The following is a 72,089-nucleotide window of genomic DNA, read 5'->3' on the forward strand; positions in this document are numbered from 1 at the left end:
TATTTTCCTCTGATGTGGGAGTTTTTTTTAACTTCCATATTCAGTTTCAATACTTGCCTTTCCTTGACCCCTCCTACCCTACCCATTAAGATGGCAAGAAATATAACACTCATCATAAATGGAAAGTTAGCAAAATTTTTTTCCATATTAGTCATGTTGTGAAAAAAAAACAATAAAAAATTTTTAAAGTATGCTTCAAACTGCACTCAAAATCTGTCAGTTCTCTATTGGGAGGTGGACAACATTTTTCATAATGATTCATTCAGAATTACTGTAGATAATCATATTGATCAGAGTTGCTACATCTTTCACATTTGAGTACCATCGTTACTGTGTTCTCCTGATGCCACTCCTTTTACTTTGGTTCAGTTCATATAAATCTTCTGAGGCTTTTCTGAAAACATTGCCTTACAGCACAACACTATTTCATCACATCCGTATACCTTATTCAGTCATTCCCCAACTGATGGGCAGTCCCTTAGTTGAAAATTCTTTGCCAAAACAGAAAGAGATGTTATAAATATTTTGTAATATGGGTCATTTTTTTCTATGTCTCTTTGAGGTACATTCCTAAAGTAGCATTGCTGAATCAAAGGGTATACACAGTATACACAGCCTTTGAAGGATAGTTCCAAAATGACCTCCAGAATGGTTGGATCAGTTTACTAATGGTACATTACTGTCTTCATTTTTCCTCATTTCTTTAAGCATTTGCCATTTTCCTTTTCTGTCATTTTAGCTAAATTGAAGGGTAAGAGTTAGTAACTCACCATAAACTACTCTAGTAATGATAAAATGTTCAGAAGTTACTTGTGTCATCTTCCCATATTAGTAGGTAAAGATTTTATAAACTTATTGAATTTCCTATTATCTCTTTCACATTTACTTTTTTTATGCTTTCTTTGAGTCATATCTGAAATTAAAATTTCCTATTCAACTCTGATTTTTACAATAAGGATGCCTGAAACTACTCTATTTCATTATAGGTCCATTTTTCCTCAATGGACTATAATCAGTTTTGTTGGATATCTTATTCTTCTTTTAAATTTAATTGAATTTTATTTTACTGGAACACAAATACAAAATGAAGGAAAGAAACAAAAACATATCATAAACTTAAATATTGAAACAAATATAAAGTAAAAAAGAGGAAAAAAAGCATATCATGTGCATAACAGAACATAGGAGAGGACTCAAAACATTTAACAATAAATTTTCATTTCAAGAAAGCCTGTATGATAAATAATACACCTTGTGTTGAGAATTGTCCATCTTTTCTTTGCTTCCTTGTGTTTTCTTTTGTTCTCTGCTGCACACTATTTAACTTTATTCTTTATTTCCTCCCCCTATCCCCCAGAAGGCTACAATATAATTTAGATACTTCTTGATATATACATACACACACAGATACATGCGTATAGTTGTACATATGTAGACATATACTTTCCCAAACATAATCTACTCCTGATCTTTGTTTTTATGTTTGTACATTCCTTTTGTATCCTATCCTTCCTGCCTCCTCTACTTTACTTCTACCAGCTACATTGCCTTCCTATTACTTGCTTTACCCCCTCCTCCAGCAACCACCCTGCCCTCATTACTTGCCTTCCCCCCTCTAAGGATCCCTTCCTATCCCCCCATTCCCATTAATCTAAACTCTCTTTACCTATTCCCTCATTCTCCACTCTAAAAATCCCTCCCTTGTCCTAATCCCTCCCTTGTCCTCTCTTCCCTCACTAAACCCCTACCAATTTATTTCTTCTAAATTTAGAAGACTTTTATATTCTTCTAAATATATGTGTAATGCTCCCTCTTAAACCCATTCCCAATGAAAGTAGGTCACCAGAACTACCAGCCCTACTTCCCCATCTTAATCCTCTGTATCCTTTTTTTTATTGTAAACCAACTCATTTTGCCTTCCAGAATATCATATTACAAGCTCTCTATTCCTTTAATGGAGCAGGTGCTATATCTTGTATGATTGTTACCATGGCTCCATGATATTGAAATAGTTGCTTTCTGCCCATGTGTATTATTTCCTCTTTGACCTGGGAGCTTTGTAATTTGGCTATTCTTGGAGGTTTTCATTTTGGGATCTCTTTCACATGATAATTGGCAGATTCCTTTTACTTCCATTTTATCATTTTGTTTTTGATATCAGTTGTGGAAATTTTCCTTGATTATTTCTTGAAAGATGATGTCTAGCATCTTTCTTTGATCGTGGCTTTCAGATAATCCAATAATTCTTAATTTATCTCTTTTGGATCTATTTTCCAGATGTGTTGTTTTTCCAATGTAATATTTCATGTGGTCTTCTATTTTTTTTCATTCTTTTGACTTTGTCTTATTGTTTCTTTATGTCTCATGGAGTCATTCACTTCCAGTTACTTAATTCTAATTTTTAAGGAATTATTAACTTCAGTGAGCTTTTTAAACTCTTTTTAAAATTTGGGTAATTCTCCTTTTTCAGGAATTATTGTCATCAGTGATAGTTTTTACCTCTTTTATCATTTGACTTTCAATATTTTTGTGCTTTTACCAAATTGTTAATTATCTTTTCATAATTTTTTTCATTTTCTCTATTTTCCCCTAATTTTCGCTTTACAACTTTGATTTGATTTTCAAAATCATTTTTAGCTCTTCCAGGATGCTTTTAAGGCTTACTTCCAATTAATATTTTTTTCTTTCTTTTGAGGCTTTTGCTTCTAACTGTTTTTAATTTCATCGTCTTCTGAATCTGTGTTGTTCTTTTCTATCACTCTAATATCTCTTTATAGGCAGGTTTTTTTTTATTGTTTGTTCATTGTTTTCCACCCTATTGATTTGGAGCTTTATATTAATGCTTTTCTCTGTTCCTAGCATGACAGCTAGGGGGCTTCTATCTAAACTTTCAGGTTCTTACACACTTTTGTTTTCAGAATTAATTATATGTATTTGTGTGTCAGGGGGTGATGGTGGATGTTTTCACTGCTTTTTCAGTTAGTTGTGTGTGTATGGAAGTTTTCAGTGCATCCAAGGAGGTGTGAATATTTCTGGTTCGGGAACTCCCAAAGATGCTGCTACTTTTGTCTGCACCAGATATTCTCACTACTCACTATGTTTCATTTATGTAGGCTCCAGGCCAACTGTCTCCTCCTGCATCACAGATCCATATTTCTGACCTCCTATGTCACCTTGGGATGGAAGAATGCCCCACTCTGACTTTGTCTCTGTCACTCCAGAATTTGATTTGAGGTGTTATTTTAAAGTGTTTTTAAGGGAATGTTGAGAGAGTTCAGCTTTCTCTAATCTACTATCTTGGATCAATTTCCAAAAATGCCTGGGATCTCTTTCTGATCAGGTGTTCAGTCTCCTTACTGTCCCTAGGCATTGCTGCTGCCTCACAGTCATTGCCACTTCTATTGTAACACTGCACCCTCCAAGCCAATTTCTAGTCCAGTGCCACTCTTTCTGTTTTCCTTAGCTTTCTAAACTGGAAAAAATGAACGATTGTGACTTTTTCTTAGCTTTAAGATTCAGAATTAGTGTTATTATTTTCTCTTATCATTTTGTAGATGAAGTTTTGGCAATTATGATATTTTACTCTACCATCTTGGTTCCAACCACCTGTAAAACTATAATCATAACTAGGAAGCACAGATAGAACCACATAGTCTTAAATATTTCAGTTTACTTCTTTATGTACTTTTTTAACACAATTATTTGGGCAATGTCATTGTTACATGTTTTTAACCTAAATCAATTTTTTGTATGCTTTTTAGACAAAAATTGATTGAAGAGAAAAACCCAGGAAGCCCCAAACATAATATATTTTCATGTATTTGTCTCCTTTGGACATAGCTAGAAACTTATATTTCTTTACTTGATGAATTAAATTCAAGGGGAAAAACAAACAAAAAATACTATTTCCATTTGAGAACAATTCAGGAGGCACATCTCTAAAACTTATTTAAATATCTTTTAAAAATATATTTTATGTTTCCCTAATTACATGTTAAAACAATTTTGACATTTTTTAAAGTTTTGAGTTCCAAATTCTCTGCCTCCCTCCCTCCCACCACACTCCCTCCCCTGAGATTCTTTTAGCTTGTAGTTTATAAATTTACGCACCTTTCCTGATGCATAAAAATTATACATTGTTTCACTTTCACATTGGCATGTTGACCACCCACTCAAGTTTTCTTTGTTCTTCCTCTCCCTTTCTTTACCTCATTTTAAAAGTTTGTTTACTTATTTGTTCATTCATGCGATTAAACTTTTTGAGCAAAGGTTTTAGAAAAAATTATCTTTGCAGACTTTGCTTCTAAGGTGATATAGAACCTCCCAGAGAATCCTGCCCAACTGTAGGAGATTGAAATGCACTCTAATGTTGTGATTGTTACAATTTTCCCTCTAGGACCTTATTACTTCAAAGTTTGAAGCTTGTTTCTGAGTTATCCTAGATTGAGCTGTTGAGCTCAAGGTTAGAATAGCACAAAATTTCCGAAGTTTGAGCTAGAAAACAAAGGAAAAAAAGAAGGCAGCTGAGTTGGGTAAAACATAACCAAAATGAAACACACAATCTTTATATTGAGATTATTGCCCATGAGAGATGCTTCTTGAATCTTTCTGTATCCTTCCATTTCTACTAACTTCTCCCATATGGTAATTAATTTGGACAAAATTAATCTAAATCATGCCAATAAATTGGAAATGAGTCATCTCCACTTGGGTTGAAGTCAGTTCCGAAAGGGTTCCAATCGTCCTATAATATTTATGATTGAGGAGTGGAGGGGGGGCATCTTCCATATTTGGAATAAAGAAAGGAGGATGCAGCAGCTACTCAAATTAATGACTCCTGAAGCAATTGCAGAGGCATTTGTGTGTTTCTGCAACCGGAATATTTCATTCATGATGACAAATAAGTGTTTCCCTCATGACTCATTTTGAAAATGCTGTGTTTGAGGGTAGGATAAAGAAGGGAATATATAATATACTCTGATTTTAAATTCTTCTGTAATTCAAATATATCCTAAATTTATTAATTTGGAAATTCTAAACTAATCAATCTTAAATATCTTTTTTATAAAAAACCACAGAAAAAGACATTCTCCAATCACATTTCACATTTCCCTTCTCTTGATTTTATACTCCTGTTTGTTAAGCTTCAAATTATAGATTACCAAGAAGCATCTTGAATTGGTCTTCTGTGGAGTGAATCTAACTAGCATGTTTGTTTTATCATTAATCTTGTTGGTCATTATATCATTTACTGTTCATTATAGCAAGAGATAAATTGCAGAAATGCTTAATATTGTTAGTTCAGCTTGGCTGCCTTCCTTAGTGACACTAATTCTACAGAGCAGTTGGGCAAAATCAATGTCTGATGCACCATTTGTATTAAATTATGCTTGTTATATGATTGAATCAACACTGCATAGAGTTTTCTCTAGTTAATTGATCAACTCCTACAAAATAAATTAATATGATACATCAAACTTATGTGAAACTGTAGAGCAGAAAGAAGATAATAAACATCATCTTTGAAAGAAAACCAGTATTCTTCACTGAATAAGGTAAATTGCCTGCACCTACAAAAATAATCTCTTAATAAAAAGCAACACTCAGCTTAAATGACAATATTATGCTTCACATTAACACAGAAGTTTAAAAGAATTAAGGAGAAAGGACCATTTACATGCTTTCCGAGAAAACTGATGGCACCTTTGTTAAGATAATGATTTTATTCAGTGTGATTATCAGTTGTTGATACTGTTGTAGTATTTACTTTCTTAACATTATCAATTTAGGGGAAAAAAATTCACCTTTAGCATTCCAAAAAATGTTTTTTCGATTGGTCATGATGACAGCCATCTCCCTGAAGTGGCATATCAAGAATGTTTTAATGGACCACCTTCAGTGTGAGAAGAGTAACTTAATCTTACTCTGAGAGATATCATGCTTTGCACAGAAAGACTGTACAAATTGTACCCAACTGTGCTGAATATTAGCAAGTCTTACAATCACTGTAATATTCATTAACATTCCAGCTCACATCATGGGCATGACTAAAGGAAAAAAAGTAATGCAACTGGGCAATAGTTCAAATATTTATAAGAATCCATTTTGAATCTTTTGGGAAATTATGTGCACTGAAAGTTTTAAGTTGTAGGACAAAGATTGTGCATAATATTAATTGCCAAATGATCTTCATAAATAAAAGTAATAGAAATATTCTGATTAACTGAACATAGGAAATGTTGATTTTACTATGTTTGCTGCAATTTAACAGATAATTTCAAAAACAATTATTAAGAATCTATTTCATGTGACAAGTGCTAGGGACACAAAGATACATACATGCATACGCAATATGTACGTGTATGGTATGTGCATGTTTGTCTGTATATGTAAATATTGTGTATACACATATGTGTATATGTATTTATGTGTGCATATATGTATATATGGCATATGTTTATGTTTGTTATTTTTTTTGTCACAGGCATTTTTATTAACAGACCATTAGAAAAATAATCATGGTAGAGACCTTTAGTTCATTCTTCTAATAAGCCTGTTGATCTGGTCTCCCCTGTTACCAGCATCTCCACCTTCCACAAAATGTGTAGTCTTTTTCTTCATTCCGCCTCATGGAGAAGGTCATTTGAAGGGCCACAGGAAGTTGTTGGCAGCTTTGAAGTGCTTGCCAACAGTGTAGATCTCATGGATCAAGTTCTCCATGCAGATAATTCCATATTTACCAAGAGGTTTTGCAATAAGGGCAGTATCTGTCAGGGCAATCCTCTGTTTCTTGATCTTGCCATAACCACGTTTGTAAATCAGGTCATTCACAGACTTCAGGTTTGGGTAACCCCATCCAATGTATGGTTCCACAATCCTCAGCATGTTAATAGAAGGCTTGTTAAGTTTAACAAAAGTGCCATTGAAGATTTGGTGAAGATGAAGAAGTTGCAATACTTTTCGGACCTGTGGGCTCACACCATTGATACCTCTGATTCTAATCACAAAAGCTAACTTGGGTTCAGCAGGTACATAGTAGTTTCCAGTTTTGTGTGCCATTCTAGCCAGTCGGATTTCACTCCTGTACATCTGTCTGTACTCCTTATGGTAGGCTTTAGCTTTTTCATAGATAACTTTTCTCCGTATTTTACGGAGCTTTTTAATAGCCATCTTCTTCTTCAAGTGTTTGGCCTTCAGTATTGTGAAGCCTTTTGCTTTTCAGAAGGGATTCTGAAACAGACGGTAGCTTCTTCTTTTCTTCTACGCCGGCCATGATTCAGCTGGAAAAAGAGTATGTTTGTTTCTATACATCGATATTTATTTATGCACATTTTTATACCCTCAAGGAACTTATAGTCAATGGTGAGAGATAAATAAGACATGCACACAAATAATGCAATTCTTAGAGAAATGCTTGAAGTCTGGTCCTGGAGAGGGTCTGACCTACAGACCTTTAGAACTGTTTGAACTCTTTTGGGCTACACTTGCTGAATAATTGTTAAATAACCATGTTGTCCTTATGATCATGAGAAGGCAAAGTGCCAACACATTGTACTTTTCAGGAAAACTTCCAGTCACGGAAATTAGCCATTTTGTTTGTTTGTTGGAGACATTGGTTCATTTAAAGGGTTCTGACTGATATTGTTTAATTTAAGGATTCTTATGGGATTGCAAACCTATTTAAATAAGCCCCAGAGTTTCTAAAAATAATTGTGAGTTACTGAGATACCCAATAAAGTCCTTAAGAACATACACTTAAAAAGTTAACTAGAAAGATCATCTAATTGGCATCAGTCACCAGCCTCACTTTCACCTACAGATCCATCAGGGTCCAGTGGCCAGATATCAATCAGGACAACTGTAGATTGCCCAGGATGCAGTAAGAGACCTTGGCACTTTTAAACTAAGGTCTTTTTCAAGTTCTCATTTTGAGTGAGGCAACATCTATTTAGTGAATAGACCTCTTTAAGAAGTGAAGGGGGAGGCAGAGCCAAGATGGCAGCAGGAAAGCAGGGACTAGCATGAGCTCCCCACCAAGTTCTTCCAAAAACCTATAAAAAATGGCTCTGAACCAATTCCAGAACTGCAGAACACACAAAATAGCAGAGGGAAGCAAGGCTCCAGCCCAGGACAGCCTGGATGGTTGCTGAGTGAGGTCTTTTGCTCACAGACTGGGAGCGGAGCAGATCCCATCGTGGGCAGCATGGACCAATCAGACCAGGAGCCAGGCAGAGTGGGCCCTGGCGCCCTGAATCAGTGAGCTGTGGCAGTTGCCAGACTTCTCAACCCACAAACACCAAGACAACAAAGAAGAATGGCAGAACCCACAAAATAGTGGAGGGAAGCAGGGCTGTAGCCCAGGACAGCCTGAATGTTCTCTGGGTAAGGTCTATCCTGCACGGAGCTGGGAGCAGAGCAGAGCAGAGCCCAGAGTGGGCAGCGCGGACCAACCAGAGCAGGAGCCGGGTGGAGCATGCCCTAGCACCCCGAATCAGTGAGCTGCAGCAGTTACCAGACTTCTCAACCCACAAACACCAAAGACAACAGAGAAGGTTAGTGGGAAAAGCTACTGAGGGGAATGCAAGGCTGGTTCAATATTAGGAAAACTATTAGCATAATTGACCATATCAACAACAAAACTAGCAGAAACCGTATGATCATCTCAATAGATGCAGAAAAAGCCTTTGACAAAGTACAATAACCATTCCTATTAAAAACACTAGAAAGCATAGGAATAAGTGGAACCTTCCTCAAAATTATAAATACCATCTACCTAAAACCACCGACAAGCATTATTTGTAATGGGGATAAGCTAGATCCATTCCCAATAAGATCAGGAGTGAAACAAGGATGTCCATTATCACCCCTATTATTCAATTTGGTACTAGAAACGTTAGCTGTAGTGATAAGAGAAGAAAAGCAAATTGAAGGAATTAGAATAGGAAAAGAAGAAACTAAATTATCACTTTTTGCAGATGATATGATGATTTATCTAGAGAATCCTAGAGAATCAAGTAAAAAACTATTTGAAATAATAAACAACTTTAGCAAAGTTGCAGGATATAAAATGAACCCACATAAATCCTCAGCATTCCTATACATTACTGACAAAGCCCAACAGCAAGAGATAGAAAGAGAAATTCCATTCAAAGTTACTGAAGGCACTATAAAATATTTGGGAGTCTATTTGCCAAGACAAACCCAGGGCCTATATGAACATAACTATGAAACACTTTTCACGCGAATAAAATCAGATCTAAATAAATGGAAAAATATCAGTTGCTCATGGTTAGGCCGAGCTAAAATAATAAAAATGACAATTTTACCTAAATTAATCTATCTATTCAGTGCCATACCAATAGAACCACCAAAAAATTATTTTACTGAGCTGGACAAAATAATAACAAAATTCATTTGGAAAAACAAGAGGTCTAGAGTATCTAGGGTATTAATGAAAAGACATGCTAGAGAAGGTGGCTTAGCCACACCAGATATTAAACTGTACTACAGAGCAGCAGTCATCAAAACTGGTTAAGAAACAGGGGTGTGAATCAGTGGAATAGGATAGGTACACAAGTAGGAGAAATCAACAAGTTTAGCAATCTACTCTTTGATAAACCTAAGGAGGCCAGCTTCTGGGCTAATAATTCACTATTTCACAAAAACTGTTGGGAAAATTGGAAAATGGTAGGGCAAAAACTGGGCATAGACCAATATCTTACACCATATACCAAAATAAAGTCAAAATGGGTTCATGATTTAGGAGTTAAAGCTGATACTATAAGTAATTTGGGAAAGCAAGGAATAGTTTACTTATCAGATTTGTGGAAAAGTAAAGAATTCATGACCCAACAAGAGATAGAGAGCATTACAAAATGCAAAATGGATAATTTTGATTATGTCAAATTGAAATGTTTTTGTACAAAAAAAGCCAATGCAACAAGAATTAGGAGGGAAGCAGAAAATTGGGAGAAAATCTTTGCAACTAGTATCTCTGATAAAGGCATCATTTCTAAAATATACAGGGAACTGAGCCAAATATATAGGAATACAAGCCATTCCCCAATTGAGAAATGGTCAAAGGATATGAACAGGCAGTTTTCAGAGGAAGAAATTAAAGCTATCTATAGGCATATGAAAAAATGCTCTGGATCACTACTGATTAGAGAAATGCAAATCAAAACAACTCTTAGATACCACATCTCTCCTGTCAGATTGGCTAAAATAACAAAACAGGAAAATGATAAATGCTGGAAAGGATGTGGGGAAATTGGAACATTGTTGCATTGCTGGTGGAGTTGTGACCTGATCTAGCCATTTTGGAGAGCAGTTTGGAACTATGCCCAAAGGGCTAAAGATATGTTCATACCCTTTGACCCAGCAATACCACTTCTAGGGTTGTATCCCAAAGACATCACACAAGCGGGAAAAGGACCCATATGTACAAGGCTATTTATAGCAGCTCTTTTTGTGGTAGCCAAGAATTGGAAATCAAAGGGATGCCCATCAATTGGGGAATGGCTGAACAAGATGTGGTATATGAAGGTGATGGAATACTACTGTGCCATAAGAAATGGGGATGATACAGACTTCGTAACAACCTGGAAAAACCTACACGACATAATGCTGAGTGAGCGGAGCAGAGCCAGGAGAACGTTGTGCACAGACACAGATATATGGATTCCGTGAGGACCAACCCTGACATACTGAGCTCTTCTCAGCAACCTAAGGGGCAAGGACAACTCCAGGGGACTCACGATGGAGAATGCTATCTTCATCCAGAGAAAGAACTGTGAAGTTTGAATACAGAACGAGGCCCAGTACATGCTCGCCTTTTTTGCTTCTCTTTTGTTTTTGTTTTCGGGTTTTTTTTTTGGTTCTGTTTCTTCTTTCTCATGATTCATTCCATTGGTCAAAATTCTTCTCCACCACTTGCCTAGTGCATAAATTAATTCAACGTGAAGTTATACAGGACAGTTATATGAGCTTCCATGCTGTCTTGAGGAGGGAGGGGAGAGGGAGGGGAGAAAATCTGGAACTCAAAACTATGTAGAACCATGTGTGGTAAACTAAAAATAAATAAATTAATTAAAAAAAAGCTACTGAGGACAGGGGGATAGAGTTCACCGTTCAGGCACCACCCCAGGGGCAGCAGAAGTGGGGCAGCTACAGAATTACAGCTGCAGTTGCTTCTGGCCCCAGGCCCACCTGGTGGGAGGAATTAAGTGGCCGATCAGAGCAGGAGTGCAGAGCCTGCTGAAGATCTAAGTCCAGTCCAGGTTGGGGGTTCTTGGGGAAGGAGGAGTGCTGGTGTGGCAGAGCTGGCACATGCCCCCAAGCTTGGAACACAGTACTCTTCACTCTACAAGAGTCATAACCCACTGAAAAACTCAAAGGTCAAATAAGTTGGCTGGGAACATGGCCAGGCAGCAAAAATGCAGCCAGATTCATTCTCAGACTTTGGAATCTATTTTTGGAGACAAAGAAGACCAAAACATACAGACAGAAGAAGTCAACAAAGTCAAAGAGCCTACAACGAAAGCCTCCAAGGAAAACATGAACTGGTCTCAGGCCATGGAAGAGCTCAAAAATGATTTAGAAAAGCAAGTTAGAGAAGTAGAGGAAAAATTGGGAAGAGAAATGAGAATGATCTGAGAAAACCATGAAAAACAAGGCAATGACTTGCTAAAGGAGACCCAAAAAAATACTGAAAAATATACCGAAGAAAACAACACCTTAAAACCTAGACTAACTCAAATGGCAAAAGAGCTCCAAAAAGCCAATGAGGAGAAGAATGCCTTGACAGGCAGAATTAGCCAAATGGAAAAGGAGGTCCAAAAGGCCACTGAAGAAAATACTGCTTAAAAATTAGATTGGAGCGAGTGGAAGCTAGTGACTTGATGAGAAATCAAGATATTATAAAACAGAACCAAAGGAATGAAAAAATGGAAGACAATGTGAAATATGTCATTGGAAATACCACTGACCTGGAATATAGATCTCAGAGAGATAATTTAAAAATTATTGGAATACCTGAAATCCATGATCAAAAAAAGAATCTATATATCATCTTTCAAGAAATTATCTAGGAGAACTGCCCTGATATTCTAGAGCCACAGGGCAAAATGGAAATTGAAAGAATCCACAGATCGCCTCCTTAAATAGATCCCAAAAAGAAATCTCCTAGGAATATTGTCACCAAATTACAGAGTTCCAGATCAAGGAGAAAATACTGCAAGCAGTCAGAAAGAAACAATTTGAATATTGTGGAAACACAATCAGAATACCCCAAGATCTAGCAGCTTCTACATTAAGAGAGTGAAGGGCTTGGAATATGATATTCCAGAGGTCAATGGAGCTAGGATTAAAACCAAGAATCACCTACCCAGAAAAAACTGAGTGTGATGCTCCAAGGCAAAATATGGATTTTCAATAAAATAGAGGACTTTCAAACTTTCTCAGTGAAAAGACTAGAGCTGAATAGAAAATGTGACTTTCAAACACAAGAATCAAGAAAACATGAAAAGGTAATCAAGAAAAAGAACAAGAAAAAGGAATTGCAAGGGACTTACTAAAGTTGAACTGTTTTGTTTACATTCCTACATGGAAAGATGATGTGTATGATCCATGAGACCTCAGTATTAGGGTAGCTGAAGGGAATATGCATATATATGTATATATATGTATATATATATGTATATATATATATATGTTTATATACATATGTATGTGTGAGTGGGTGTGTATGTATATATGTATGTATATATAAATAAATGAGAGAGAGAGAGGAGAGAGAGAGAGAGAGAGAGAGAGAGGGGGGGGGCACAGGCTGAGTTGATGATGAAGGGAAGATATCTAAAAGAAATAAAATCAAATTAAGGGATGAGAGAAGAATATACTGAGAGAGGGAGATAGGGAGAGATAGAATGGGGATAAATTATCTCACATAAAGTGGCAAGAAAAAGCAGTTCTGTAGGAAGGGAAGAGAAGGCAGGTGAGGGGGAATGAGTGAATCTTGCACTCATCAGGTATGACCTAAGGAGGGAATACCATACCTACTCAATTGGGTATCTTACCCCACAGGAAGGAAGGAGGAAGAAGATTAAAAAAGCGGGGATGATAGAAGGGAGGGCAGATGGGAGTGGACGTAATCAAAAACAAAGCCTTTCGAAAAGCGACAAGGTGAAGGGAGAAAATTCAATAAAGGGGGATAGGTTAGGAAGGAGTAAAATGTAGTTAGTCTTTCACAACATGAATATTGTGGAAGGGTTATACATCATGATATACATGTGGCCTATGTTGAATTGCTTGACTTCTTAGGGAGGGTAGGTGCGAAGGGAAGAGGGGAGAGAATTTGGAACCAAAGTTTTACAAACAGATGTTCAAAAACAAAAAAAAAAATTTGCATGCAATTAGAAAATAAGATACACAGGCAATAGGTCATAGAAATTTATCTTGCCCTACAAGAAAGGAAGGGAAAAGTGGATGGAAAGGGAGTGGGGTGACAGAAGGGAGGGCCGATTGGGGAAAAGGGCAACCAGAATATATGCCATCTTGGAGTGGTGGGGAGGGTAGAAATGGGGAGAAAATGTGTAATTCAACGTCTTGTGAAAATCAATGCTGAAAACTAAATATATTAAATAAAAAAAGAAAGGTTGGGAGGTGGGGAAAAGAAGTATACGTGCATATAAAATAGGTGAATATTTACAAAAATAATATAGAATGCCATGATTGTTGGCATTCGAACAAGAAACAGATAATTCGAATAGCCCATTCTCAAGAAAAGAAATTGAAGAAGACATGAATGAATGCTTCAAACATACAGTACCAGGAGCAGATGGATTTATAATATATTTCTATTAGATATTCAAACAATTCTTATATTACATAAACTATTTATTAAAACAGGAAAATAAAGGATTCTATGAAATCTTAAAAAAAAAAAGAAGTGAAGGGAGGGGAGGCGATGAGAAGAGAGAGAATAGGGGAGGGGTGTGGGGAGGGGAAGGGAGCCAAGAATGGAGGGATCAGGAAAAGAGGAGAGGAGATGCCCAACTGGAACGGGCCAGCTAGCTCCCCCTTTAAGCAGGTTGGGAGAAAAAACATAACCTGTGAGTAACCCAAGCTGCCTGAAGGGCAGTTCCAGTTGGGTGACTCAGCTTATCTTCTCCTCTCTTCTCCTCTCCTGTTCACTCTGCTCCCCTCTCCTCTCCTGTCCTCTCCTCTCTGCTTACCTGAGTATGTTCTGTCCAAGTGAAGGGAAATTTTGATGACCGAAAGCTACCTGGTTTACTGGGGGTTTACCAGCTAGATTTCTTTCTCAAAGACCAAGCCTTTAACCCAGTTCACTCTGGATCTCACAGATTGGACAACAATAGGTCCCTGCCCAAGCACCACTTAATGGTTATTTTTTGGGCCCTCTCGGCTCAGAGGGAATAGATAGATAGATAGATAGATAGACAGATAGATAGATAGACAGAGATAGAGATATACAAATAGTTATATATATAGTTATATATTTTATATTGTCACCATATGTATCATTATTGTTACTGTCTACATGAGTATGTACACATACCTATACATATACACACTTATACATATATACATATACTAAAAAGCATACTATATATACACATACATACATATATATCCACACACACACATATACATGTGTGGGTATATATGTATATGTATATATGTATGGTGAGAGAGAGAGAGAGAGAGAGAGAGAGAGAGAGAGAGAGAGAGAGAGAGAGAGAAGCATTTTCCCTAATTAATCTGTGGATTTTAAGTGAAATTCCTTTCAGTTTCTTGTACCGAATCATTTAGATATTTAGATTTTGGTTTCAATTTTCCACTTATATTACTAATGATATACATGTGTGTGTATGTATGTATGTAAGTATGCATGCATTTATGGAGAAAGACAGGAGGGGCCCAATGTGAGTAGTGAGACCCTCCAAGTTGTGAGGGCTTTCATTGTGTGGCTTGGAGCTAGAATAGATATCTCTAGCTTCATCTCCTTCCACTTTTCTCAAAGGGAGACTGATTTCTCCCAAGAAGGGAAGCAAGAGTTTGGAGCCAGATGCTACTGTGCTCTCCTCAGAGAGAGAGAGTATCAGGTTAGAAGTATATTTATCTACTCTCTTGGTATTTTTCATCTAGGGGATGTGAAGAGGATCTATCTAATTACTTATTTCTATCAATTTGGGGGTGTAAGGTGATCCCAAGCTTTATATCTAAGGCTTGACTCTTTTCCCACCAAATGCTAGTTCAATACTGAAAATACATAGAGAACAGAAAAGAATGATAATTTATCCAAATCAGAGCAAAACAATAAACAGAGAAGCTATTCATAGGAGAATATATACTAGACAATACAAAATGAAGAAGCCCAACCATTGGGAGTAACATAACTCAACTCAGATGAGAGAGTGTTCTAAATATCACCTAAGGGGAAAACTCCCTGAAGTCTCTAGAGTAGCAAGCTGGACATAAAGACATGTTAAAGAATCGTTAAAGAATCTCAATGTCACTGGTTTCTTTCCAGATTCTTTTCTTCTGATGTTGGGTTGTTTTCTTCCATCTTCCTTCTGGAATTTGAAGGCCAGAAATGCCCAAAGCCACTTTACATTTTAAGAACTGAGAAGAAGACTTGAAGCTTAATGAGTCCCTAAAGGTGACTTACTCTAAAGATTCCCAAAGGGGGACTGAGAAAGGCTCTCTCACCTCTTATCAACTCCATCCTGTCCCTTGAGCAGGGAATTCATCTCAGGCTTTAGGTCAGGGGCTATCTATCTATCTATCTATCTATCTATCTATCTATCTTTCTTTCTATCATCTCTCTCTCAAATTTTATTTTTCTCCTTTTACTTTGCAAGTAAACAACCTTCCAGCTCTCTCCAAGACTGAATCTATGTGAAAGAAAATGAACAGATTGGCTGTTTAAACAATATGAATAAATCCAATATTTGGAAACATCAAGATTATTTGGTAGCCATTTTTACCAAATATTTGATTTCATAGTGATACAGGATTGGAGAGACAGGGTCTCAAAGTAAGACCTAGTTACATCCGGTTACATTTTTTATCCTTTTGTTAAAGCTTATTTATACTGAGGGGCAAGTTCCAGTAGGTTAATGATTCACCAGCAGTCTGGATCACACCTCTAGTACTTCTCAAGCTTCAGATTTAAACAACAGAGAGACAAAAATAAACATTTAAGCCAAAACAGTAGGGAGAAATGGGAATCATGTCCTTCTCATAGCACACTTGATCATCCCCACGGTTAGAATAAAAAACTCCAAGCCCTGGAGACTATATGCATGGTACAATGTATCATCCACCAAGAAATGTTCCCTGCCTTAATCTTTTCACTGTCAAATTTATTTCAGCAGTATAATCCAGACATTTTTATTTCTTTTATTCATTTCAACCTTCACATTCAAAGAGATATTTTTCTTTCATTTTCATTTGTTTTCTTCTTCTTTTGTAATGTTCTATTTGCATTTTTTCTTCCTCAGTTGCTTTTAAACACATACTGTTGTACCCTCATTTACATTGCAGCTTGAAAATGTATAGATTAGATGAGGTTACTTACTTTCCTTAATTAAGCACATCGATATTTCAAAGGAAATAAAAAAATATAAAATCTTTGACATTTTAAGAAATTGTAATTTTCTTGCTTTTTATATATATTGAGGGCTAAATTCTTAGACTGGAAACCAATCAGGTAATAATTCTCATTCTTGCAAAGTTACTTGTCTACTTATAAAATAATAACTCAAACTAAATAAATTAAAAGTATTCACCAGTTCATTTTGTTTTTATATTTAACATATGAAAGTTTAATAAATTTATACAAATACAGCATAGGCTGAGAGTGTTCACTCAAAACATCCTTGTAAACTTCAGGGAGACTCCAAACACATACTGACTTATTGTTTGAGCCATGTGATGGATGTTGCATTTTAATATGATATAATCAACCATGCATGGTCTGTTGATCATTTCCTCCACCCAGTGACACTGGCAGGGAAGCAGGGTGATACAGATTTTAAAAGAAGATAGTTGCTGGCTCTTGGTGACTGGCTCTTGGTTTCTGGCTCTTTGTAAACAAAACAGTTCAACTTTAGTAAGTCCCTTACAATTTCTTTTTCTTGTTCTTTTTCTTAATTACCTTTTCATGCTTCTCTTGATTCTTGTGTTTGAAAGTCAAATTTTCTATTCAGCTCTGGTCTTTTCACTGAGAAAGCTTGAAAGTCCCTTATTTTATTGAAAATCCATATTTTGCCTTGGAGCATGATACTCAGTTTTGCTGAGTAGGTGATTCTTGGTTTTAATCCTAGCTCCATTGACCTCCGGAATATCATATTCCAAGCCCTTTGATCTCTTAATGTAGAAGCTGCCAGATCTTGGATTATTCTGATTGGGTTTCCACAATACTCAAATTGTTTCTTTCTGGCTGCTTGCAGTATTTTCTCCTTGATCTGGGAGCTCTGGAATTTGGCAACAATATTCCTAGGAGATTTCTTTTTGGCATCTATTTGAGGAGACGATTGATAGATTCTTTCAATTTCTATTTTGCCCTGTGGTCTAGAATATCAGGGCAGTTCTCCTTGATAATTTCTTGAAAGATGATATCTAGGCTCTTTTTTTGATCATGGCTTTTAGGTAGTCCAAAAAGTTTTAAATTATCTCTCCTGGATCTATTTTCTAGGTCAGTGGTTTTTACAACGAGATATTTCACATTGTCTTCCATTTTTTCATTCCTTTGGTTCTATTTTATAATATCTTGATTTCTCATCAAGTCACTAGCTTCCACTCGCTCCAATCTAATTTTTAAAGTAGTATTTTCTTCAGTGTTCTTTTGGACCTCCTTTTCCTTTTGGCTAATTTTGCCTTTCAAGGCATTCTTTTCCTCATTGGCTTTTTGGAGCTCTTTTGTCATTTGAGTTAGTCTATTTTTTAAGGTGTTGTTTTCTTCAGTGTATTTTTCAGTATTTTTTTGGGTCTCCTTTAGCAAGTCATTGACTTGTTTTTCATGGTTTTCTTGCATCCTTCTCATTTGTCTTCCCAATTTTTCCTCTACTTCTCTAACTTGCTTTTCCAAATCCTTTATGAGTTCTTCTATGGCCTGGGGCCAGTTCATGTTTTTCTTGGAGGCTTTTGGTGTAGGCTCTATAACTTTGTTGTCTTCTTTAGGCTGTATGTTTTGGTCTTCTTTGTCACCAAAGAAAGAATCCAAAATCTGAGATGGAATCTGGGCGCATTTTCAGTGCCTGGCCATATTCCCAACCAACTAACTTGACTCTTGAGTTTTTCAGTGGGGTATGACTGCTTGTAGACTAACGAGTTCTATATTCCACGTTTGGGGGGGAGGTGCCAGCTCTGTCAGACCTGCACTACTCCTTCCCCAAGAACCCCCAGCCTGGGCTGGGCTTAGATGTTCAGCAGGCTTTTTCACCCCTGCTCTGATCCGTCACTTAATTCCTCCCACCAGGTGGGCCTGGGGCCACAAGCAGCAGCAACTGTAGCTGCTCCACCTCTATTGCCCCCGGGCCTGGAAGCCTAACCGCGAACTCCTTCCACTCACGCAGCTTTTCCCACTAACCTTCTCCACAGTCTTTGGTGTTTGTGGGTCGAGGGATCTGGTAACTGCCACAGCTCACATATTCAGGGCGCTAGGGGCCCCATCTGCCCGACTCCAAGTTTGGTTGTTCCATGCCGCTCAGGCTGGGCTCTGCTCCACTCCGTACCCAGCTCCCAGCTCTGTGTGGGATAGACCTCACCCAGAGACCATCCAGGCTGTCCTGGACTGGAGCCCTGCTCCCCTCTGCTGTTCTGTGGGTTCTGCCACTCTAGAATTGGTTCAGAGCCATTTTTTATAGGTTTTTGGAGGAACTCTGTACGGAGCTCACTCTAGTCCCTGCTTACCAGCTGCCATCTTGGCTCCGCCCCCCTATTTATTTATTATTTAATTTTTCCCCAGTTACATGTAGGAGCAATTTTTAACAGTTGTTTTTAAAACTTTAAGTTTCAAATTCTCTCCCTTCTGTCCTCCCTCCCCCACTGAGAAGTCAAGCAATTCCATGTAGGTTAAATATGTGTAGTTATGCAAAACATATCCATTACAGTCATGTCATGAAAGAAAACAAAGACAAAAAACAAACTTAAGAAAAATAAAGAGGAAAAGGAAAAAAAAAGTTGCTTCAGTCTGTATTCAGACACCAATTCTTTCTCTGGGGATGGATAGCATTCTTCATCCAAAGTCCTTCAGGGTTGTCATGGATCATTGTATTGCTGAGAACAGCTAAGTCATTTACACCTGATCATCTTACAATATTGCTGTTACTTTGTACCCAGCACATTGCACTTTGCATCAACTCATGTAAGTCTTTCTAGGATTTTATCAGAGCATCCTGCTCATCATTTCTTGTAGTATATTAGAATTCCATCAAAATTACACACCACGTGTTGTATGAAAGGAGAGAAGGTTAGCACTCCCCTTGATAAGGATGGAAGAGGTCCTAGTGGCCTTTACAACACATATATGATTAAGGCATTGCCACCTACTCTGTGGCATCTAACCATGTTTTGGGGCAGCTAGGTGGCGCAGTGAGTAGAATACCAGTACTGGAGTCAGGAGGACCTGAGATCAAATCTAGCCTCATGACACATGTACTAGCTGTGTGACCTTGGGGAAGCCACTTAACCCCAACTGCCCTTCCAAAAAGCAAAAAAAAAAATTACACACCACAACTTATTCAGCCATTCCTCAATTGATGTACATTCCCTCAATTCCTAATTCCTTACCCCAGAAAAGAGCTGCTATCAATATTTTTGTACATATAAGTCCTTTTCCTCTTTGATTTTTATCTCTTTTGGGATACAGACCTAGTAGTGGTATTCTAGGTCAAAGGGTATGTATGGTTTTATGTCCCTTTCAAGTACTGTAGAACCATAGTGAAGATAACACAAGATTTAGCAGCTTCTACCTTAAGGGATAGGAGGGCTTGTAATACGATATTATGGTGGCCTTGATATCTCACACAGTCATTAGCTTCTGGCTCCATTCTAGCTTTTAAGGAATTATTTTCTTCAGCGAGTTTTTGTACCTGCTTTTCTATTTGGTCAATTCTGTTTTTAAGGCCTTCTTCTCCTCATTGGCTTTTTAGACTTCTTTTGCCATTTGGTCTCATCTGCTTTTTTAGATGTTATTTTCTTCAGTGTTTTTTGGGTTTCCTTTAGCAAGCTGTTGACTCATTTTTCATGATTTTCTTCCATCACTATTATTTATCTTGCCAATTTTTCCTCTTTTCTTAATTTATTTTCTTTTTTTCAAAATACAATACAAATTATTACTAATAAATACAAATAAAATACGTGTAAAAAGTTAAAATAAATACAAATATAAAGGAGATAGGTTTAAGCGCTACTTTAGATATGTACTGGCTAGACAAGCCACTTAACTCTTCAGTGTGCAAAGCAGTTTTCTAAGAAGATAAAGTACAGAGAAGATGCTGACCTGTATTTGCAGAGACATTTTATTTATCCAGGAAGTTGGCTATATCAGTGAAATTACAAGTCGAGTTTCTATCCTTAAGGATGATGCATGTGTGTAGTACAAATAAGATGTAGATGTGTACATGAGTTGTCTAAATGCAGCTTGGGGGAAGGCATTGATTGATATCCCTGCAATCTTGCCTAGTCCTCTTCAAGCAAGATTGATACCTGCCTGGATGAGAGCTGGAGAAGGGACTACAAGGCTAGGTGCTCTGTTCTGCCAAAATAGGGGGGGCATCCTAGAGGAGAATTATGTTTATACCTACCTCCCAAAATATTATTTAATATTTTTGAGTTTTCAACATTGATTTCCACAAGAATTCGAGTTACAAATTTTCTCCCCATTTCTATCCTCCCCCACCCCAAGATGGCATATATTCTGATTGCCCCTTTCCTCAGTCTGCCCTCCCTTCCGTCACCACACTCCCCCTACCCCGATCCCTTTTTGCCTTACTTTCTTGTAGGTCAAGATAGATTTCTATACCCTATTGCTTGTATAACTTATTTCCCCATCGCATGCAAAAACAAAATTTTTTTGAGCATTTTCTTTTAGAACTTTGAGTTCTGGGGGGTGGAGCCAAGATGGTGGCTGAAAAGCAGGGACTAGCATGAGCTCCCTGCCTAGTCCCTCCAAAAACCTATAAAAAATGGCTTTGAACCAATTCTAGAACTGCAGAACACACAAAAGAGCAGAGGCAAGCATGGCTCCAGCCCAGGACGGCCTGGATGGTCTCTGGGTGAGGTCTATCCCACACGGAGCTGGGAGCAGAGCAGAGCAGAGCAGGGCAGAGCCCAGCATGAGCAGCACGGACCAACCAGACCAGGAGCCGGGCGCAGTATGCTCTAGCACCCTGAATCAGTGAGCTGCAGCAGTTACCAGACTTGTCAACCAACAAACAAAAAAGACAACAGAAGTTAGTGGGAAAAGCTGCAGGAGTGGAAGGAGTCCGCAGTTCAGCTACCACCCCGGGGGCAACGGAGGTTGGGCAGCTACAGAAGTACAGCTGCAGTTGCTTGCAGCGCCAGGCCCACCTGGTGGGAGGAATTAAGTGGCAGATCAAAGCAGGAGTGCACAGCCTGCTGATGATCTAACCCAGAATGGGTTGGGGGTTCTTGGGGAAGGAGGAGTGCTGGTGTGGCAGATGTAGCACATCCCCCCCAAACGTGGAACATAGAACTCTTTAGTCTACAAGCAATCATACCCCGCTGAAAAACAGAAGGGTCAAGTTAGTTGGTTGGGAATATGGCCAGGCAGTGAAAATGGACCTAGATTCAGTCTCAGACTCTGAAATCCTTCTTTGGTGACAAAGAAGACCAAAACATACAGACAGAAGAAGTCAACAAAATCGTAGAGCCTACAACAAAAACCTCCAAGAAAAACATGAACTGGTCTCAGGCCATAGAAGAGCTCAAAAAGGATTTGGAAAAGCAAGTTATAGAAGTTGAGGAAAAATTGGGAAGAGAAATGAGAAGGATGCAAGAAAACCATGAAAAACAAATCAATGACTTGCTAAAGGAGACCCAAAAAAATACGGAAAAATACACTGAAGAAAACAACACCTTAAAAATTGACTAACTCAAATGGCAAAATAGCTCCAAAAAGCCAATGAGGAAAAGAATGCCTTGAAAGGCAGAATTAGCCAAATGGAAAAGGAGGTCCAAAAGACCACTGAAGAAAATACTACCTTAAAAATTACATTGGAGGGAGTGGAAGCTAGTGACTTGATGAGAAATCAAGATATTATAAAACAGAAACAAAGGAATGGAAAAATGGAAGACAATGTAAAATATCTGATTCGAAAAACAACTGACCTGGAAAATAGATCCAGGAGAGATAATTTAAAACTTTTTGGACTATCTAAAAGCCATGATCAAAAAAAGAGCCTAGATATCATCTTTCAAGAAATTATCAAGGAGAACTGCTCTGATATTCTAGAGCCACAGGGCAAAATAGAAATTGAAAGAATGCACCAATCACCTCCTCAGATAGATCCCAAAAAGAAATCTCCTAGGAATATTGTCACCAAATTCCAGAGCTCCCAGATCAAGGATAAAATACTGCAAGCAGCCAGAAAGAAACAATTTGAATATTGTGGAAACACAATCAGATCTAGCAGCTTCTACATTAAGAGATCGAAGGGCTTGGAATACGATATTCTGGAGGTCAATGGAGCTAGGATTAAAACCAAGAATCATCTACTCAGCAAAACTGAGTATCATGCTCCAAGGCAAAATATGGATTTTCAGTAAAATAGGGGACTTTCAAGCTTTCTCAGTGAAAAGACCAGAGCTGAATAGAAAATTTGACTTTCAAACACAAGAATCAAGAGAAGCATGAAAAGGTAATCAAGAAAAAGAACAAGAAAAAGAAATTGTAAGGGACTTACTAAAGTTGAACTGTTTTGTTTACATTCCTACATGGAAAGATGATGTGTATAGTTCATGAGACCTCAGTATTAGGATAGCTGAAGGGAATATTCATACATATATATGTACATATATATATGTTTATATATACATATATGTATATGTGTATATGTATGTATATATGTATGTATATATATACATATATATATACTTGTATATATATATATATATACAGAGAGAGAGAGAGAGAGAGAGAGAGAGAGAGAGAGAGAGAGAGAGAGAGAGAAGGCACAGGGTGAGATGAATATGAAGGGAAGATATCTAAAAGAAATAAAATAAAATAAAGGCATGAGAGAGGAATATATTGAGAGAGGTAGATAGGGAGAGATAGAATGGGGTAAATGATCTCGCATAAAAGTGGCAAGAAAAAGCAGCTCTGTAGGAAAGGAAGAGAAGTCACGTGAGGGGGAATGAGCGAATCTTGCTCTTCTCAGACTCGATCTGAAGATGGAATACCATATATACTCAATTGGGTAACTTACCCGACAGGAAAAAAGGAGGAAGAAAAAGATTAAAAAAGGCGGTGGATGATAGAAGGGAGGGCAAATGGGGGTGGAGGTAATCAAAAATAAACACTTTCAAAAGGGAACAGGATCAAGGGAGAAAATTCAATAAAGAGGGATAGGTTAGGAAGGATCAAAATATAGTGAGTCTTTCACAACATGAGTATTGTGGAAGGGTTATACATAATAATACGCATGTGGCTTATGTTGAATTGCTTGACTTCTTAGGGAGGGTGTGTGGGAAGGGAAGAGGGGTGAGAATTTGGAACTCAAAGTTTTAAAATCAGATGTTCAAAAACAAAAAAAGTTTTTGCATGCAACTAGAAAATAAGATACACAGGCAATGGGGTATAGAAATTTATCTTGCCCTACAAGAAAGAAAGGGAAAAGGGGATGGGAGAGGAGTGGGGTAACAGAAGGGAGGGCTGACTGGGGAACAGGGCAACCAGAATATATGCCATCTTGGAGTGGGAGGAAGGGTAGAAATGGGGAGAAAATTTGTAATTCAAATTCTTGTGAAAATCAATGCTGAAAACTAAATATATTAAATAAAAAACAACAAAAAATAAATAAAATAAAAAAAATAGAACTTCGAGTTCCAAATTCTCTCCCTTCTTCCCTCCCCACCCACCCTTCTTGAGAAGACAATCAATCCAACATCAGCCACACATGTATAATTATACAAAACACTTCCATAACAGTCATGTTGTGAAATACTAACTATATTTCCCTCCAAACTATACTGTCCCCCTTTATTCAGTTTTCTCCCTTGACCTTGTCTCTTTTCAAAAGTGTTTGCTTTTGATTGCCTCCTTCCACAATCTGACTTCCTTCTGTCATCCCCTTCCCCCCTACTTTCCTGCAGGGTAAGATACCCAACTATGTGTGTATGTTATTCCCTCCTCAAGTCAAATCCAATGAGAGCAAGATTCACTCATTCCCTTTCACCTGCCCCCTCTTCCCTTCCAATAGGACTGCCTTTTCTTGCCACTTTTATGTGAAATAATTTATGTCATTCTATCTCTCCCTTTCTCCTTCTCCTAATATATTCCTCCCTCACCCCTTAATAGTATTTATTTATTTATTTTTAGATATCATCCCTTCATATTCAACTCACCCTGTGCCCTTTGTCTATATGTATGTATATTATATGTATATGTATACATATGTGTGTATATATACACACACACACACACACACACACACACACACACATATATATATATATATATATATATATATATATATGTATATATGTATGTATGTATATATACCGTTCAGTTACTCTAATACTGAGAAAGGTTTCATGAGTATCAAATATCTTTCCATGTAGGAATGCAAACAAAACAGTTCAACTGTAGTTTCTCTTTCCTGTTTACCTTTTCACACTTCTCTTGATTCTTGTATTTGAAAGTCAAATTTTCTATTCAGCTCTGGTCTTTTCACTGAGAAGGCTTGAAAGTCCTCTATTTTATTGAAAATCCATATTTTGACCTGGAGAATTATTCTCAGTTTTCCTGGGTAGGTGATTCTTGGTTTTAATCCTAGCTCCTTTGACCTCGAGAATATCATATTCCAAGCCCTTCAGTCCTTTAATGTAGAAGCTGCTGGATCTTGTGTTGTCCTTATCGTGTTTCCACAATATTCAAATTGTTTATTTCTGGCTGCTTGCATTATTTTCTCCTTGGTCTGGGAACTCTGGAATTTGACCACGATATTCCTAGAAGTTTTCTTTTTAGTATCTTTTTCAAGAGGTGATCAGTGGATTCTTCCACTTTCTATTTTACCCTCTGCTTCTAATATATCAAGGCAGTTTTCCTTGATAATTCCTTGAAAGATGATACCTAGGCTCTTTTTTTGATCGTGGCTTTCAGGTAGTCCAATAATTTTTAAAATATCTCTCCTGGATCTATTCTACAGGTCAGTGGTTTTCCAATGTGGTATTTCACATTGTCTTCTATTTTTCATTTTTTTTTGGTTCTCTTGTATATTTTCTTGATTTCTCATAAAGTCACTAGCTTCTACTTGTGCCATTCTAATTTTTAAGGTAGTATTTTCTTCAGTGATCCTTTTACATATTCTGCCTTTTAAGGCATTCTTCTCCTCATTGCCTTTTTGGAGTTCTTTTGCCACTTGGGTTAGTCTATTTTTTAAGGTGTTATTTTCTTCAGTATTTTTGGGGTCTCCTTTAGCAAGTCATTGACTTTTTTTCATGATTTTCTTGCACCACACTCTTTTCCCTTCCCAATTTTTCTCTACTTCTCTTACTAGCTTTTCTAAATCCTTTTTGAGCTCTTCCATGGCCTGAGACCAATTCACATTTTTTCGGAGGCTTTGTATGTAGGATCTTTGGCTTTGCTCTCTTCTTCTGTGTGCATGTTTTGATCTTCCTTGTTACCAAAGTAAGTTTCTATAATCTGAGTTTTTTAATTTGTTAAATTAGTTTCCCATTCTATTATTTGATTTCTAACTCTATGGAGGGTGTCCTTTCCTAAGCTTCAAGAGTTTTGTGCAGCTGTTTTCAGAGATACTTCCAGAGAACCAAAAGTTTTCAGTTTTTCCAAGGTGGTACTGGGCTCTGGTCTGTGAGCAATCACAAGCACTATTTTCTGCCCTAGAACCAGGGGGATGGTCTCCTTTCCACTACTGTCACAAGCTCTGCTATGCCAGTGCTCCTCCTGGCCCCAGCACTGCCACTTCTGACTGATCCAGATCCTAGTACGGGCAAAACAACAGAATCTTGCCTCAGTGCCAGCAATGAGACCCCCATAATCTCCTTCTGACAAGTTGTTCTATCTTCTTACCATCTGTGGGCTGAGAGCTCTGTAAGCAACCACTGCCACTGCCACCACCACTGCTACCATTGGTGATTCAGTCAGCCTGATCTTTGTTTGCTGGGGTCAGGGCTGTGCTAGTGTTGAGGATGGACTTCATTCTTCTCACAACCAGGTCTGACTGCTCTTTCCTATTGAATTTCTAAACTGTCTTTTACATTTATGGGTTGATAAGTCTGGAAACTGCTACAGCTGCCAGTTATTCAGTCCCCTGAGACCTGCTCCAGGTTTGCTGCAGGCCGGTATCTGCTGACATGGTCTGTGCTGGACTGTGCTCCTCTCTCACCCTGGTGAAACAGACCTTTACTGTCAACCTTCTTGGTTGTTTCAGGCTGGAAATTTGTTTCACTTTGTCTTTTTGTTGGTTCTGCTGCTCTAGAATTTGCTTAGAGTCATTTTTACAGGTATTTGGAGAGGTTTGGGGAGAGCTCAGGTAAGTCCTTGCCTTTACTCCACCATCTTGGCTCTGCCCACTGATTTATCATTTCTTAAATGTAGTAATGAGTCTCTTTTTTCAAAATTTTTGCCATGGTTTCCAGATATTCAAATTATTTTAGATGATCTCTCCCTGATGTATTTATCATGATTTTTAATGTAGTAGATATTTTATTTTTCTTCTGTTTAAAAAAATGTTGGCAAGAACTATGAGCACATCTTGAAGAAATAAATCAATAAATTATACATGAACATGAAATGAAAGCTATGAAGGAAAGAAATGGGAAAAGTCATACTTTAAAATGTATTATATGTGTTAATCCCTATCAGGTAATGAACTCGAAACATTAGAATGGAAATCAATGGCTATACAATGCAATAATAAATATTAAAATTGAACCAAATACCTGTAAAAAACAAACAAAAAAACAAAGCTCTGAAGCTTTGACTGTCATTGTTATTAAATTATTTTGTTCTTCTTGGCTTTTCTGTTGGACAATTCTTGACACATGTTTTAAAATAGTGTTTTTGTCATTTGCTATTTAATCATAGCACCAACGTATGTTCCTTACTCCAAATTTAGTAAGAAAACTATGCTTTGCTCCCTGTTACATTCAAGGAGGAGGTGGTCTTATAATGCTTCATTGGTTTTGTTTTGTCTGTTTGTTGTTTTGTTTTCTTCTATATTGCTTTGCTACTGATTTGTACTTCCCCTAATATCTCCGAGCTCAAAAGATTGGAAGGTTCCCATGTCCTTCATCAGATCTCTGTAGTTAACTCTCTCTGATAAGGTCACAGAGCAGTCTTCTATCCCTTTGGAGATTTGCTTGATCAGGGAGTTGGGTAGTCTTTTGCCATGTCCCCACCCTGGGACTCCCTTGATCTGGAAGTGCTATATATACTCTTTTGTTCCACCTGGGACTTGCTTCATCATTTTAATGGATCATGTTCTGTATCATCTGAGACTTCTCTCATCAGAATGCTGAGTAGTGTTCTGACATGCCCTCCCACTCCCCATCCCTCCCACAAAGGACTTCCTTATTTAGCAGTTGCTTCAATCCCCTTCCCCCTCAGTTTCTTACAATGAAGGCACTGACTGGTCTTCCACCCCACCCCAATGGTTTGTTGATTAGAGTATTGAGTACACTTGCATTCTTTCTTAAAACTTCTCCAGCTGAAATCAAAAGAATGATAGAAAGAGTTGTTACTGTCATGGGGAGGCTTCATGGAAGAACTAGCATTAGAAGCTGATGATAACAGTTGAGTAAAACTCAAATAGCCAAATAGACAGGGCATTTTAGCTATAGGGTATAACATAAGCAAAAGACACAGAGGCAGGAAAGCATAGTGAGAATTCAATGTCCAATTTGGCTATAGCATAGTGTATAAGTAGTGAGTAATATGAGAAAAGGTATGTTTTTATGGAACACTTTGAATATCAGGGAAAGGAGTTCATGCTTTCTTTAGTAGGCAAAGAAAGCCTGCTAAAGGTTTTAGGACCAAGCATTGAGTAACATGACTAAACCAATGGATATGGAACATTTTTCTGGCAACAGGATGAAAAGTGGATTGGAAGGAGATACAGTAGAGATGGGAAAAACCTGTTAAGCAATTCTTGCAATCCTTTTTGGCAGGTGGCAACAAGTTATTTTGCTAAGATGGTTGTAATGTCCTGGAAGAAGACAGGTAGCTATGATTAATGGTTGTGCCTTTAATACAAATTGTGGATATTGATTAGAGTATTTCTACTCCAAAAGAGTCAGTATTATGCTATTTTCAAGCCAAGAAGGAAATACTTATTGCTTTAGGAGAAAGCAACGTATCTCTTTCAGGCTTATATTCTAGTGACTGACATTACCATGGCAAAGTTTGGCTGATAAGCAGTCTGATCATTACTTTCATATTCCTAATGCTCAAAGCTGGTTTTGAGAACTGAGACAACAATATCAGCCCAAGAAAATATGAAGGGAATACAAAAACAAATAATCAAAAAACCTAAACTCCTCTCTTGACCTTCCCCTACTTACAATGCCAAAGAAACTTCAGAAAAAACAGCTTTATCTAGGCTTTTATGAGTACTGAGAATTTCAATGTTCTTAGTCCCTTGCATTTTCTTTCCAATAAACGTCACGTTTTACTATGTATATACTTATTTTCTTACAGTAACACAACATCTGTGCTTTTCACTGAAACCATCTCTTGCTTCTGTAATGCAGATTTAAACAATCTGGTCTATGAACAAGATGACTGCTATATAATAACATTTTTTTCTTGATCTATGAATAGATGTGAATAGTCTTAGTGAAAGGAGAAGAGGTTGGTTATAAGTTATCCAAAATCAAGTGTTTTGTTTTTTGTTTGTTTGTTTCTAAAGCTCATAGAGTAGCGAATAGGATACTGCAAACCACAACTTATGTCCATTCCTTCACATCACTCAATTATTGTTAATAATATCCTGTCACTGGCTGTTGTCCATTCCATCTTTATAAATGAAAACATTTGAATTTTATAAATCTTATATGAAAGACCAAAGCTTGACAATATATGTACTTGGGTTATCATGAATGAAGAGATCTTCCTTGCAAGCTATTAATCTTGAAAAATATTCATTGAATAGAATTTGGGCTGGTAGTACGTAAGAAAATGTGTTATTTTCTGTTTGTAGTCTCTCCCAAATTCATAAAAATCCCATAATGCAATAAAGCTGTATCGTAAAGTAAACATTTTTATAGACATACCTATAACAAAATTGGCCTTGAAATCCCAGGAACTAATCAAAGGAAAGGCATCTGTAACAAAATGATACATTGTAAATATGTAATGTATGTAAATATATATATATATACACACACACATATATTTTAAAACAGGCAGCGCCTTTATGAGGTACAAATAAGTTCCAGTTTAGAAAAGAAGAAGCACCATAGGATGAAGAGTGATAAACCATGCTCCAGGGTGGCCTATCAATCATTTTAGTGATTCCCTAAGGAATACTTAGAGATGAACCAAATTTCTGACTGGAGTGTAGAAAACACATAGATCTGGAGAAGTGGGACCTGCCAGAAGGTAACTGAATATGAGGGAATGGCAGCACCATCTGAATCAACTTTCACAAGGACAGCAGAGGATAGAGAGTTGGGCTGATTGGACATGAAGAACATTGGGATAAATGTTGTGGTGCTGCAACTGCTTATCACCATCACTGTAGCCCCCTCCCCAAACACTGACCCTGAAATGGGTAACTTTGTATCTGCTTTCTATCTCATAAAACCTGTTATTCCGTTGCTAGGTAAAATCTCTTTACCACCCTTTGTTTTAAATGTTAACTTCATCCCGATAAAAATAGTTAACCACAGGCCTTTGCTGGTATGTATTTCTTTTAAAATGAAGTCAGGAGGATTCCATTGAGGAGAAAGAGATTTAACACAGATACTTTTTCAGTGAACTATCAATGGTTTGGAGTTTGAAGCTAAAAAGAAAAAAATGGAGAATATATATATATATATATATATATATATATATATATATATATAAATACATATATATTTATATATATTCTTTTTAAAAAATATTAAAAATCTTTGTTGTCCAAATTAAACTATTATGTTTCTGTAAGAGCAGAAAACTTTGTATGTACAGTAAAGACACTGAAGTTCATAACATACAGTAGTCTCAAATCCAAGCTGAAGTGTTTCTGGCAGTATTGGCACTGCGTTGCATCATGGCATGTGCTGTGCATAGTGAGTATGTTGTGGGTTCAGAACCAAGGCTGTGGTGAAGTTGTGCAATACAACATGGGCGAGCACTGCCAGAAACCCCACAGATTCAGAGAATACATATTCTTTGATACAACTTGTCAGACCAGAAAAGAAGCATTTCATTTATGCTGGGAAACTGTAAGTCAATAATAGGTTAAAGGGCAGAAACAAGAGTAGAGAATAAGCCTAGTCAACATTCCAGTGCTATATACTTTGGGTCCCTCAAATGGACCGTAAACCTACCATACCTATATGGAGTGCCCTTACCTTCATAACTACATGTTCCCTTTTTATTCTCATTTCAGTCCTGAAAACCAAAACAGAAATAAGGCAAAACAAAAGAAAAATAAAAAAAATTAAATTAAAAAAATTTTTCAAACTCTTTGGAGTTCATCTTTTTTTTTCTCACTATTTAGGTTTGATACATTACCTTTTCTCTAGGAGAGCCTTTAACTATAATCCTTGTAGACAAGAAAAGCTCCATTCAGGTTCTTTCTCTGACATATATTGCCTATGTGAACAAGGTAAAACAATCATTCCATCTTTTGGTGACCCAGCAAACTATTTATGACTCTCACAGATGACTTGCTCCTTTAAGTCAGTAGAGGAAGTTTCCATACAAGAGAGCCCCACTCACTGATAAAATCACTGGCCAAACCCAAAAAGGATTTCACTAATTTTGTGATAGTAACATCATGCTTCAGGCTCATATTAAACTTACAATCTATTAAAATTGTAAAAAACCAACAAAACTTCCTCCCCCCGCCTCCCCACATAAACAGCTATTGAGGTTGGTCCTGTCCTGAGTCTTTGATTTGCCTTAAGCTCATGACATGTACATTTTGCTTCTTGAATTATTATGTTAGATTATCTTAATTAAAAGAAATCAAAACAATTGGAACTTTGGCATCAATGAAAATAATTATGATATAGCAAAAGTCATGATTTAAAAATTTTTCCTTTAAATACATTTTCAAGCAGTGAGATGTCACAGAGAATAAAGTATAGGTGGGACCTAAGCTCAAATCTGCCCTTTAATACTTAGGGGCTGTGTGACACTGAGCAATTCACTTAACCTTTTTTGCCTCAGTTGCCTCATCTGTAAAAATGAGATAATAATAGCATGTACTTCTAAGGGTTTGTGCAAAGATCAAATGAGATAATAATTGAAAAGCACTTAGCACAATGCTTAGCAATTTGTTGTTCAGTCAGTTTTCAGTTATGTGTGACTCTTTATGACACCATGTAAGATTTTCTTAGCAAATACATTGAAGTGGTTTTATATTTCCTTCTAGCTCATTTTAAAGATGACAACATTGAGGCAAGCAGCGCTAAGTGGCTTGCACAGGGTCACACAACCAGGAAGTGTCTGAAACTAGGTTTGAACTCAGGAAGATGAGTGTTCCTGAATCCAGGGCTAGCACGCCATCCATTGTGCCTCATAGTTGCCCTTGGCACATAATAGATGCTATATAAATGTTAGTTGCAGCTATATATCAAAATAGTTGGCTACCACAAAGCAACTAACCTTTACTAATGCCTTTTGTGAGGACTCATATTAAAGTAAAGGTTACTCTAGGTTTGTGAAAAGTATGCCAAAGGAACTTAAACATTGGCATTTACTACAAAATTAGGAAGGTTTCAAGTATAGGCATATTTCATTTTATTGTGCTTCATGTTTTAATGCTTTTTTTTTTTTACAAATTGAAGGTTTGTGGCAACCCTGCTTTGAACAAGTCTGTCCGAGCCATTTTTCCAGCAGTTTGTGCTCATATCGTGTCTCTGCATCACATTTTGGTAATTCTTAAAATAGTTTAAAGTTTTCTGTTATTATTTTGTCTCTTATGGTAGTCTGTGATCAGTGATCTTTGATGTTACTGTTGTAGTTGCTTTTGGGCATCAGGAACCATGCCCATATAAGAAGTGAATTAAACTGATAAAAATTATGTGTGTTCTGACTGTTCCACTGAGCAGCCGTTCCCTGTCTCTCTCCCTCTCCTAAGGGCTAAGACATAACAATATTGATATTAGACCAGTTAGCAACTCAACAATGACCTCTGACTGATCAAGTGAAAGGAATAATCACTATTGTCTTATTTTAAGAAATTGTCACAGCCATCACAATCTTCAGTAACCACCATCCTCTTCAGTCGGCAGCCATAAGCTTCAAGGTAAGCCCCTCAACCAGAAAAAAAAATACAACCTGCTGAAAAGTCAGGTGATGGTTAGCTTTTTTTTAGCAATAAAATATTTTAAATTAAGGTATGTGCATTTTTTTAATAAAATACTATTACATACTTAATAGAATACGATATAGTGCAAATATAACTTTTTTATGTAATGAGAAGACAAAAAATTCACAAGACTGACTTTATTGTGATATTTGCTTTATTATGGTGGTCTGGAAACAAACTTGCGATACATCTGAGGTATACATGTTGTTGCAACAATTCAGCTAGCAGCTGCTGTGGGGGTGTAAAACCAACAACAAGCAGCACACAGAACACTGCAAGCCCAGGTTCTTTTTATCTGCTTTACTAAGGAAAGCAACGTTAAGGGGTTAACAATCTTACTTTAATCCAGCATACAAATATCATTTGCTTAGTTCAGGGGAAAAAGCTAGCACCCTGAACTTCAGATCAAATACAAACAAATTACAAAGAGACCAAATACAATTCATAGTTATCAAGAAAACCATCAACATCTGAGTTCAGCTGCAAGGCCCTTTGAACGGCTGCCCAGAGTCCTGCGCCTCCAGGAGTCAGAGCCTTAAGCAAATAGCTCTATCTTCCCTTATTATGCACTCTTTAGCCATCATCAAATGTCATCTGAGCCACCAGAACTTAAGCTCTTACTATTGGCCTTGGTCTTAGCACCTCCTTTCATTGGCCCCACCTAGAGCCCCACCTTTAGTTACCAATTCACACCCACATAGGCTTAGCACCTGATAGATAGGGGTTTGGGCCTGGGACTTAGACCTAATAAGACTCAATAATTTGAATTAATCAAAGGAAACAAAGTCCAAACTCTTCAAGGGCCCTTGGTTGAATAAGTGCTAAGAGCCCATCTTGATCCACAGTACATATGTACAGGCTCTAAAATGCCTATGGGATAGTCTAGAAAAAGATAGTAAAGCTTCTTGCCAGAGTGTGAACTTCACTTCAGTTGTGTACTATCTAAGCAATTACTTACAGGTCTTCTGGGAAGGCAGGCCAGGCCATATTCTCCTGCTGGTGGTCATCTTCTCCAAGAATTTCTGTAATAGTTGCAGGGGCCTCCTCATAAAGAGCAAACAAAATTGACAGGATCAAGGATCTTCCAACCTCTTGAACTCACAAAGTTGTCTCCAAGGCTGAAAATATCTATTCCAGGAATGCCATTCAGTCATCTGCTATCCCTTTTATCAATTATTTGTGTACTTTTACTCTCCCTTATTAGATTATAGTCTTCTTGAATATTTATATTAAAAAATAAACCTTAACACCTTACATGCAGTGAATGCTTATTAAATGTTTATTGAAATGAGTGCGGCACACTGCTATCACTTACCAAGCTCCAAACAGCACACTCCCCATGTCTGTGCCTCCACTCTCTGGCTGTCCCCCATGCAGCTGTAGCTGCTTTTCAAAGGTATTAAACATTTGACATTTGAACCAGTAAAGTGAGTATTCACTCTGACAGAATGAGACACTTTTAAGAGCATTGAAGTAAGCTAATAAATACAAAGAGCATTTCTAAAATATAATAAATAAATCTTTCATACGATTAATTTTTCATGTAGTTTTCTTAGAGAGCATTTTGCCTCCATTTCACTATTAGTTAATACAGTGACTGTGCCACAAGAAAATGGAATTCCTACACATATGTAATGCTAACTTTAGAACAAGCACAACATTGGCTTTTTTTTTCCTTTCTCTGATTATAATTCAGGTCTCAGAGTCTCTAGCAGTCTACAAAAGAGGAATTGCTTACTTTGGGTAGATGCTGTTTTATATTTCTTCTGTCTGACAAAGAGGTTTCTCCCTCCCTCTACTTTCTTCTAAATTGTACTTTAACGGATTGGATCATAGCATATATCACTAAGAAAAATGTGCTCTCTCAGATGTTTTTGCAGGAGTCAAAGAATCTAAAATTATCGAGAGCAGCTCTGGTGTCCCCTGTCTTCTATTTACTCTCTTCTACAAACTGCAGGAGATAGGAGTGGGGAAAATACTGTACAGTTAAATAAAAATAAGAGAAGCCTTAATTTGGAAGTTTGTTTACAAAGAATGTTAGAAGTAATTTAAGTCCTACTTGGTGATTTGTGGAAAATATATTTTCTGTATTTGGAATATCAATAAATCAATTAATCAACAAATATTTTGTGTCTACTCAGCGTGAAACTAGGGGAAGCATTGGTTATACAAAGACAAAATGAAATACTCAGGATTATATTCTATCTAATGAGCATATTCTCCTGCACTTTTGAGGTCAGGTTTGTTGTCAATAACTGTGTTTGCATGGTTGTTCTCCATTTTTTGTTCTTATTTCCTTATTTCTTTTGTTTCACCATCTATCTCATAATAACCCTGATGAAGCCTACTCTTATACACACACCTAGAAGTTACTTTGTTTTTCCTCCTTAGTCACTCATCAACATATTCGTGACTTTTGGTACGTGCTTACTATACCTAAATTTTATTATAGTTACATGTCTTATCTTTCCTCATAGAACATAACATATTTAAAGATAGGAAGCATATTGTGTGTGTGTGTGTGTGTGTGTGTGTGTGTGTGTCTTTATACACCAATACCTAAACACAGTGCACTTAGTAGGCATTTAAGAAAATTATCAATTGAGTTGGAACGAATAAGATTGGAAAGGAGTAAAAATCTCCATCATGTCCATTCTATGGTAGAAATGAAGTGATGCCATTTGAATGTTAAACGGGACATGATAACTATCTTCAGTTCATGAGAGGTCAGCATCAGGAAGAAGGATTAGAATTGCCCAGAAGGCAAAAAATAGATACAGCACGTGGAAGTTGCAGGGAGGCAGATCTTAGCTCAATAGAAGAAAATATATCCTAATAATTCTGACTTTTCCAAATTAGGATGGCCTACTTTGGGGTGTACTCTAAGTCTTTAAGTTGAAGTATATGGCTTTTAAGGCCTCTACAGCCATAAGATTTCAGGAGTAATTTCTGCTATGATCATTAAACACCATTTAACTCTTTAATTCCCAAAGACAGACTTCTGCAGCCCATTCATAATGAAATTTATGCTCTTTCATGAAAATGTGACTCCTTATTATTTGTGTATAATATTCACATATAGTTGGCAATTAATAAATAACTATTCATTTGGAGGACTGAGCCATTTGTAAAGGACTAAGAAGAAAAGTGAGAGAGAATGTTGTTAAATAAATCCAGCCCTTCATGCAGTTTAAGACTGGCTATCTATAACAGTTTAGAACAAAAAAGGAAAACAGAAAAGAGCTAGATGGTGTGAAGTGGCAGGTAGATATATGCTCCTTGCAGGGCAAGGTAGCCCGCTGAAATCTGCATTTACTGGGAATCCATTTTAATCACAGGCTGTCATTAAAAGATTCAGCTCCTCTACCTTCCTCAGGAGCTGTAGTTAAAAGTATTCATCTGGACAGTATAGCACAAAAAGATCTAGGAATGTTGGAAGGATGTTCTAAAACTAATGAAATACAATTTACTAAGGATAAAAGTCAAGATCGGAATTTTTAGGGTTTTTTGGGGAGACGAGTAGGGGATCAACTAAAAACTCATAGGACGAGGGAGACCTGACTTAACAGCACAACATTCATATGAAAAAATTAAAAAAAACAAACGAGCAAAAAACACCCTTTTTAAACTTGAATCCATGATGTATATAAGATAGTAGTATTATGTATGTCCGAAATCAAAACTAATTCATACATAGACAAACTATGTTTTTCTTTCATCTTTCCATAATGTCATCAGTTTAGAGAGTTCCCAGGAACAAAAAGGCCTTCTACCAAAGCAGATCACAAACTACTTACAATCTCAGAGTTTTCTAGTGAATTTGCCTAGTACAGCCAATATGTTTCAGATACAAGACTTGAACCCATGTTGTTCTGACTTTGAGGACAGAAATCAATAAACTCTTATTAACGAAGCAACTATTAATAATGATAACATCATCGCATATTTATATTGCGCAAAACAAAGGAACAACAAGGATCTAGCATTGTGTGGTTTACAAAGGACTTTACAAAGAACATTTGACTTGGGATCAGAAAATCTTGGTTCTAGTCACACCTCTGAAATCTCTGAGACTTTCTAAAGTTGCTTAATCTCCCTAAAAATGAAAATAAGACTTTAAAAATTTACACAAACTGCTCCATAAATAGTGATAGGGATAGATTTTTTTCTTTTCTTTTCTTTCTTTCTTTCTTCCTTCCTTTCTTTCTTTCTTTCCTTCCTTCCTTCTTTCTTTCTTTCTTTAATATTTTTAGTTTTCAGCATTGATTTTCACAAGAGTTTGAATTACAAATTTTCTCCCCATTTCTACCCTCCCCTGCCACTCCAAGATGACTTATATTCTGATTGCCCCATTCCCCAGTTAGCTCTCCTTTCTGTCACCCTACTCCCCACCATGCCCTTTTCCCCTCCTTTATTGTAGGGCAAGATTGATTTCTGTGCCCCATTGCCTGTATATCTTACTTCCTAGTTGCATGAAAAAAAAAACTTTGTTTTGAATTTAAATTGTTTTGAATTTGCCTTTAAAACTTTGAGTTCCAAATTCTCTCCCCTATTTCCTCCCCATCCACCCTCCCTAAGAAGGCAAGTAATTCAACATAGCCACATGTGTATCATTATGTAAAACTCTTCCACAGTACACATGTGAAAGATTAACTATATTTTGCTCCTTCCTATCCTATCCACCTTTGTTCAGTTTTCTCCCTTGACCCTGTCCCTTTTTGAAAGTGTTTGCTTTTGATTGCCTTCTCCCCCTATCTGCCCTCCATTTTATCATCCCCTTTTTTATCTCCTTCCTCCTTCTTTCCTGTGGGGGAAGATACCCAATTGAGTGTGTATGTTATTCACTCCTCAGGTCAAATCCGATGAGGGCAAGATTCACTCATTCCCCCTCACCTGCCCCTCTTCCTTTCCTATAGAACTGCTTTTCTTGCCACTTTCATTGGAGATAATTTATCCCATTCTATCTCTCCCATTCCCCTCTCTCAATATATTCCTCTCTCATCCCTTAATTTGATTGTTTTTTAGACATCATCCCTTCATATTCAAATCACCTTGTGCCCTCTGTCCATATATGTATACATATATATATGTGTATATATATATGTATATATATGTATATATGTCCTTTAGCTACCCTAATACTGAGGTCTCATGAATTATACTAACATCTTTCCATGTAGGAATGTAAAGAAAACAGTTCAATTTTAGTAAGTCCCTTATGATTTCTCTCTCTTGTTTAGCTATTCATGCTTCTCTTGATTCTTGTGTTTGAAAGTCAAATTTTCTATTCAGCTCTGGTCTTTTCACTGAGAGACATTGAATGTCCTTTATTTTATTGAAAATCCATATTTTGCCTTGGAGCATGATACTCAGTTTTGCTGGGTAGGTGATTCTTGGTTTCAATCCTATCTCCATTGACTTCCAGAATATCATATTCCAAGCCCTTCGTTCCCTTAATGTAGAAGCTGCTAGAACTTGTATTATTCTGATTGTGTTTCCACAATACTCAAAGTGTTTCTTTCTAGCTGCTTGCAGTATTTTCTCCTTGATCTGGGAGCTCTGGAATTTGGCAACAATGTTCCTAGAAGTCTTCTTTTTGTGATCTTTTTCAGGAGGCGATCTGAGGTTTTTTTCAATTTCTATTTTACCCTCTGGCTCTAGAACATCCAGGTAGTTCTCTTTGATTATTTCTTGAAAGATGTTATCTAGGCTCTTTTTTTGATCATGGCTTTCAGGTAGTCCAATAATTTTTAAATTATCTCTCCTGGATCTATTTTCCAGATCACTGGTTTTTCCAATGTGATATTTCACATTGTCTTCTATTTTTTCATTCCTTTGGTTCTGTTTTGTAATATCTTGATTTCTTATAAAGTCACTAGCTTCCAATTGCTCCAATCTAATTTTAAGGTAGTATTTTCTTCAGTGGTCTTTTGGACCTCCTTTTCCATTTGGTTAATTCTGCCTTTCAAGGCATTTTTCTCCTCATTGGCTTTCTGGAGCCCTTTTGCCATTTGGGTTAGTCTATTTTTAAGGTGTTATTTTCTTCAGTATTTTTAGGGTCTCGTTTAGAAAGTCATTGACTTGTTTTTCATGTTTTTCTCACATCCCTCTCATTTTTCTTCCCAGTTTTTCCTCTACTTCTCTAATTTGCTTTTCCAAATCCTTTTTGAGCTCTTCCATGGCCTAAGACCAGTTCATGTTTTTCTTGGAGGCTTTTGATGTAGGCTCTTTGACTTTGTTGACTTCTTCTGTCTATATGTTTTGGTCTTCTTTATCACCAAAGAAAGATTCCAAAGTCTGAGTCTGAATGTGAGTCCACTTTTGATGCCTGGCCATGTTCCCAGACAACTTACTTGACCCTTGAGTTTTTCGTTGGAGTATGACTGCTTGTAGAGTAGAGAGTACATTGTCTCAAGCTTGAGCAGCTGCACTGTTGATTTTAGAGCTATTTCTACACAGCAAGCTCTGCTACACCAGTGCCATTCCTCCACCAAGAACTACCAACCCATGCCAGATTCAGACCTAAGCTGCTTCTGCACTCCCCTTCAGATCCATCACTTAATTCCTCCTAGCCAGTGGGCCTGTGGCTTGAAGCAACTGAAGCTGTAGCTCTGTCAGCAGCCTCAGAGCTGCATCACATCCTATGCCCCCAGGGCAGTGGCCAAATGGCGAACTCCTTTCACTCTCTCCCAGGAGCTTTTCCCATTAACGTTGTTTTCTTTGGTGTTTGTGGGTTGAGAAGTCTGGTAATTCCCACAGCTTGCTGATTCAGGATGCTAGGGCCTGTTCTGCCTAGTTCCTGGTTGGTTTGGTCCAGGCGTGGCTCATGCTGGACTCTGCTCTGCTCCCAGTTCCATGCAGTAGACCTTAGCCCATGAGCATCCGGACTATCCTGGGCTGTATCCCTGCTTCCCTCTGATATTTTGTGTGTTCTGCATTTCTAGAATTTGTTCGGAGTCATTTTTATAGGTATTTGGAGGGACCTGGGAGGCAGCTCCCTAAAGTCCCTGCTTTCCAGCTGCCCCCTTGGTTCCGCCCCCCAGTCCATTTTTTAAGGTGTTATTTTCTCCAGCATTTTTTGGGTCTCCTTTAGCATGCCATTGACTTGTTTTTCATGGTTTTCTTACATCTCTCTCATTTCCCTTCCCAATTTTTCCTCTAATTCTCTATCTTGCTTTTCCAAATCCTTTTGGAGCTGTTCCATGGCCCGAGACCAGTTCATATTTTTCTTGGAGGCTTTTGATGTAGTCTCTTTGACTTTGTTCACTTCTTCTGGCTGTATGTTTTGGTCTTCTTTGTCACCAACGAAAGATTCCAAAGTCTCAGTCTGAGTCTGAATCTGAGTCCTTTTTTGCTGCCTGGTCATGTTCCCAGCTAACTATATGACCCTTGAGTTTTTTGTCAGGGTATGACTGCTTGTAGAGTATAGTGTACTTTGTCCCAAGCTTGAGGGGCTGCACTGTTGTTTTCAGAGTTTTTTCTACACAGCAAGCTCTGCCACACCAGGGCTCTTCCTCCCCCAAGATTGGCCAAACCAAACCACTACTCAGATCTGAGCAGGCTGTGCACTCCTGCCTTGATCCACCACTTAATTCCTCCCACCAGGTGGGCCAGGGGCTGGTAGCAACTGCTGCTGTAGCTATGTAGCTGCACCTCCTCTGCCACCCCTGGAGCAGTGACTGAACTGCAATCTCCTTTCACTGTGTCCCTGCAGTTTATTCCCACTAACCTTCTCTGTTTTCTTTGGTGTTTGTAGGTTGAGAAGTCTGATAATTGCCACAGCTCATTGATTCAGGGTGCTGGGGCCTGTTCAACCCGGCTCCCATTCTGGTTGGTCCAGGCACACCTCATGCTGGGCTCTGCTCCGCTCCACTCCCAGCTTCGTGAGCCATAGACCTTACCCAGTGATCATACAGGCTGTCCTGAACTGGAGCCCTGCTTTCCTCTGCTATTTTGTGAGTTCTGCAATTCTAGAATTTGTTCAGAGCCATTTTTATAGGTTTTTGGGGGGTCCTAAGGGAGAGCTTTAGGCAAGTCCCTGCTTTCCAGCTGCCATCTTGGCTCCCCCCCCCCATAGAATTTTATCTCAAGTTTTAATTACTTAAATCACTTAACCTTTCCACCCTGGCACATTCACATTGGTTCTGTGTAGAAATACCATGCCCAGGATAAGGGCAGTAATAGTTATGCCTGACAAGTCAAATCATATCTTAATTGTTATGTTCAGTACCAGTCTCCATCTTTTAAAAGGGAAATTGATAAGCTGTAGTGTGTTTCAGAAGAGTACAAAGTTGAAATGAGTGATGGGAAAAAATATCTACCCATGGTCCTTCCTGCTGGCCACAAACGAGAGACCATAAAGTCAGGACATGATTGAAATGGGGGTATAGCAAGTCTCAAATTGTGTCTCTCTTGACTCTTCTGCCTGATTGCCATGTTTGTATACTTTCCTGGTAGTAGAGTCCCTTCACTTAGTAGATGTCTGAAGACAAAGGAAGTCACTTTACCTTATCTTAATGACCAGATTTATTGCCAGATGGAGATGAAGTCATCATCTATAAAAGCAAAGTGACGCTGTATTTTTGTTGCATATTCTTGCTACGTTGGGACTGAGTAGATCTCTTTTTTTTTGGAACAGATTAACGAGTAACAATTTGCATCCCAATATGAAACCTGAGCTAGCAGAGCAGTGGTTTCAGGGCCACCCCTAACAGTAAGCTTCAAACTGTATTATGAAGAAAGATTTGAATTTCTTGGAAATATTTAATCTGAAGAATAAAGTGTTGGAGGATATTAGAGCAGAAATAACAAAAAAAAATGTACAGTATAGCTACAAACAACAGAACTGAGTACTAGGTAGAATTTATAGAAAATTGGGTTTAGTTTAAAGTAAGAAAGCACTATTCACTAATTAAGTATGCATATTAATAACTTTTTGAGGTAGTGAGTTACTTGTCACTGAAATATTTGAGCCTGAAGCTGACTAGGGGGTATTTTGTTTGTAGCTGCCTATTAGGAGTATTATATTCTAGGCTGTATTAGAAAATCTTTACCATCCTCCCTTCTCTAAAAATTTTCATTTTGGCTTGGAAAGATATGCCAAAAAATTGTTATGAATAGGTAGCAGAAGCAGATTAGAAATAGTCTTACTGAGACATAGCTTAACATCATTTTCAGAGAATTTGCCTTGCAGTCCAGAAAACTTATCTAACAAGTCATACCTATTACATGTAATGATCAAGTTATCTAATATTTCATCGGCTCCAGGAAACTCACTAAAACTATTAGTTGCAAATTATTTGTTGATCTGTATTTTTGGGAGGAATTTTCTCACTGACAATACCCCTACAGAGTGAAGAACAACCAATCCAGGCCCTCTGACCCTTCACCCCCCCAAAATAATAATTTTACAACAAAATGGTGTGAGGAATATATTAGTCACCAAGATATTTGCTATGCCATATTAAGGGACCTTCCATATTGATATTTTATGGTAAGTTTTCATTGGTTAGTTCTTGTTAAAGTCAAATAGTTTATATCACTATCCTTGAATGCAAGTCATATAAAAATGTTTTTCCAAATTAAGTTGTTAATGGACTGCTTTTGGACATGACAAATATTGATGCTAAGAGAATATGGAATATTCACAGTATGAAACAAATTGTGGACATTTTAAAGTAAAAGAGAAGAAGTGAATCTGATTTCCATACCCATAAAGGGCTGAAAATAGAAATTACTTTGTGACACATATTTACCTATTTAATATTTTAGAGGGTAAAATTGACTATCAGACATTTTATCACAAAGCCAGAGTTTATATTGAACGGAATTCAAGGAAATCTCAAGGGCCCCAGGAGAGTCATCATAAATACTGTCATGTTCCTGTAGCTAACAATATGGTCCCCAGAATGATGACATGTATATATAACTGAAGTAATTGTTTGGAAGGTCAATACTTGATATCTGTATGGGCCAACTAAGTTTACTTTATTCTAATATTATGCTACTGAGTATACAAATAATACTGGAAAACTTCATGACCAATAATGCAAATTCATGTAATAAAGTCTACAATTACTTATATACAGAGAATAATGTAATATACTTTTCATAATGCCCACTTCAAATTCCATTTTCTCTATAAAGTCTTCTCCCAACTCCTTAGTCAGCAATGACCTCACTCCTCTGACCTTATATAGCATTTCATTTACACCCTCCTAAATTAACATTTTATTTTTGTTTCATAGGTACTAATGTTTGTGACCTTACCAATGTAAGGACAATTAGAACAATAGTCATCTTACGTAATATTTCCATTTTTCCTAGGATAGAACAAGGCTTATAGTGAATGTTTAATGTTTATTAAATAAATGAATGGATGAATGGGATAGGTCTTTAAGGGTTATGAATAAATGAATGAATTAGAATTATAGAAATCCCTATATATGCCACTATTTAAATATATGATTATTAGCTTTTAGTTAATTTGGTGAAAAGTTTTAGCTAAACTCAATTCCCCTGAGGAATACATATTAACAGTGAAGAAGAGCATCATTTGGAACAACTTACCCAAAAGCAAACAATACTCTCTAAAGGACGTGACAAGGAGAAGGCACCTGAAGTAAGGGTCACTCCATGTATTAAGGACTCGTGGCAGGAGAAGGGGCAAGGAAATGGCCCAAAGCCAGTGCAACTGTGATTCTGGGGATAGCCTAGAAGAATGATTGGAAGTCTGTGCCGTCTCCAGTGATAGAACTCTAGGGGCTGAGGTCTGAGGCGAAGGCCTGTAGCGACATATTTGGAAAAGATGACTGACTGCATGAGGACATGAACAGAGATCTTGGGATTCCTTAGGAGACCAGAATAAAACCAGAATAATCTTAATGGATCAGGCCACCACAGAGTCAAAGATCTTAAACTACAGAATTCTGGTAGGTAAATAATTACAACAGGAATTAGAAAAGCCTGGAGTAACCTGGTTAAGGAAGAAAATCCAAGAAAAGGAAAGGAATAGGCAGATTTTAACATTGTAGAGAGTTTGGTAACAATACAGAGTCCATCTCCTGGCCACATAAATTTTGCAAGAGGGCAGAAGGGTTCTGGAAGAAAGCAGAGCCTGGCCCTGGAAGCATCCCATGCAGGGACTACATAGCAGTGACCATTGTTCCACAATGGGATTAGTACCTATTGCAGCTTATCAGATCAGGGACAGCAGTGAGAATCATCATCTGAGCCTAGCTACCACTTTCAGTGATGTAGAAAGGACAAGGTACTGAGCCTGTCACAAAGTTCTAATCCAAGAAGTAAAGCTGTAGACATGACCAAACTGAAAAAAAAAATCTCCTTCTATAAAGAATAAATACTAGGATTAAAAAGAACCTCAAGATAAATTGCCAGAGGAGGGAACTAACCAGGAGATAAATACAGTAGGACCTTAGGAAAAAGAGAAAGCATTGACCACAGGAATACAAGATTATATGGAAGAAATGAAGGAAGAACTGAAATAGATTAACAAGAGGAAATCAGAATACTTGGAAAGAGAATTAAAACAAAAGAAACAAAGTACTATGCCCAGCATTTTAAGTTTTGCCTAGTTGAAGAGAGGAAAGCAAAGCAGGAGCATAATAAAAGTTTATTAGTGAAATGAACAGATTAAGAAAAATAAGTATATAAGGACCACTATAATAATATGAGGGTAAACATCTTTGAAAGACCTCAAAACTTTAACTAAATAGCAACCAATCATGAATTCAAAATAATAATTATAAAGTATAATTCTTCCTTCCTGGTGGAAACACAATGGACTAGAAGTACATGAGACATTCCTTCTCAGATTACCCAATATGTTGATTCATCTTGATTAACTATTCATATTGTCACAGGCTAGGGCTTCTACTTGGGCTAGGAGGACAGGCAAAGTGGGTTACTAGGTAGTGACAGACAGACACTAAAAAATAACTTTAATAAAATAGATTTTGAAATGCACAGAAGGAAAAAGAATAGCAAACAATGAGATATATGATATATGTATGCATACATATATAGATATATGTACATGAATATATTTGTGGAGAGAGAGACAGAGACAGAGTAATTTTATTGCTACTATAATGTCTATGCTCTGACATTCTCTTCAAGGGCCAGGATACCACATATGCAAGGTTCTAGGGTATCCTCAGGTTTTGGGGGATACTCTTTATTTACTGCCATCAGTTCAAGCTCCCACTTACTATATTCTCCCAATTAGTTTGAGGCCAATGGCTAGCACCTTTATTCCATTTAACTATTAACATTGGGTAGCTGTTGCAAATAGATATTTACTTCTAATATATAGCATAAACAACTTAAAATATTTATCCCAACTACTTCAGGGCACACTTTCCTCTACACAGCTTAAATTCTGGAGAAGTAAGTACAAGATTTAGCTCATTTCCTTCATAGAATTGGTCCCATCAACGTCCTGCCCTAATATGGTGCTGTAGAAGGTCCTAAAGGTCACTGACAAGGATTACCACTTTCTCCTCAAGGTATCAATGCATGTAACATCCAGGTTTAATTTTGTTTCCACATTTATGTGGCTGGCTCTCTTGTGGACAGAAAGTATATTCCCTCCATAAAGAATGGAGAAAAAGTAAATGAAAAGGCCAAGGAGTCTCTACTTCACAGAGGCCATAAGGCCTCAAAAGGGAAAAGCCCTACAACACTTTCCCTTATAGCATGGTGTGTTGCTGCAGACACTGTTGTTATATTATCTCACTTAGGCAAAGACAACAAAGTCAAGAAAAAAAGGCAAAAGCTGACTCAGGGTTTTGTTAAGAGCTCAAAATTCCACCTAGTCAGCCAGTACAAAATGGCTCCACACAAGTATATATTTGGCCAACCAGAACCAACTACAGAAAGTCTATGTATACTCCAGATTCCCTTCCAGACAGTTATCTTACATCTTATCTTACATCTTACATTTTTCTTTAGAACAGCTTCCTAATATTCCATGGCCATGCCATCTGGCACAATCTGTCCATGTGCAAGACCCCAATTACAGTATATTTTTAAACAGTATATGGTTTAAAGAAAGAAAAAACTATGCATAACAGGTTCACCATTTCTTATACAATTCTGTTTCCTATTATTCTGTGTCTTGAATTATTTGTTTCTTTATTGCTAAGTTGATGAGTCCCTGCCTACTCCTTAATGAAAACCAATTAAAAATGATAACTGTTTGGAATTATTTTTCAGAATAACCAAGATCATCTTATATACATATATATATATATATATATATATGTATATATGTGTGTGTGTGTGTGTGTGTGTATACATATAATAGTAGTGACGTTTGCCAAGTTCTATGCACTGCCAGTAACTATGCTCTCAGGTTTTTCTGAGTCTCTAACCTGCTTTTTGAAAGTGGGCATACTCTTACTTGATTCATAAACCTCTGATTGTATCTCATTTGGCAATAATGCAGTCACTTATGTATAACTCTTATTTTGTAGGACAGTGAATAAGGACAACTTGAATAGGAATCAAGACTCTCAGTTCTGCCACCCATCAGCAATGTGACTTTGAGAAAGTCATTTCACTTTGGTGTTACTTAGGCTTCTCATCTGTAAAATCAGAATTAGAAGTAGGATAAATTCTCTCTTTAATCACTTACAGATCAGAAAGGCAGCCATTTATTTTCATGAATGTCTGGGCATTGTGAAATGAGTTTGTTGTTATTCTTTTGCAACCTCAACTCTGTCTTCCTTTTGTGAATTTAGCACTTTAAAAATGGTTTAATAGTGTGCAGCTTTCACTAAAGCAAATTTGGAGTTATTTAAAAAACATCATCATTAGCATTATGATGCTGCTGCTAATGTGGTGATGTGTTTGTGGTGAAAAACCATTTTGCTTTTACTCCTACATGTCTCTACAGAGGAAGAAATATTTGTTTGGGTGAAATTATCCAATCATTAATAAGGTATTAAAATAATTCCTTGAGCAATATAGTCCTGCCAAAACAGCTGTGTATTCATGCAGACAAAGCAAACAAAAAAATTATGGAAGATTGAGGCCAAACTGTTTCCCTTCCCTTCTCTTCCCACTCTTTCCCCTCACATTCTCAGTGGCAGATTATTGTTTATTTAATCTGAGCCTTTGGATCTATCATTACCAGGAGCTCCCAGGGAGGAATTGCTTTCATTTATTTATTTATTTTTTGCCAAGGCATGTCTACAACTGTTGTACAATTTATGATCTTAGAATATTTCCTAAGGCACAAGAAGGTAAGTGCCCAGGATAGCATAGCCCTTAGGAGTTACAGACTGAATTTGAACCAGCTCTTTACTGGGTTCTCTCAGAACACCAAGCAAACTGTATCACTATGCCAAATTACTTCCCAGATTGTTTCTGCTGTCCAAATTATCCAGATAGTTTAGGCAACATGCCTCTGTTCTTTTGTCAGTCTATTTTGACTCCCAGCTTTCCTCTAATCATAGTTCATGGGAAGTCACATACTGCTCTTTCATGTTTGTAATGAAAAAGAAATGTTTTACTTATTCAGGACTATTTGAAATTAGAACAATCTAGCTCAAATATAATATTGATGCTTAGGTTTTTCAAGGGCTAGCCAATATCTCGGGCAAATTTAAGACCTACCGTAAATTTTAACTACACCTTGCCGTGTGCTATACTCTTGGTATGTTTTCCCCCTCTTGAATGACATGTATGTTGCTCAACCTGCTTGTCTTGTGTAGTTTCTTTGCTAAGAGGTTTAGATAGCCATTTTAAATGTTAATAAAAATCACAGCAATATAAATGCTAATGAGCCTACCCTCAGAAAGAAGCACCAATATGTCTTAGAAATGAATGAAAAAGTTCAGCACTGCAGGTAGCTTTTTTATTGGTTAGTGATTTGAGGTTTCTTCAAATCAAATAACATTCTATTAGGAACTTATTGTCATGCACCGAGAGTATATAGTGATGAACTGGATGTCTTGTCCTGTATCTCTCCAAATGAAATCCTAAACTTTAGGATCTACCCCAACCATGGCTCTGAGACTGATCTAATACATTGTGCATGAACATAAAAAGCCTCATTTTTATGAGCTTTGGTGGCTCAGCATCAAGTTATTCTTTTTCATGGTATGTCACCATCTTATCCCCAGTTTGGGGACCAGAGTATTTCCTTAATCCTGAAACCCCTCTCTGTATCTCAGCTCACTAAGGAATAGTGCTCACAGGTATTGTTCTTGCCTGTTTTCCTAGAACTGGCACCTAACACACCTCTAGCCCCTGTGTTTGGATAAACCTTCTTTCATACCAGCTTTTCCTAATTACCTAATGATGGCCCTTCTGTGGTATTAATGTGATTAAAGATCTTACCTACCCACTCAATAAGCCTCAAGTAGAGCTAGTTAATGGAAGCTTGATTAGGAGAGACTTAATTTTAGGCAGGCCTACACCCTTTACTTACTAGGTGCTAAGCCCCAGGCACACACCCTTTCACTAACTAGGGGTGAGGCCCCAAGGCCACACCCTTTTGCTGATTAGTTTTTGATAAGTGTGGAGCCCTCAGGCCCTAAAAATAGTATATATACCCAGAAGATAGCCATTGAGGAGGGACAATTCGGGAGTCAGAAGAGAAGCCAGAATTCAGAATTCATCCCAAGGAGAAGACATAAGAGCTCTGAGTTGACAGAGCTGCAGAGAGAGTGCAGAACAGAGAGTGGAAACCAAGGAGCTTCGGAGACCAGAGAACTGAGCAGGGAGAGAACATAGGCAGACAGACAGTCAGGATTTGTGAGTGTTTATGGGAAGGCTCCAGCAGTAGGGAAGGTTACAGGACAACTTGGGTGCTTGCTGTGATATTATATGTTAAGTTCTTTGCTGTTATGATGAAGTGGATTTACTGGTTTTGGGATATAATTGCTATGTCAAATTGCTTTTGGGCTTTAATCCTCTAGTCTTTGAATAAATGTTTTACTTCTGCCTTCTATATGGAGACTCTCTTATATCTGATGATACAGAATTATACAGGCATACAAACATCATAGATGTTGATTTTATTGCCTTAATGATGTACCTTCTAAATTACATGCTAGAACTCAGCTACTTGGATATTATATTCTAACTCTTTTTTCTCAATTTTCTTTGCATCTTGTTAATTTTCTAATATGTGCTTTACTTTCCCTTAACCCCTATTGTCCTCATCTCTCTTCTCTCTCCTCCTCCTTCTCTTCCTTTAGTTCTTTTGTTCCCTATCCCATCTCTTCTGCATCCTCCTCCTCACCTAAGATTCAAACCTAGTAACAGAAAATGAAGAAAAGCAAAGCTGTATCAGGAAATCTTAGATATAATAGCAAAATGGAGAGATAGATTTATCAAGAACTTCCTTTGCTCAGCAATAGGGACACACATGAAAGAAAGCAAGACAGTCCATGCTCTCAGGAATCTCACATTATTATTTTTAATAGTGTTATGGAAATCTGTTGTTTTATTATCACCTACTTGCCCCTATATCCTTACCCCTGCCTCTCTTATCAAGTCATCAGTCATAAAAATAAATGAATACAACAAAAGAGAAAGAGGAAGTGGAATAATCAGACAACCCAATCAACAATCAAACATTTTGACAATAAATACAATGTTTTTCACTTATGTAACTATCATCTCTAAAAAGAAGTGAATGAATATGCAATTTCATATCTCTTCTTTGGGGTCATGTTTATTTGTTGTAATGCCATAATGAGAATTTTTGAGTATTTTTTCATGTGTAATTTTGTTATTTCTGTTTACATTGCTGCAGACATTATCTAGAGTGTTTTCTTAGCTGCACATACTTCACTATGGATCAGTTAATGTCTTTCAATACTTCTCTGTATTCATCATGTTCAGCGTTTCTCACAGGGAATCTACTTCATTTCCCAATTCCTTATTACAAGAAAAAGTCGTGTATTTTAACCAATGTCTTCTTGGGGTTATGTGACTGAATGGAATCTCCATGTGGAATGCTATAGACATTCTAACCTCTTTTTTGTCCTAATTCCAAATCAGTTTTCAGGATGGTTGCATGAATTCATCACTCTGCCAATAATTTCCAGTACTTCCACAACCTTTCCAATATTTTGTCATACTTCATAATTTATGTGGTATGAGGTGAAACCTCAGAGCTCTTTGGATATATTGTTTTATTATTAGTGATATGGAACATTCTTTAGAATGGTAATTATTTTTTTTAATTCTCTTCTGAGAATTTTTTACTCATATCCTCTGAATACTTCTTTGTTGGGGAATAAATTTTGGTTTTATATATATATAAACACACACGCATGCATATATATATATATATATATATATATATATATATATATATATATATATATATATATGCATGTGTGTGTGTGTGTGTGTGTGTGTGTGTGTGTGTGTATGCTCATTGTTTATATGGTAAGCCATTACTTTTTACAACTGATAAAATTATTTATTTTCTCATGTTTACATTTACTTTCTTCTCCTGGATAAATTAATTTTGTTTTGCAGAAGTTTTTTAATTTCTTGTAATCAAAATGACTAATATTTTTGGCAATTTCCTCTATCTCTTATTTTGTTAACATATCTCCTGTCCTTAACTATGAAGAGTATATGAATGGCTTCCCTTCTATTTTTTTATTATTGGTATTACTATTAATATTCGAGGTGAGTGACCATTTTGAATTTATTGTGGAATAGTATGCAAAATATTATAAGCTTAATTTCTACTAGACTGCTTTCTAATTTTCTAAACAAATTTTATCCAATATGGAATTGTTTTTTAACTAACATATGTTTTCAGGTTTGTTAAAGAATGGATTACTGAGTTCCATTAGTTCTTATTCTTCCTTGTCTAGTCTATTCTATTAAACTAATCCTCTATCTCTAAGCGATACCAAAATAGTTTCAATGATTCCTACTTTAGATCTGAAAGTGCCACTATTTTTGTATTTTATCCTTCATATTCTAGATATTTTGGGTTTTTTTTTGGTTTTTATACATTCTTTTTTAATATAGGAAGAGCTTTCTCAAATTCCAAAATGTGTAGTTAGCATTTATATATTCTGCTAATTACTTCTTAAAAGTCTACTTGAAAACTTAAAACAGATAAATATTTTTACAATGATATGGATTCCTTATGTACAGTTGATGAAAATTAATTTACATTTATGCTTTAGAGATACAATTTTAATACTGTAAGTTATAGAAGACTAATAAATCTGCCTTAGTGGAAGTAGTTTTCTTTTTTGGGGGGGGTCTTTTTTAAATTTTATTTAGTTTATTTAATATATTTCATTTTCAGCATCTATTTTCACAAGAGTTTGAATTTCAAATTTTCTCCCCATTTCTACCCTCCCCCCGCATTCCAAGATGGCGTATATTATGGTTACCCTGTTCACCAGTCAGCACTCCCTTCTTTCACCCCACTCCTCTCCCAACCCCTTTTCTCCTCCTTTCTTGTAGGGCAAGATAAATTTCTATGCCCCATTGCCTGTGTATCTTATTTCCTAGTTGCATGCAAAAAAAACATTTTTTTTTTTTGTTTTTGAACATCTGTTTTTAAAAACTTTTAGTTCTAAATTCTCTCCGCTCTTCCCTTCCCACCCATCCTCCCTAAGAAGTCAAGTAATTCAACACAGGCCACATTCATATCATTATGTAAAACCCTTTCACAATATGCCTTCTGTGAAAGACTAACTATATTTTGCTCCTTCCTAACCTAACCCCCTTTATTGAATTTTCTCCCCTTGACCCTGTCCCTTTTCGAAAGTGTTTGTTTTTGATTACCTCCTCCCCCATCTGCCCTCTCTTCTATCATCCCTCCCCTTTTTAATCTTCTTCCTCCTTCTTTCCTGTGGGGTAAGATACCCAATTGAGTATGTATGGTATTCCCTCCTCAGGTCAAATCTGATGAGAGCAAGATTCACTCATTCCCCCACACCTGCCTCCTCTTCCCTTCCTACAGAGCTGCTTTTTCTTGCCAATTTTATGCGAGATAATTTATCCCATTCTATCTCTCCTTTTCTCCCTCTCTCAATAAATTCCTGTTTCATCCCTTAATTTTATTTTATTTTTTTTAGATATCATCCCTTCATATTCTACTCACCCTGTGCACTCTGTCTATATATATATATATATATATATATATATATATATATATATATATATATATATATATATATATATATATAATACACACAAACACACACATACATACACACACGCACGCGCACACACACACACACACACACACACATATATATATATATATATATATATATATATATATATATATGCATATTACCTTCAGCTACCCTAATACTAAGGTTTCATGAATCATACATATCATCTCTCTATGTAGGAATGTAAACAAAACAGTTCAACTTTAGTAAGTCCCTTGCAATTTCTTTTTCTTGTTCTTTTTCTTGATTACCTTTTCATGCTTCTCTTGAATCTTGTGTTTGAAAGTCAAATTTTCTATTCAGCTCTGGTCTTTTCACTGAGAAAGCTTGAAAGTCCTCTATTTTATTGAAAATCCATATTTTGCCTTGGTGCATGATACTCAGTTTTGCTGGGTAAGTGATTCTTCGTTTTAATCCTAGATCCACTGACCTCTGGAATAGAGTATTCCAAGCCTTTGATCCCTTAATGTGGAAGCTGCTAGACTCTGTGTTATCCTGATTGTTTTTCTACAATACTCAAATTGTTTCTTTCTGGCTGCTTGCAATATTTTCTCCTTGATCTGGGAGCTCTGGAATTTGGTGACAATATTCCTAGGAGTTTTCCTTTTGGGATCTATTTGAGGAGGTGATTTGTGGATTCTTTCAATTTCTACTTTGCCCTGTGGCTCTAGAATATGAGGGCAGTTCTCCTTGATAATTTCTTGAAAGATGATATCTAGGATCTTTTTTTGATCATGGCTTTCAGGTAGTCCAATAATTTTTAAATTATTTATCCTGGATCTATTTTCCAGGTCAGTGGTTTTTCCAATGAGGTATTTCACATTGTCTTCCACTTTTTCATTCCTTTGACTCTGTTTGATAATATCCTTATTTCTCATAAATTGACTAGCTTCCACTTGCTTCAATCTAATTTTTAAAGTAGTATTTTCTTCAGTGGTCTTTTGGACCATTTGGCTAATTCTGCCTTTCAAGGCATTCTTCTCCTCATTGGCTTTTTGGAGCTGTTTTGCCATTTGAGTTAGTCTATTTCTTAAGGTGTCGTTTTCTTCAGCATTTTTTTCAGTATTTTTTTGGGTCTCCTTTAGCAAGTCATTGACTTGTTTTTCATAGTTTCCTCACATCCTTCTCATTTCTCTTCACAATTTTTCCTCTACTTCTATAACTTGCTTTTCCAAATCCTTTTTGAGCTCTTCCATGGCCTGAGACCAGTTCATGTTTTTCTTGGAGGCTTTTGATGTGGGCTCTTTGACTTTGTTGACTTCTTCTGGCTGTATGTTTTGGTCTTCTTTGTCACCAAAGAAAGATTCCAAAGTTTGAGACTGAATCTGAGTGCATTTTTGCTGCCTGGCCATATTCCCAGCCAACTTACTTGACTTGAGTTTTTTGTCAGGGTATGACTGCTTGTAGAGTAAAGAGTACTTTGTTCCAAGTTTGAGGGGATGTGCTGTACTAGCACTCCTCCTTCCCCAAGAACTGCCAACCCGGACCTGATGAAAATCTTAAGCAGGCTGTGCACTTCTGCTCTGATCAACCACTTAATTCCTCCTACCAGGTGGGCCTGGGGCTGGAAGTAACTACAGCGGTACCTCTGTAGCTGCACCACCTCCGCTGCTTCAGGGTCATGGCAGAAACTGTGAACTCCTTCAACTCCCCGCAGCTTTTCCCTCTAACCTTCTCTGTTGTCTTTGGTGTTTGTGGGTTGAGAAGTCTGGTAACTGCCACAGCTCACTGATTCAGGGTGCTAGGGCCTGCTCCGCCCGGCTCCTGGTCTGGTTGGTTCACGTGGCCCATGCTGGGCTCCGCTACCCTCCTGCTCCCACCTCTGTGCATGATACACCTCACCCAGTGACCATCCAGGCTGTCCTTGGCTGGAGCCCTGCTTGCCTCTGCTATTTTGTGGGTTCTGCAGTTCTAGAATTGGTTCAGAACCATTTTTTATAGGTTTTTGGAGGGACTTGGCTGGGAGCTCAGACAAGTCCGTGCTTTCTGGCTGCTAGCTTGGCTCTGCCCCCTAAATATTTTGTTTTTCTAAATGATTTTGTTATGTTTTATCAAATTGAAATATCTATTTGGTACAGCATTAAAAGTATAAATTTACTTTGGTAGTATTGTCATTCTCATATATTGCCACAACCTACCCATGGACACTGAATATTCCTCCAGCTACTTTGATTGTTCTTTATTTTACAGTGATATTTATCATCAAACCTATATAAGTAGTGAATGTGCATTGTCATATTGACTCTCAAATACTTTATGTTTTTTATACTAATTTCAAATGTGATATCTTTTCCGCTTGCTGCCTCTTGGATTTTGTTGTTATAATAGTAAATTGGTATCATTATTATAAGAAATGTCAAATATTGTGGAACTTTCCATAGCATGCAACTATGATGAAACCATTGATTGACTCAGTTTCTTTACTGATTCCAAAGGATTATAAATGCTGATCACCATATTTTAAGGAAACAAGAATAGTTTTATCTCCCTGCGGCTAAGCTTTACAATATTAATGATCTTCTATAATCTTATTATTATTACTAGCATTTCTAGAACTATGAAAAATAATTGCATGTAGAGGGGGCATCATTGCTTTACTCCTGTATTTAATGGTGATGTTTGCAGTGTATCTTTATAACCATACAAAGTTTGCTTTTAATTTTAGATAATTTGTGATATTAAACATCCTTCTGTTCCTGTACTTTGTATTTTTCCCCAGATGGTGAATATTGTACTCTGTTGAAGGATTTTCTACATCTACTGAGAAAAATCATTAGTTTTTGTTTTTCCTTTTTTCTTGGTTGTTTTCCTGGAGGCAATCTATGAATTCTTTTCTTTAATATTTCGTTTTCTGTGTTCAGAAGTTTGGAACAGCTTTCCTTTATTATTTCCTTTGTTGTGGTATTAAAGGTGTTTGTTTATTTTGTTTTGTTTTGTTTTTCCCTGCCATGTTCTCATGTGAGACCTATCATCTTTATGTTGTCTATACATCCTGTCTTTGAGACCAATATGTTTTGCTTGTATATAGAGCACATTTTCTTGAAATGTTGTGAGTATCGTTATTATCATGTTTCTTCTAGATTTTCTTTCTTTCTGCACATTTAGATTCCCAATCTATTGTTCTCTCTTTTATTTCTTTGATGAGTCTTGCCATTCTCATTTCAGTTTTTTCTAGTCTTCTTACTATTTTTGCTGTGTAGGCCATAAGTTCTGCTCTCATAATTTTCTTTCTCTTTAGAACTACTGAAGAATTGTGTTTTGTGGTTGCCTGTCTTCCTTTCATTGTATAGGGTCTTCTGTCTTAAGTGTTATAGTTTTCCTTCCTCCCCCCCTTTTTATTGTAGTATTTATTTATAGATGCCTGCATTCATCTAATAAATCTATTGTCATTGTTGATTTAATTGTTTATGTTTGAAATCCTTGGGTTTTCTTTTTCCTTAGATTTTCGGTAATTTCAGTCTTTTTAAAAAATTGTCCTTTAGATACTTGGTTTCATTTTTTGGTTTCTGTTTCAGAAGCCATTATGGTTTTAAAATTTATTCACTGACCCCTCAAAAAAGTTTTTATTCCTATGTATTATGTCTATCGATGTCTAATATATTGAATTATAATATCTTAGTATTAGCATGAAGGGAAAAAATAAATTGGAGGATCTGGCAAAATACATGCTGATGTCACCTCAAATATCACCTCCTCCCAGTTTCTTAATTTTCCCAACTTCTATGATTTATATTTCATCCCACCTCAGCTACTCAGAGGGATATCACCTTGATTTAACTTTCCACCCATAACTCTGCTATCCACTATGATTTCAAATTTTGAAATTTCTCTTTCTGGTGATACTTAAATGGACCTACAATCTCATTAATTCAGAGGTTTTCTTAAATGTTGCAGATGACAACCCATCTATACCTCCCCATCTTGTATGATTCTTGTGCACACTGCCCCAAAATTTCACTCTGGGGATTCTATCAAAAGTATTGGAGTCCTTCCTCACTTTTTCCTGCTATCATTCAGGTACTAGTGGAGGAGTATAAGGGGGTGTCACATGACCAGCCCATCTCCTCTTTAAGTCATATAATCACTTGATATCTTTATTCTTTTTGTATTTGGAATTCATCCATTGGTTATATATTGTAGCCTGCTCTCTCTCTCTCTCACTATTTATCTTTCTATTGTCCTTTGTGATACTCTTAATTTTTCAGAGGCTCAGGCATTCCATAATTAACTAACATACAGAAACACTGATAAAATGTTAGTCTTACACTTTGGGCCTTTATTTTCATGGGAAGCTTGGGGCCAATAAATAGATTTGCACTTTCCTGACAGCAACCCAGCTGCTCTTCTCTTTTTTTTAAATTCTAGGACTTGTGTACAGATATCTGTATGACAGATGACACACTGGACAAGCTCTCTAGTTTGTCCATCTCTAAACACACAATGCAATCTGTTTCATTTTTCATTTGCTTCACCTTTCCTGTGTAGGTAGACAGGCCAAACTCTTTTGAGTGATTAGAGAGCTATTTCAATCTCTCTGCAAAATTTTGGGACTTGATACAATCAGGACCATGTCATCCATAAACAGGAACATCTGGCACACCTCAGCACCCACTGGGGAACCTTCCTTGACTTCAATGCTTTTCTGGAGTACATTTTTACATTAGTGAATACCATTGTCAAGCATACTTTCTTCCATTTTATGTGGAGTCTAATAATGTTACTAGAGGATCAATGAATAGGTTTCTTTTCTTTTGTTACATTTTCCAAGGAATTGTGAATAAACATGATATAAGAATGAGAATAATGTAAATGAGCCTATGGGATAGCATTTAATTCTACTGAATCCACTGTTACTATGGAAAAGAGAAAAAAATGAAGTTTATGATAACTTTGAGAACTTCCTGATTTCCTCTCCCATGAACAGGACTTGAAGGATAAGGATCAACTATCTGTTCTTGGGCTAGAGGTTGATATCTGTCATAGGTTCTGATCTTAGGCCTGTTACTGCTGATACTACCATGGTTTTCCTAATTTAAAAATAAGTTTGCTTTCACTATAAGAGGTTGAGATAATTTACGGACAATAACTGTGTGCAGGAAGAAAAAAAAAATTCACAAGTATCCAGAGTAGAGACAAGAGTACCTACACTTCAGTAGTAATACTAAAGGAGCTATTCTTATAAATCCCAAGAAACTTAGAAACTTTTACTTAATCTTCGAGTGTAATTCCCATTTGGAATACTTCATTGTCATCTAGTCTACCATACTTTCTTTATTCTCCTTCCAATTCTACTTGTTTCCTTTTCATCTTTCTTGCTCCCATTTGGCCTATTTTCCCACAACTGCTTTCTCCTTTTGTCACTTCTGTTTTGAATTGTTCTTGATGTGTTCCTGTGAGTTATTTTAAAGCTTTTAACTAAGAAATGCTTCTGGCGTGTTTACTTGTAGACATCTCTCAGGATGGAACATCTAACAATGCTGTTACCACTAAGAACTAAACTACCTGCTTATGAGAAAGAAAAAAAAGACCAGAAAGTGTCTATGAGTTGGAAAAAACTTGAAATGTATCTTTACCTATAGCATAAGAAAATAAAACTTTTAGCCTGTCAAGAATGGCCATCTGCTACAATATAAGAAAGTCTCAATTTCTGTGTCTGTTGGTGAAAAAGAGAGCCATGTAGGATAAGAATAAATTCATAGAAGTGAGATGGAAGTCTGTTATTTTGGGTGACTATTAACCACTGTTATTAGTTTACATCAATAGTAATATTTTAGCTAAATAGGATTTATTTCTTAGAGATACATATTGTCATACTTTGAGATTTTCTTAATTTTTTTCCTTCCAGGGAAACATAGAATCTGTGATTCAGACATTATTATTCTTTGCATTTGCCTGTTCTTAATTACTTTTGATTAAATTTTAAATTTGATTTAACTCTATTTTATAAATTCTAAGGCTCCTTGTCCAAATCTATTTTCTCCTGCAACTATATTAACTAGTGCATTTCAAAGAAGGGGGGGTGGATATCTTAAAGAAGCTTCAGACATACTATAATTATAAGCCCTTAGAGAAATATTGAGATAAATCACCTATAAGAGAGAACAAAGAACCTCTCTTGACTTTGAACTGTATAAATTTCCCCATCCTCCCAAAGCCAAGTATATTGCCAATATCCTTTAGGTGCCTATCAAATGACATGATTTTTAAGGAGTGATTTGATACTGAAATTACATTTTCATCTCAAGATAAATTTGTTTTCATAGTATAGGTGTGAGGATCTGTGTTGGTTTGGTATGGAGTTTTTATTTTGTTGCATAAGGCAATTAAACTCTAATGAATGAACATTGAAAGATACTGATACCCACAATAAGATTAACTTATTCTCTGAAACCAGACAGTAATGAAAGCTTAGAGCAACTAAAATCAATGAAATGCCTGTTTTTATTTTTCCAAATTAATTGAGTTTCATTTGAAGAAATAAAACATTATTTTGGTTGTTTTATGATAATAAATAGCTACATTTTTCAATGGTAAAGCAGTCAAGGTTAATTCATATATCTGACCACTTGTAGCAGATGTCCAGAAATTCTATTAAAAGAAAAACATACTTGCTAAATTTTTGTTTTTCATGATTTCAAATAAAACTGTGATTGTCTGGAAAGCTTATAAGTTGAAAATTCATTGCTATTTGCCAACTTGGCTCAAGAGGAATGGCAAACCTGAAATCAGCCAAGATTTACATATTTAATTCCATTGCTTTATATTAGAGTGATAAAACAAGGTTGAAAAGACTTCAGGAAGAGATCTAGGGAAAATATTAAAATTCATAAGCAAAATGAAACCATGCATTTTGCAACCACCCTTGATTTTAAAATATCAGAGAACTGAGACCAAGCCTCATGGATTCAAGCCAAGGGAAAAATCTTTACAAGGCATCACAATTACTACTTTCATATCATATTGTATTTGGTTGTAGTACTTTTAAAACTGAAATATTGCTGACAATGTAGTTCTTTTTTATCATAATGGAGATAAAATAGAACAATATCTATGTAAGCCTGATTAAATTACCTAGTCTACCTTTTACCCCTCCCAGAAAATCCAGAGTAAATAATTAATTACCTGCCTGTCTTAGCCCTGGGTAGCATAAGGAAAGTAAGAAAAAGGCTCAGGGGAAGAGTCATTGGGAAATCAAGTAGCTTAATTCTACAGAAGGGGGGACCTACCTGAAATCTTCAACTGTACCATTGGCTCAATAATTATGGAATACCTGGGGGGGGTGTTATGAAATTCTAAGCTTAATTCTTTCTCTTCTTGCATGTAAATTATTGTAACAACAGTGTTGCTAGCAGCTGTTGTGGGGGTGAAAGATTCACCACAAGAGTACACAGGAAGGCTGCTAGCACAGCTTCTTTGATCTGCTTTTCTAAGGAAAGCAACTTTAAGGGGTTAACAATCTCACTTTAATCAAACATACAAATATGATTCACTTAGTTTGGTGGTGGTGGGGGTGAAGTCAACAACCTGAACTTCAGAGCAAATACAAACAGAAATTACAAACAGAAATAATATAAGCGGAGTAAACATGCACAGTTATCAATAGACAGGTCTCTAGCTGTCCAACCAAAGAATTACCTAGCTACCAGAGAGAGGGACACCAATATATATATACACATATATCCTTCTTAGTGTCTGAGAGCTGCACACCTAATCCAAAGGGACTGGGGCTTCACACCTAGCAAGACTTAATCAAGGGCACTTGATTACTTTACCATTCTAAAGGAGAAAACAGTAAAAAAAAAAAAAAGTGCCACCCTCCTTAACATTACAATTAGTGGGCAGAAAAAAAAAAGACAAAGAATTAAAGCTAAATGCTGGTTACAGGGTCATTGTTTCTGCTATTTGGTTAAAACAAACAAACAAAAACTCTTTGCCTTGTCTTTCATATGCAGATTTGACTATTGAAAGACCTAAATGTGTTTTGTCACATCCTTACATTTTGAAGTCTCCAAAAAAATTTCTGATATTTTGTATCTTCTCATATAGTAGGAACTAATGGCTGTCCTCTGCCTTCTGAATAGAGATAAAAATAAAATAGGTTTATAATATAGAGGGAAAAAAAGAGAATAGATGTAGAATAGATAGTTTAGACCAGAAGCTCATAACCAAGAGATTCATAAATAGATTTTCAGGGGTGAGGGGCCATAAACCTAGATGGGAGAAGAAACACAACTTTATTTCAACATAATTATTTTCTTATATATTATATTTTTATTTTCTATTTGAGTCTGAGTAGCTTAAAACATTATTCTGAGTTCTTAGAAGTCCTTTGTCTGATGAAATTTAAAAAAAACATATTTAAGAACCTATAGCTTAGAAATTCTTTAATATTCTATGAGATTATAAATATAACTCACATTGCTAGACATTCATATGCATTTTCCTTACAATATCCTTAGGGGTGGAGAGGAATGTAGTGTCATATATGTCTCTGGCAAATGCTCTTACATGTGGCAATATTATTTCTATTTTAGAGATAGAGAAAGATAAAGTGAGAGAAATTATGTGACTTACTTATAATAACATAGCTACTTAGTATCAGAACCAGAATTTTAACACATTTCTTCTGACTCCAACTCTAATATTCCTTATACAATACTGCACTGACTTTACCATAGCTAGCAAGAAGTTAAGAAGACTCTCCTTAGTGTAAAAATTGTTAAACTCATGGACTGGCCTCTCTTGATTATTATAACCAGAATGAGGTCCATTTTAACCGTAGGCATACAAATTACAAAAGGTAAGCTAAAATGTGACCCTATAAAGTCCTTTCCCATTTTTTACTCTGTATTTCTACCTGCTTTTATGAGAAATGTTATATATCTCTATTTCTTAGTCCAAAACAAAAATGAGACTTGTACTGTGATTCACGCTTTGGAACTTTCATAATTGTTATTAATTATACTTTCCCTGTGAGCCTGTGGGCTTGGAAATAACACAGGGGAACAGTTATGGTCAAGTGTCAAAGGCAGATCCAGTATAGGCAAATGAGTTAAGTAGCCTTAATCAAGGGGCATTTGTTTAGGCCACAAAACAGATCTCCATAACAGTCTGATATGTTTGATTAAGATTTGATCCCCCCTCCCCCCTGATGAATGGAGTGCCTGTGGTAAGTAAAAATTAAGATGAACAGTAAAATCATTATTTTCCTCCCAAACAGTGAATAATGTGAAAAACTGTTAGGGACAAGCAGAATAAATGACATAATTTTCCTTTAAGAGAAATAATCATGGTTGATTTATTTCATTAAAAATCCATTACATTTTGCACTAATGACATTTTGATGTATTGGCAAACCTATAAAATATGTACATTTACCATCACATACTATTTATAGATTTCATAAGTTTCAGGAGAATACTTCAATTAAGTTCGATCATAGCAATTGTATATTAGAGATTAAAATGGGAAAATGAACATTTCTTCACAAAATATGCAACTGTTAAACAAATTAAGTGGTAGGTATAGGGACTGAATCAGTGATTTCATTATCTGAGGAAACTCCTAGATGAGGAAATTCCTTCTTCCAATACAGGTCAACACCTTTTCTGCAGTAATCACTGTTTAGAACATTTAAAGCTAAAATGAATTGTCTGTAATATAAGAGGCAGAACTTTAATCTGTTCTTTCTGGCTTCCAGTCTAGCTTTCTCTCTACTATCCTATGTAAAGCAATATTAATTTTAACCATAATTTCAAAGTATATATAATTGGACATGACCTGAAATTTGTCTATGTATACTAAAGAAATACAAAACTAAAGAAATTACCAATATAACTGAGATATCCTCTATGCATATAATGTTCATGGGAAGTTCATGGGAAGCAAAGAAAATTAAATAATGATGAAATAAAAAGCTAGAATATGAATGATTGAATAAATTAATGAAAAAAGTTGTTATATAGCTACTATGTGCCAAGCATCATGTTAAATGCTGAGATAAAAATACAATAATAATAATAATAATAATATTAATAAAGACAGTCCCTATGCTGCAAAAGCTGAAATTCTAATAGAGAATATGTGCATATATACATGCACATATGTGTGTATATACACAAGTAAATATATATAGAGATGTGTATATATAAACATGCATACACATATACACATTTACTTAAACACATAAACAAGTACATGCTCATATGTGTATGTATGTGTATATGTATATATAGGAGGCCAGTGTGTTATCTATGGTGTTTTGGTTTAGAATTTTACTGGGATGTTGAGTGGAATTATAGATGGGAAAATTAATTCACATGCCCTTTTTCTTAACAATCACTATGTTGATTTAATTGTAGTTCTGGAGCTAGAAGTAGAAAGGAGATTGAAGAAGATGGAAGTTGGGTGCCAAGAGGGTGACAAGAAGATGCCTTGAGGTAGTATGAGGCAGAGTATAATTGAAGGTAGCTAGATAGAGTATCATGACAAACTCACGATTCAGGTCACTGTAGGGAGCAGAGCAATTGTTCTAGAGTTGGGAAGATTATGTCTCCTGGGAGGGTTCAAGAACAGGACAGATAAAAAGAAAACACCTGGAATGAAGTTAATAAATAAATTGGGAAATGAAAGGCCAATCTAACTTTCCAGAATTATTTATAGTACTACCTTTTAGGCACTCTATATTCCACACAAACTATTGTGTCCTTCTGCACTCTCACCTCCAATAATTTTGGGATGGTCATTTCTCATGGTTTAGAGTTAACTCTATCCACATCAATACCAGGTGTACTACTCTTTGTCCTTCAAAAACAGTAATGATAATTTTTCCTGATCCTCCAGATAGGAATATTCCTTCTTTATCATTTATTATCCATCTCTGTTTGACCTTATATTACTAGAAAATCTCGTACTGAAATATATGAATTTTTGCAGATCTCATGGTATAATTCAGCTTGTTCAACATAATTCTGTTCTGGCTCTCCCTAACTCACCCTCATCCTCACCCTGTCCTATATTCTCTCATTTAGCCATATAAAGCAATTGAGAATATGATTGAGCTTTCAGAGCAAGTCTGCACTGATCACATGACAGCTCCCTTAAACAAGGTCTCTACCTTCTTCCCCAAGTGACAGCACATTGCTTGTTAGAGCTGATACTTTTTGGACCTGTTGAACTCCTCCTTTCCTGGACAAGCCTCCAGAGTTCATGGGAAGCAAAGATTGAATGCCACCTTTAACTTGTATGCCACATCTAACTTGCACATCATGTCCACCTGTGTCTGAAACCCACGCTACTTGGTTCCATCATGAATCCTATGTCCAGTTTAAACCATATTTTCAATTTGAATTTATATTCTTGAGCAGTGTCTAACTTGTACGCGGTATTCAATTTGGGAACCCATTTCATTGAGTTGCTTTTGTATCCTTTTATGTAGGTAATTCAAATCTTTATTTTTTTCTTTGATTGAATGGTGTCTTCGTGGTTTTATTTCTTGAATGTCTTGAACCTCAGTGACTGACTTTGTTAAAGCTGACCGACTACCAATCTCTTCTATACCCATATTGCATTCTGATTTTCATCATAGTTACTTGTTTACAACTAATTCTTTTAGATTATAAATTGCTTTCAAGTAGGTCATTTTTTTCCTCTGTCTATACCTGCAATCAAGCAAAATGAGTTGGACAAAGTGGGTGCTCAGGAATAGCATGATCAATTGACAAGCTTCTTAAAAATTATTTTAGTCTCTCCAGGATGGGTAAGCATGGATTGCTTGTTGGAAAGGACTTCAACATCATTGAGCTCACTGATGATGATAAGCACTTTGATTAGCAAGAATGACAACATGTAGGGCCAATTTATTTTGAAAGTGATGTTAAAAATAGATTTAGGTAAATATTTTGGAGATTTTTATGGTCCATACTGAGGTAGACTTTCGAAATTCTCTGTTCCTAAAGCTGAAAGTTTAGGTGTCTGCAATGTAATAGCCAAAGCAATTTAAATACCTTTCCCCACTTTGGTCTAGACATTTTTCCTTGCTCTCTGATTGATTAGTAAGTGACTGACACATGTGACAATCCTCATTGGGGCACCCCTTTATATGAAGGGATTGATGAATATGTAAATTTAATTAATCTTAAGCATCCAGCCATTGACTCTAGGCAGTTTTGAGTAAACTAGTCATTAACCTTGTAGAGTCTGGGGAAGTAATCTGAGATTCATAATTTATTCAGAATGCACAGAGAAAGGATAAGTAAATGCAACATTTTAGGATTTAAAGGGATCTAGTCAGAACTTTATTTTTTTCTGTCAAAAATAAAATAGGACCAAAATTCAATTTTTGACAAAATAATATGCTACTGGCTTTGTGAGACAAAAAACAACCTATTTAAATAAATTGTTTTAAACATTTTGAATCAGCAATCTATAGGAAATAATAGATGCAGCCATTTCAAATCATGACAAGATACATTAAATATCTCCACTAAACAATACTTTTTAAAGTTAGTTCAATTTAAATTTAGAAAATATTACAGATACTTGGTAATTCAGACTGATTTTCTATTAAAGTAGTCCAAATTAATGAAACTTTACAGTATTATGAATTTGGTTTTAAATTTGTTTTAATTCAGTTACCTTTATTACATTCACTTAAGTATGGTTATAATGACTCTACTCAGAGTCTGTTCCTAAATAAATGATCTCCACCCTTCGTATACATTCATATTCAATTCATAAGTCTATGCTTTAAAAAAATAATCATTGTGGATTTAGAGAAAAAAGATATATAAATCATGAAAGTTTAGTTTATGAATTGCAACTGGATTTTTTATAATTTTTTTCTCCCACAAATAATTATGTATATATAACAACATATTGATGATTAGATACCATGTTATCGTGAATCTGATATTCCTCTGTTAACTATCTAAATGATGGAATTCTAAGAATGTATTTTTAAATAGCTATTCCATTTCTACTCAAGCTAGTATGTTTTTATACATATTAAAACATATAAAATGTTCTTAAAACATATTGATGTTCTTAAAACATCAATTAAGTGAAAATGTTGCTTAAAATTTCTTCAATATTTTCTCTTTCCCAGGCATTTCTACTTCAGTTGATATCCTGAATGAAAAGAGAATTGAATGAAGGTTTTGTGGATATCTGCTATTCTGTTACTGTTCTAAGAAACTAAATAATAGAAAATTAGCTCGTCCCCCTTTAGGTTCACATTGAGTTTGCAACCAAATATTTCAGAGTTTTTCACTTAGCTCATTTGCCCAGGCACATTAAGGCTAATTAGTATTTTTTAGTCATAAGTTATCCTTAATTACCTGAGGAATGTTCCACTCACTTTTGCAATTTATAAGTTCATAAGAAAAGCAAGTTAGAGAAGAAACATTCTCCTAATCTGCATGTGCTAATTGGAGGAATAATAATTCCAATTTTTAAAATTGCTAATTTTATATTTTTGTAAACTAGGACAATACAGTATTTCCAATGGTTATTAAATGAAACAGGTTTAATAGTCCCTTTGAATTCTTTAAGAAAAATTTGGCTATAACGAATAACTTTGTATATTGTTTTGACCTCTATTTCTACAATACAGGCCCAGTTTGTTTAAAAAACACCAACAACTTTTTCCCAGGGCCACTACTCTATGATTAATATCTCTTGCTGTGTTACCTCTGCTGCTAATGAAAAACATTGGGTGTTCCTTCACTTCAGAGAATGCAAACGCAGATTCAAAAAAAAAAATAAATCTCACAGGTGAACTCCTTATGAACACTTCTAATTGCTTAGGAACAGTGTTTGAAAATCTCAAGTAATTTGCCATTATTATAATGAATAGCATAAACTGTAATTTTTCATAGTAATTAACTTGTGTCAGCACCATTATTTTTCATTAATTATAAATGAGAAAGAATGAAAGAACACCCGCAGGAACAGATGTGTGAAATTGTCTCTGAGGTTCTTTTCTGCTTTCCCCCCACCCTTTGCTTCCAAATAAACTGAACTGGGAATGGATACAACCAAAAGAGAACAGAGGGCAGTCGCTGTCCAGGAGAGAAACGGATCAAGGGCATTGGCAAAGGCTGCTGTCCATGAAGTCTAGCATTTTAATGAAAATGTGAAGTTGTAACTGCCACAACAGAAATAGAAAAAAAAATTGAAAAAAATGTTTAGCTTATACTTACTGCAGCTCTAAGCATTTCAGAATGGGAATTCTGACAGTTTGTTTTTTCTTTGAAGAAAAAAAGTACGCACTATCTAGGTCTGCCAGATTTGTAAGCCTAGGGTGAGCTTAATTAAAGTCAATAGAGAAATGAAAAATGAGTACGTTAAGTGATATTTGGATGGTTGAATAAGTCATTGTCTGTGATGCTTTCTATTTCTCTTAACAGCTCTCAAGCTGTTTCCAGAGGGCAGAACACACGTATGTCTTGCATTTTCAGTATTAAACCCACTTCATCCATACTGTACTGTCTCTTATTGAATAATGAGACCATCATTCTCAAAATTTGATGTCTGTGGCTGGCTCCAGGCATGCCATATTCCTAGACTTTAACTTCTGGTAAAATTAAAAAATTATTACATAATCAACAGAAAGGGCAACCACCCCCCAGTCTTGGCTAATATCGTCTGGTTATGGCTGGAGCTTGAGATCATTCTAATATATGCCTATGTTATTATAGCCTAGGGGTCAATAACTGAAGAAGGGACATCTGTACCTTTATTTTGTTTTGTTTTTTGTTTTGTTTTGTTTTTAGTTAATTATTTATTACAAGAAAGGGTTGTTTTTGGTTAATTATTTATTACAATAAGGGGCTCAATAGGTGGAGGTGGGGGGAGGAGAACATAACCAAAAATGATTGGGTTATGAAAAAAGGCACTGATTTATTTTAAGAAAATCAAGTGAATTAATTCTTTCAAGTTAATATGGAGGTATAGACTACATTTCACGCAAAGCCCCTTTCACCTCTGAAAACAAATGACCGAAGAGTCACAGAGTTATGAAACAGCTGTTAACTGAAAATACTAAAGATCCAAAGACCTCACACAGAATGCCACAACCACAGTTAACTCTGAAAAATAAAACCGAGAGAGAGAGAGAGCTAACAGTGGTCATTCACAAAAAAATTCTTCATTCCTTTGAAGGAGGGAAACTAGACACATTAGAGCCTCCTCTTATACTGAGTAAACCCACTTTAGTGTGGGCGTATCTCAGTACATATACTAGTGGCTACACAGTGAGCTGTAGCCTGGACAATGAGGGCTAACAACAACAATGAGACAAATTTGATTCATAACAGGACTTCATTACCAGAACCTGGGTATTTCAGGGGCTTGTCCTAGCTCAGAGACCACCTGGTGCTGCTGAGAAACAATTCTGGGATTTTGCTACAGCTGAGTTCATCCAGAGGGTGAGTGAAAAGGTCTGTTGTTATGCCAATCTCAGGGCACAACTTGATTGCTAGACCTTAGCTCTGGAAAATAGGATGTCTCCTAATAGTAAAAACAAAGGAGTAAAAAGAGAAGGGTGATCTTGGCATGGGGATCCTGATACCCTTCTTAAGCAAGAATGCAAAGTGGATTATTTTTGGTCACTTTTCTCAACTCTAATTTCAGTATCTATATAAGGCAGTGCAATTACTAGCTGGGCAGCTAGGTGGTATAGTAGATAGAGTATCTGGCCTGGAGTCAGGAAGACTGTGAGTTGAAATTTGGCCTCTGACATTTACTAGCTATGTGACCTTGGGCAGGTCATTTAACCTTGTTTGCCTCAGTTTTCTCATCTGTAAAATGAACTGGAGAAGGAAATGGCCAACCACTCCAGTATCTTGGCCAAGAAAACCCCAAATGTGGTCATGAAGGGTCAGAAATGACTTAAAGTCATTATCTAGCTACCTGGGGTCTCACCACTGAGGCATCCCAGGGTTTTTTTTTCCTACTAATCCTAATAAAACTTACCTGTACTCTGTTCCTTGTTCTTTGTTTGTCCTTCATCCTCAAAGAGAGCCAATGACACCAAGAAGGTAATTTCTTGACTTGCAAGTGATTTGGATTTAAGTGAGGCTATGGAAAGTCACCAGTCTTATTCTCTTCTCCAGAGTCATCTAGGTTCCTTGGCAAGACATAGATCAGGATAACTGGAGATAGCCTCAGATGCTTGGGAGGCCTTGGACTTTTTAAGATAAGGTCTTTCTCAGGTCTCAGTTTGTCTGAGGCAATACCCTTTCAGTAATAAGGCTAGATAAGAAATGGGGCAAAAAATGGCCTCTTTTATCTACTTAAAAAATCAGTCTGGGAGGGGAAGACCCTCAGGATTTTGGGGCAGAACAGAAACAATTGCTATTCAACTCATTCTGAGACATCAAAATACAAACAAGGACCAAGTGAGTCTTGAGACATATTATTGACCAGTCAGTGAGACCCAGAGTGATTTGAGTCACTGTCTAGAAGATATACTGGCCACAGTATAATAAAAAAGTTAGTAACTAATAGTGATTTGGTATATTATGGTAAATTATATTTGAATATTTTGCATAGAGGCATAGTGCTTTAACCATGATGGAATTTAAGACATGATGGAATGGCAAAATTTTTCTTTATTATACTGGTTTTTCTCAGCCACATTTCTTCTCACATATTAAATTGCATGAGGAACCATATGTAACAGTAGCTGGTAGGTAGGTGTTTTTGGCTGAAGACAAAAACTAGCTCCCCTGTCTTTAATGGTTATTAGCCCCATATGGGTGAAATACTTCTTTTCCAACCACTTTTCCTTTCTTTCTATGGTATGTGACTTTCTTTTTAATCAGCACTCACAGTTCTACTTTATAACTGTGAATTTATGGCTCAGGCTTTACCTGTAGTCATAGGTTCAGATTAATTTAATTTCCCTTTGCTTTCAATAAGTTATGGAATATAAATCCATAAAATTTTCTTTCATTTTGCTCCAGAGACCACAGTCCATAAGATCATGACAATTTCTTATAGAAGAGTATATTTCCCCTATCTTTTTCATTATTTTTGTGTAATTTGTAAGCCATTCACCTGCTACCTAAGCCACATGACATACCATTTCCAATAATTAAACAAATGCAAAGTAAAAAAAAAATTATCGTAATTGATTACATTTTATATTCAGAGAACTTTCAGTATTAATTGTAAATAAATATTAAAAACAACAACTTTATATATTAGGTGAGCTTTGATATTTTAAGCTTTAGACTTAATATTAGGTCTCTCAGATAAAGGGGAGGAGGAGCAAAGAAGGACAGAAGAAATTACTTTCTGATATCAAGTCTCTCAAATGGAAAATTCTCATCATTGGCCTCAGATTGTTCCCTCTGCCATGGAGGACAGAGGCTGAGGCAACACTGACTCTCTTCCAATCGCTGTTTAAGCACCTAAAGCACAACGTGCTCCAAATTTCTCACCAACTCATGTGCACTTGCCTGGAGCATAACTCAGTTCTCCATTAAAGCTGTACCTAATAATGATAATATAAAGAATAATCCATCTTTACTTAGTGGATCAAAAACATATTCTCTTCCCTTTCCAAAAGCTTCATTTTACCTGGCAAATAAGTATAACTTCCGATAGAAGTAAAGTACATTAGTATTTGGTGATGATTTAGGTTTTTCTGTGTGAAAAACTATCTCAGCCAGCAAATAGGTGATCTTATTACTATGCAGGGTGACATGGCATCCAGGGGCAAAACTAATATAGAAAACAAATTCATTTGAAAATCATCAAGGAGGAGGAAAGTTTAAAGTTATGAATAGCATTGCAGAATAAAACTTATAAAAGCAATGGGAATTAAAATGAACTAGCAGGAGTGTGAGACCCGAGGCAGGCCAAGTAGAATTGACATCCTATAGATGAAACAGGAAGAAAGACAATAAATAAAGGAAAATACTAAATAGACTTACAAGCATTTCTATAGCAAGCTAAACATTATTTGAAGGCAATGTAACTATGATATTTGGATTCAAGAACCTTTGTCAAAGTAGTGTTATATAATTGAATTAAGATAACACTTCAAATATGAATTTATGAAGATCAACTGAACTTGAACAAAAATATTCAGAAGAAATTCAATGCTCAAAGAAAGAATATTTTGAAATTGCTTATCAATTAAGAGTCAAGAGAGAATTCTGAAATAATGGAGATAGTATTATTGCTCTTTAAAAATCTACTTTTTGTCATTGTTCTGTTGTTTTAGTCATATCTCACTCTTCATGAACATGTTTGAATTTTTCTCCTTTTGGTGGGGGGAATGTTTGCCATTTCATTTTACAGATAAGAAAGCTGAGGCAAACAGGGATAAGTGACTTGCCCAGGGTCACATGGCTGGTTGTTGTCCCCCATTTTCGAAGAGGACCAAAATGGCATCACTATGCTAGAGTCAAGTCACAGTGTGTTTGACTGTGACTGATCCCACCAATACAAACTTAGAATGCTCTAGTCCATGTAAACATTTGGGGTAGATTCTCTAAATGTGTGCATCTTGTATTTCTTTTGAACTACTTCAATTACGCTTTGCTCACAGAGCACAGCACCTTTTCTGATGAAGGCACACCATGCTTGGAGGTCCTGTGTCAGTTTCTCCCATGTCACATGGTCAATTACAAAGCTCTTAAGAGAGACCTGGAGAGTATCATTGTATTTCTTTTTATGATCACCATGTGAGCACTTGCCCGATGTGAGTCAGCCATAAAATATTCTTTTTGGCAAGTATGTGTTTGGCATTTGAACAACATGGTCAGCCCATCAGAGTTGTGCTCTCTGCAGTAGAGACTGAAAGCTTGGCAGTGTAGTTTGAGAAAGGACCTTGGTGCCTGGTATCTTATCCTGCCAGGTGATATTCAGAATCTTCCAAAGACAACACAAATGGAAGTGATTCAGTTTCCTGGCATGGCACTAGTAGACTGTCTAGGTTTCATAGGCATATAACAATGAGGTAACATGGTAAGCACAATGTCTCTGTAGATCTTTGGTTTGGTAGTCAATCCAATACCTCTTCTCTTCCATGCTTTCCTCCAGAAGCTCCTAAACATGAGCTGGCTTTTTCAACGCAAGTGTCAACCTCATTATCAATGTGTGCACTAAGGAAAGAAGATTGCCAAGGTAAATGTATATATCCACAAAATTCAAAACATCTCCCTTTGCTGTAACCAATCGTTCCATGTATGGATGGTGTGGTGCTGGCTGATGGAGCACCTGTTCTTTCTTGGTATTAATTGTTAGGCCAAAAGTATCATAAATAACAGAGAAGCAATACATACTCTGTTGCATCTCACCTTCAGAGGCTGCATTGAGTGCATAATCATCTACCAAAAAAAGAAGCATCAATACACTCTCCACTTTAGTCTTGGCTTGTAACCTTTTCAAGTTGAAGAATTTACCATCAGTGAGGCAGCTGACATCAATGTCACGTTTGTCTTCCAGAGAACACTATGGAAGTGTTCAGTCCATTCCTCTAGGGACTTGTCTTTATTACTAAACAATGAGGATCCATCAGCATGGAATAGTTGAGATGCACCGTAGTTCTTTGGCCCATAAATATCTTTCAAGGCATCATAAAAGCACTTTGGATTGTTACTATCAGAATGAAAATGAATTACATCTGCCTTCTTCCTGACATGAGGCAGATGATGATACGACCTGCAATTGACTTTGATTTGAATGAAGGAGGGAGGTGAAAAGTCACCAGTTTCACTTTCTCCTCCAGAGCCATCTGGGTCCAGTGACCAGATATCAATCAGAATGACTGGAAATGACCCAGAATGCAGTGACAGACTTTGGACCTTTTAAGTTAAGGTCATTCTAGGTGTAACAACAATACTACTTGCAGCTACTATGGAGGTGTAAGGTCAATAACACCAACATACAAGAGGATTGCTAGCACAGGATCTTTGATCTGCTTTTCTAAAGAAAGTAATTTTAGGGGGTTTACAATCTTACTTTGATTAAACACACATATCATTCACTTAGTTCAAGGGGAAAAAGTCAGCACCCTGAACTTCAGAGAAAATACTAACAGAAATCACAAGCAGAAATTACATAAACAGAGCAAATAACACAAATCAGCAGAAAGGACTTCTGTCTGTCCATAGCAATA

General features: G+C 36.5%; 1 protein-coding gene and 1 non-coding gene across 2 annotated transcripts; one reads left to right on the forward strand and one right to left on the reverse strand.

The window, feature by feature from the left end:
* Positions 1 to 6,639: 6,639 nt before the first annotated feature.
* Positions 6,640 to 7,196, reverse strand: LOC118831908 (60S ribosomal protein L7-like). The gene has a single exon (XM_036739390.1). The coding sequence runs from the start codon at positions 7,168 to 7,170 to the stop codon at positions 6,640 to 6,642; it is 531 nt and encodes a 176-aa protein (XP_036595285.1). The 5' UTR covers positions 7,171 to 7,196.
* A 12,280-nt stretch (positions 7,197 to 19,476) lies between these two features.
* On the forward strand, positions 19,477 to 19,601 carry LOC118835101. Its single transcript, XR_005009450.1, has one exon. It is a non-coding gene; the product is annotated as a U6atac minor spliceosomal RNA (small nuclear RNA).
* Positions 19,602 to 72,089: the final 52,488 nt, after the last annotated feature.

The sequence above is a fragment of the Trichosurus vulpecula genome, chromosome 1 (assembly GCF_011100635.1).
Source record: "Trichosurus vulpecula isolate mTriVul1 chromosome 1, mTriVul1.pri, whole genome shotgun sequence".
In the NCBI taxonomy this organism is placed as follows: domain Eukaryota; kingdom Metazoa; phylum Chordata; class Mammalia; order Diprotodontia; family Phalangeridae; genus Trichosurus; species Trichosurus vulpecula.

Coding starts and splice junctions, on each gene's coding strand:
- LOC118831908 (XM_036739390.1), bottom strand. CDS start 7,170: ATGGCTATTAAAAAGCTCCGTAAAATACGGAGAAAAGTTATCTATGAA.